This window comes from Miscanthus floridulus, chromosome 5 (assembly GCF_019320115.1).
Source record: "Miscanthus floridulus cultivar M001 chromosome 5, ASM1932011v1, whole genome shotgun sequence".
NCBI classification, from domain to species: Eukaryota; Viridiplantae; Streptophyta; class Magnoliopsida; order Poales; family Poaceae; genus Miscanthus; species Miscanthus floridulus.
This window is the reverse complement of record NC_089584.1, coordinates 131,648,868-131,720,956: the sequence shown is the minus strand read 5'-3', so window position 1 is coordinate 131,720,956 and position 72,089 is coordinate 131,648,868. Positions and strand designations below refer to the sequence as shown.

Below are 72,089 nucleotides of genomic sequence, written 5' to 3'. Positions count from 1 at the left end.
CCCCCCAGCCGGTTCCGCCCGAACCACCTGGGGGCTCGGGGGCTACACCCGCAGGTGCGCTTGCGCGCACCCGCCAGCAAAACAAAAAATCCCCTGGACGATTCGGCTCGAATCACCCGAGGGCTCGGGGGCTCCTGTCGGGTTCATAAACTTGGGGTCCCTCGAGGACCGGCTTCCATGCCCGGGCTCGGCCCAAGAAAACAACATATAATTTATGGGTCGGCCCAAAAATCTAAAACACAGCGGGTTGGAAGGGTAGTCCGGTCACCGACCGGAAGGTCTACCCTTAAGAACAAATGCTCGTTCGTCAACTTCTTCGATCCACCTCTTCGACTAGAGCACTCGCTTCAGGCACTAGCCGTCTCCACGCAGTCTCTCCAATCAGAAGGCCTGGCCCAAAACGCTACTTCTGACTCCGACCCTATGACCAGGGCTCGTGGGAACCCTGCTCACCGCTCTTCTCTGACCGGCACACTGAGAGCCAACTAGGGCCATCCAACCGGGGATACCCCGCTCAGAAGGAACCAGAAGATGTGCGGAAAAAGGCAAGGCATGGCTTACAAGTCAAAACCACTGTAACAGGGACCATACCCTGCACAAAACAGTGCTCTGCAGCCACCTTGACACAAAGTATTGTAGGGGGCGCTAGAAACTCCCATATGGTAAGCCCCCCGTGTGTCTCTAGACATCGATCGCAGTATGGGCTCTAGGATCTGCCATGCCGGGTGAACATAGTGTGGCTCCTCACATGCCACTAGGCATCAAGAAGTATTTTTACAGGTACCAGCGTCATCCTTCCTGAAGAAGATAGCTCGACCTCCCGTGCACATCTGACATCCTACAACGACATCGACAGTATTGGGGGGCATCAACCATTATCTAGTTTTCATCACCATAGGCAGCAAGGCTTAGAAATATCCGTACTCTTTCCCCTCACCTGTAAAGCCATCCCCTTCATCTATAAAAGGGGATGCGCTCCCTCCAACAAGGAGAGATCGACTTCTTCAAGCTCAGACTCACTAGATCGACATCAACACTCTCAATCGTAGGACCACCTAGTTCCGACCGCAACCCTTTCAGTCGGAGCCAACCGAACCTCTTGTACACCCCCTCCTTTCTCCTTCTCGTTTGTAACCCCACTATAGACTTTGAGCACCTAGCTCAGGAATAAAGTCACCAATCGACCCCGACTAGACGTAGGGCATGTTGCCTGAACCAGTATAAATCTTGTGTCATTGAGTGCTAGGCCACCTCCGATCGCAACGTGCAGCAAAACTACAAATATTTACTAGTTGGTCACTTTTTGCACCGACACTTAACAATCATACCAATTAATCCATCGCAAAAGGCTACATGCCGACTGAATGTAAGGCTATCACTCGACAAGAGGGCCCGAACCAGTATAAATTGTTCATCTCTTTGCGGTTACTATCAAGTTCTGCGTATGCCGAAGCCCTTAGAACATCGTCCGGGGTAACCCCATGATGAGTTGCCGGTCATCATGCACCGATAGCTGGTGCGCCAGGTGGGGCTTTTGGCGACTTCACGATTAAGAGCTCGGTGGACCTCAAGAACATGATTTTCTCAGCGGGAACCACCTTCATCTTCGGCTCCTGGATCTATAAGGCAGACGACAACGGCAAGCTCTAGAGTGGTCTCATGGAGATCCCAGCGCCTCAAGCTTGACCAGATGTCTCAACGATCACACTGGATCAACTCGCCAAGAAGTTTTTGCACCTCTCACTTTCCAATTTAACTCAAACTCAAGAGTTCACCATCAACCATGACTCCTGCTTGGACACATCACTTTTGTCTAGGTTGAAGATCCCATCTGAAGTCCAACTCAAAGGCCTAGTTCATTTTTCACTCGAACTCAAGAATTTGGCTTCAATCTATCAAGATACGATCAGCCACCTTGTGCAGTCTAAGCAAGAAATCCCTCTTGTGGGTGCTCAAAGAGGATTGGTTCTATCCATCACACCTAAAGGAGGCATCGTCCATTAGCCGGGTGCTCGACCCGACACTTCTTTAATAGATACATCTCATCTAGTTGGCATGGTGGAGCTCTTGCCTTATCAGGACGGCAGCACTCTTCCAGCGGACAACAATGATCATGATTCTATAGAGATCTTGGACATTGTGACGACTGCAGAATCTAGAACTCACTCAGCCATGAAGCACTCTAGAGAAGTCTTCAAGGCTAGGCAACCACCTCAGATCCCTATGCCTTGTGGCAAAACCGCCCGAAATAACACGCTTATGGAGGTACTCGTCTTCCACCAGACACTAAGCACCCTGAAAGCAAGCTACAGCGGGCGGTATCCGTCGGGCACACCCTAAGGGAGAACCCGAAAGATCCACATTTTCCTAAGGATCCAATAATGAGAACGAGTTACAATACTAGTCTATTTCATACATCAGAGTTTCTTAAAATTATATTATTACAATACCAAATGTCAGAGTGCGGAATGATAAACAACGGAATTTAAAATAAACATCTAGCGATAGGAACGAGGATCTGGCTGAGCCCAGTAGAAGAGTCCTCCACACAAGGGTACTTCTCATGCATTACCTGCAACAGGGGTAAATAAACCCTGAGTACACAATGTACTCACAAGACTTATTCAACTAGTGGGAATAATTTTCTGACTCCAAGGAATCTGATAAGCTTTATGGTTTGCTGGTTTTTTTTGGCAGAAAGCAATACTAATAGTGAGTCCTTATTTATGTTATTATTATCAGCCGTATTAAGTTATCATCTAACCAGTCTATATAAGCACATGTTCTACTTTCAAGCAAGAGTTGAGCAAGCAATTCTATTTCTTCTCCTTTTAACTTTTAGTTCTTACTACGGTGCTAAACACGAAGCAAGTCATACCGACTCGATGGTGATTCGCGAACCAATGTGCCCAGCTAGGTGCCCCAAAAACACACACCCCGCTTGTATCCCAGGCACAAGCAGGACCAACCCATCAACCTCCTATCCTGGGTGTCCAGGTCCTCATCCAAACTTGGACTCCAAGCCCCCACTCCTGAGTCCTAGACTCAGTGCGGTGCAAGGACCTCCACCATCTCCACCTCCAATCAGTCGGTCCGAAAAGACCTGGATCCATGATAAGAGTGCAACAAGTCTTTCCTGCGCCCATACCCAAGTATGTGCTCAGGACAATAGATCTATGACTTGTCCACGATGCCTTATGCAACGACCGGTCTTTAATCGACTCAGATAGGGACAAGTATGTGCACGCATTTTAAAGTGACTCAAGTATGTGCTCGGGACAAGTATGTGCACGCATTTTAAAGTGGCTCAAAAACTCAAACCCGATGCTCCAAACACCAAACCAATTGTTCTATGCTCCATAGGGTATATAGGGCTATCAAACTAAGGTAAAACACCTTACCCTGACTTAACCCGATCCTCCTCTAAAAATGCCTGAACTTTGCTTCGTCGACACCTCTCCGACTTAAGAAACAACTAAGTCCTTCGTTCGGATTCGTGTCACTTTTGGTTTCCAAGCTACCCACTAAGCTATCTAGTGACTCTTGATCCTAGCCGCGAGTAATTCCCTGTCTAAGTGATACAATGTGACATACCATGTACCATTCGGTTCACGTTTCAAATGAATGTTTCAATTTCCAAAATTGATTTATACCCTACATTACATACATGTACACACAAGTAAAATGTTCATGTAGTGTTTTAGCTAAAAGTTGTACAATGTAACACCGAGGGTGTTACATGCCTAACCCACCAGATATCCATGATGGAGAGGAAACCTTGTCTGACATCTCCCCAGACACTACGCCACCCAACAGAGAGACGGATGAGCAGAAGACAGCTGGGGAAAGGAAGAATAGAGCTCGACCACCTTGATGTAACCATGCCCAACACCATAGGGAGGAGTGGCAGCAGTATCAATTGGCTTATCGAGATGTTGAACGATGACACTTGGCTACAGAGGCAGCGTATGAATAGTGTCTACAAGATGAAGAAGTGGAACGACAACACCAAGACTGTGATGCCATCAGAGCCTCTGCATCACGCAACCTTGAGCCTAAATTCATGGAAGTAGCTGGCCACAGGGTCTTTACTATGCCCTACGCCAATGTCTATGCCCTAGTAGAGGAGATGATGGCCATAGAAAACTCTACTCTAGATCAACAATGACTCAAAGTCATTTTGGAATCAACAACCCTTCAGATGCAGGCTGCAAAAGCGACATCTCAAGCTAACCCTTTGAAAGGATCTAGGATGTCGCCTAGAGGGGGGTGAATAGGCGTTTCTGAAAAATCAACACCTTTAAAAGCGGAAACGATTAGTAATAGGAGTTTCCACAATGGAAACTCCAAATCAAAGTAATACAACCCCTCACAAGTTAGCCACAAAGTATATAAAAGATACTAGATAAACCTAGGGAGCCAAACAACGGCAACCAAAGAGTTGAATCAAAATGCACTAGTCAGTTAATGTCGGAAGTCCCGACAGTTTGGGTCAGAACTTCCGACGTGTCAGAAGTCCCGACGTTTGGGTCAGAACTTCCGACGTGTCAGAAGTCCTGACAGTTTAGGTCAGAACTTCCAACGCAAACTGTCAGCACTTCTGACCCCTATGGGAAATGAACTACAAGTGCTAAAATGAACTTTGTGATGCCGATAACTTACAAACCCACTTCCTAGTGGTAAGGTAAGGTGTTGGGTCACTCTCTTGATGTTGATAAGCCACCACTCCGTAGATCGAGGCCCAAACCCTAAGAAATAGCTAGAGAGAGGAAGATAACCAAATACATGTAAATTCGAGCAAATCACAACAACAACAAGCACGCGGGAGATAAGAATTTATCCCGAGGTTCGGCAGCCCCACAAAGGAGCTCCTACGTCCTCGTTGTTGAGGTGACCACTTAGGTCGGAGTCTCTTCCACCTCCTTGCCTCACTCAAGGATACCACAAAGGTCACTTGAGTTTCTTCACTAGAAATCAAGGGTAATACAAACTTCCCAAGACTCTTCCACAAGATGGAAGCTCTTGGGCGACGTCTAGCCGGCTAGGGGAAAATCCCCAAGAGTAACAAATGCAAATCAAACCGGCTTGACGAAGAAATCAAGTGCTCAAGCTTGCTCAAAGTGTTTTTCTCACTCAATCCACTCTCCAATCACTCAAACCCTTTAGGAATTGAAGTTGGAGGCAAAGGAGAGAAGAGTGGCGAGCCTAGAATGCTTGGGGGCTGTTTTGGCCGAGTGTTTGTTGCAATGAAATGAGTGGGCCACGGTTAGAATGGAGGAGACGGGTATATATACTCCAAGGCAAAATCTAACCGTTCAGATCTACGTCGGGAGTTCCGACGCAGATCTCGGGACTTCCGACGTATGAAGAAAACACTGTTCATGCGAGGTCAAAGTCCACTCGAGACAGCCAACGTTGGAACTTCCGACGAACGTTGGGACTTCCGACGGTCGGAACTTCCGACAAACGTCGGGACTTCCGACGGGCACAGTCAGCAGGTCAGTAGAACCATCGATGCCGGGACTTCCGGCTTGGGTCGGGACTTCCGACTGTCGGGAGTTCTAACTCACGTCGGGACTTCCGACGTCCACAGTTGCCACGCAGGCTATGACTGGGAGTCAGCACTTCCGGCAAGAGTCATGACTTCCGACTGTCGGGAGTTCCGGCTTATGTCGGGACTTCCGACACCGACAGTCACAGAAAATTATTCTTTGTGCTCGTGAAGTGCTAGAGTGTCTCTCTTTTGATTTTATTTTTATGCTTGAGCACTCTATCTTCCTCAGACCACCTAAACTTGCATCCCTCTTAATAGTACGGCATACCTATTAACTCAAGATCAAAAGAAAAATGAAATTAAACCTTTTGAGTTGATCTTCTTTAAATTGATGCCGTGTCTTTCAATCTTCATCAAGTGAGGGTGCCAACATGTCAATATTGATCTTTTCACTTGAGCATAGCCATCTTGAGCATGTGACTTGATTCCATTCATCAAATATGAATAACTCCAAATGCATCAAGTCACTTTAATCAACTTGTCCAATATAGATTTGATCCTTCACATTAATATGACCATCTTAGCTTGATTAGTACCTCAACTAAATGCAAGTACTTTCTTCTTCACCCTAGCTAGGTTCTTTGGCCGCCAAGCCATCGCTTGCCCTTCACCCTTGCTTAGTACCTCGAAGCCTTTCCTTGCTATCTTCACCATCTCAAGCCATTAAGTCACATCTTGTGTTGAATCATTCATTCATATGTATTATTATCTTTTTCATTTCAATTTAGCAAGCTTCAAATATGAGACCATTCCATATGCAATCCCTCATGTCTCATTAACTAATACTCACGAGCTTGCTTTCACATAGTATATGGAAATCCCACAATAAACAAGCATTTGCATGAATTCCATTTGCATTGTTGTCTTGTGCTTGAACTAGATTGTTTATACAACAACACTTCATTTTGGCTCTCATTAAGTACCTGTGAGATAACCTATTACCTATCCACACTTAGCAAACGGGTTAGTTCTTTAATCATGTTGTCATTCAATCATCCAAAACCCACTAAAGGGCTAGATGCACTTTCAATCTCCCCCTTTTTGGTGATTGATGACAACTTGATTAAAGCTTACAAAATGATATAAACATTTAAACTTTTGGGTTCAATGATTTATGAGAGGCTCCCCCTTAATATGTGCTTATGATTAGAATTCACAAAATGACCTCAAATGTCAATTGCACATACTAAAACATATAGGAGACTCTCCCTAAATCATTGCATTCGTGGGGTGCATGTGTGTGTGACAAAGTTAAACCGTGATGCATATGACAAGATATATCACACAAGAATAAATATAAAGGCATCACATCAAATATTTTCATTCTAGCATGCATAGTCCTTATGAAAATAAATATAACACATGTAATTCACACATAGCACTCATTACACATTTTCTCAAGTCCAGAAACCACCGATATATAAAAAAGATCATGTCTCAAGAGATACATAGATAAAGCATAAGTGAGTCTCATCTCTCACATGATACAATCTATCTCAAATCCAAGATACATCAATGAAGCTCAAAAACAAGAACCGACAGCCTACAGTACATATCTTCAGGTACAAAGATAAGCAAATAAAACTATCCTAAAGCTTTAATCAGTCTCTCTCCCCCTTTGTCATCTATCACCACAAAGGTCCAACAATGACATACTAAGGACAAAAGGGCTACAAGCTGTCACACAAAGCACAAAGGGTGCTTAAGGTTCAAACTTTGTACTAATCTCTCCCTTTGTATTAAACTCTCCCCCTTTGTCATCTTAAAGAGGTTGTACTTGTCACTTGTTTGCAATTCAAAATAGATCAAGTACATGGGTTTACTAGCTCATGAACAAACTCATACACTAACCACTAGATCATATAATCATTCAAGCAATAGTGGTAGTCTATGAATCAAAAAAAATTCATTTATAATGCATAATCCTATAAGCATGTACTATATGCACTAACCGCATACTAGTAAGGGATGAAAAATGATCATGCACAATACAATGATACCTTTGCTATATTGGAGAGGAAGATAGTCATATAGATTTCAATTCATTTCTCCAATAGCACCATGAAGTCCAATTATAAGCTTGGTGAAGACCAATAGATACCAATTCTTTGAATTCCTATTCTTCACCCATATGAATTGAGAATCACTAATGATCAAGTGCACTCTTCTTGTTGTGGTTGGCTTGCTTCTTCTTTGATCATTGCTTGCTTGAGAGAACTAAAAAGATGCACCACTTGTAATACCACTTAAAATTTCATGACTTGTTCTCTTTTGGGTGTTGCTTGCTTTCTAGACCAATCTCTTGATTTTCTTCAACCAAGTACCTCAAATGTCCCTTTAGATTACCACTTTGATTTTAGCCATCCAAGCCTAGGATAAAGTGACCTCTCTCCAAAGAACCATCATTGATACTCACTTGAAATAACTTAAAAGAAAATCACTTGATCCACTTGAAAGATTTTGTTTGATTGATCCATATTGTTGGACTTAATTTGATGAATAACTTTGAATCCTTCTTTAAGTCCTTTTCTTTCTACTTGTTTAAGTCCTTTTCTTTCTATCAAAAGATCTCCAATTATCACTAGAACTTAAACTCCATCTTCATCTTCATCTTGGTCTTGATCTCTAGCTTGAGTACCAAATGTGTACCAGATACACTCTTCAAACAAATTGTCTTGTACTCATCATTTGTCATGCTTCTATCTCAAACCAAAACCAAAACATAGGTACCTCAATCACTTATAGATATTATTCTAATTTGAGGACCTTTGAATCTAAGTGACTTTTGATCAATCCAATAATTGTCACTTTCCTGGCAGATTCTGTACTCTTCAAAGAATAAATCATATCTCCCAAAGTACATATCCAAAAACCACAAAATTTGGTGAAGATGTGACACACTAAGCCTTCTAGTAGCTGTAAAAATTTTAGCTTCTTTTGACTTCTATATTGCTACCAGATTTCATATCTTTCCATACTGCTACATGCTGAAAACTGCTGCACTATAGCTGACAAGATCTACTCCAAATCCGAAGTATCACTTATCCAAATCTCATAAAATTTGCACAGCAACTAATACCATAAGTGTAGAGCATGCAGACCAAATTTCAAGCCAATACAAATAGATTTGGTTGCTCAAACATGTCAATGATCATTGCTAGCTCAGATTTTCAATATTGGACAGATTTCAATAATTGAGCTATTTTTCTCCAAATTGAACCAAACTTGAAATCAACTTGTTTGAATACTCTCACAAGACATATGTCCATTCAAACCACTTACTAGAAGAAATCTTATGAACATATCCAATCAAACCAACTTCAAACTTGATTACTTAAGCATTTAATCCATTCAAACATCTCATAGCAAGCAACATATGCATATATATCCAATTCAATTAACTCATATGCACCCAAATAAACTTTGATCAACAAGAGATATACCTTAATAGCTTATGATCATCTTTGCAAGCTTCAACTCCACTTATTTGCAGACATTCAAATATATCAATAAATTCCCACAACTTGAATATGACACTTGTATGTTGATAGCATATGGACTTCACTCAATTTTGACTTGGCATTGGGATAGAATTGCACTAGGTTTTAATACTTGACTCAACATAAGATGAACAATAATAATTTCATTGAATCAAATCTCCAATGCCATGGTACCTACAAACGATCATCCACTTTTCGATGGTACCCAAACTAGTTTGGGTCCTCTCATGTTAGACGCAACATACTTAGGCATAGCCTTAGTATGAATAGCGGAATTTTTGCAATACTAACCAATAAGGTATAATAACAAACCTTCCTAGGCATAATATTTGCATTAATTGAAATAGGCTTAGGATTCTCACTTAGAGGACATGAATTAGCCAAGAATTGATTTTCTCTTTTTCGAATATTTGGCAAAATTATGATTTTCAAAAACTTGAGAGAGATTTTAGACGGACATAGGGATTTTTATGGACTTGAGAGAACCATGTCACATGTGATTAGGCAAATAATCAACCAAGGGTAGCAATAATCACAATATGACATGACTAGGTCACAAAGACCCAAAAACCACATGATTTTCAAAAACCACACCACCTACACATGCTAGTTAGGGATTTTGAAAAACATCTATCCTATATCACACAAATGCACACACTAGCATATAAAGGGCCTTAGATGCACTTACAATGCATGTATGTAAATACATACCTTTGTCTTGAGCCCACAATATCACCACTGAGATAATACATGGCATGACAACATCATGTTGACCTCACTTGTCAAATAATCATACCATATATGAAATCAATTTTCATCCAAAGGACTACAAATAATACTAGATAAATTTGTTAGTCCACAATATCACCACTAAGATAATACATGGCATGACAACATCATGTTGACCTCACTTGTCAAATAATCATACCATATATGAAATCAATTTTCATCCAAAGGACTACAAATAATACTAGATAAATTTGTTAGTCCACAATGGTGCAAAATAGAAACTGAGCTCCCCCTAAATAAGTACCACAAGTAATTTGACTGACTTTCAACAAGCACTTTATTCTTTTAAGAATTTGGGAGTCAATTTTCTATTTTGACCAACACAAAGTAATTTGCCATATTTAAATTTTGTTGAGACATACTCACAACCCACTTAGGTTAGATAGATCACAAGCTTCTAAGCGAATTAAGGATATATGAAATCAAATGGATCAAACCTCAATTGCATCCCAATTAGTGCTCTGGTTCTTGCCATACCGAACATGTCCGGCATGTGAAGAACATAAACACTTTTCCTTTCTGCCCTGGCCATACCGGACACGTCCGGTAGATGCAGGATAGAAACAATTGAAGCGCTGCTTGTGATTCTTCGTTTTAGCTCTAGTACTTCTTGTATGCCTGCATCTGAACAAATGCATTGCTCTACTAGAGAGCCATTAAAAGCATCACATGGCAAATATGATAATGATTAAATAAAATTAATTAGTTACTTCCAATTATTTCACAAATATGCTTATTTGTGAGCCATTGAGCACTAAACACAAAGTGGCTATCCTATAAGGTCTTTAGATACTTGTTACCAATGGTAGAGATGAAGTAAACAATGTGGTCATCGATTTATCTTCGGATCAACCATATATGAGATTATGATAAGAATTGATTGATAGATTGAGTGAATATTTTCAATTTACTTGCTCAACCATCCCGAAGCTTTCATCTCACCACCAAGTACCTACATTATCAACCTAAGCACATTTTGGTACCCAACTCTTGTTGGGTCCTTTTGGGTTAGTCAACAAGTGCTTAGGCACCCAAATGGCCTTAGTACTAGTTTGTGGTGAACACATCACCTTGCTAGTGCTAATTCTATTTGTGGTCTTCCTAAGCATATTATCATAAACAAATGTGTTCGGCTTAGGGATGTTACCATTTGGGCAATCATAGCTTAGATGCCCCTTTCTTCCACAAGCATAGCATATGCGACCTTTGTTTGCTCTATACTTGTTTTGCTTGTATGGACATCCATCAACCTTGTGGCCCATCTCATTGCATCCATAGCATCTTCTTGTTGCAACTTGAGCTTCCTTTCTTGCCTCCTTGTACATTGGGCATTTCTTGGTTGGATGCCCCAACTTCTTGCACATGAGATAAGTGCTTTGTCCATCACTTTTCCTTTGGTTGGCCAACTTGTTTGAGGCCGTTTGATCGGCCACTTCACACTTGTCGGCCCAACTCTTGTGTGGACACATGGTAATCTCATGTCCATTCACTCCACAACCATAGCATAGTCTTTTTCCATGTTTCTTGCTCTTGGTTGTGTTGGCCTTGCTTGAAATGTGATTCTTTTGTTGGGATTTGAAGGAAGCAAGGTTTGAACCCTTCTCAAGCTTCTTCACCATGTTATCACGGTTATCTTGAGAAGGTTGTGCTTTCTCCTTACCCTTCAATCGAATCACATCTTTCTTTAATCTTTTCACCTCTTCTTTGAGCTCTATGTTTTCTATAAATTTTTGCTCAATCGAAGATTGGCTTGCTTGAGAAGCACACTCATTAGCACAAGAAATATTCAATTGAGATTGTGTACAAGTGAGTGTGTGAGTAGGAGGTTGAGATGATTTTACCGTTGTAATCACAACCTCATGAGCCACCTCAAGCATGATGCTTGATTCTACTAATTCTTCATGAGAGCACTTGAGATGAACATAGTTTGCTTGTAGCACATTATATTTGCTTGAGAGTTCATCTAATTTTGCCTTGAGCTCAAAGTTTTCCTTCTCTAGTTGTGAAACACTAGAAGAGGAGTTAGTAACTAAAGCATGCTCAATTGATAATTTTTCATACCTCTCATTTATGGCCTTTAGCTCTTGCAATTTGGAGATGAGAAACTTTTCTTGATTTTGAAGTGATTGCTCTTGTTTCTCATTCTCTTCCTCTAGCTCATCATTCTTCTCAACTAGCTTCATGAGAATGAGCTTGCCTTTGTTGCTTAGATGATCAAGAGTGTAGCTATCTTCAATTTCAATATCACTCTCTTCTTGATCATCTACTCGTGCTATCTCCTTGGCTTGATCTTTCTTGCTAGCCTTCTTCTTGCTTTTCCTGGCCATGAGACATAAGTGATGAGTATCATGAGATACTGAGGTTGACTCATCACTTGGCCACCACCGGGCTTGAGCCTCATCATCATAGACTGCCTGCTGTCTGGCTGCCTCAGCCATACCGAACGCGTCTGGTAGGGATACCGGACACGTCCGGCATGCGCTTGCAGACAGCGCAGTCACCTCGGCTTGCACCTCTTGCTCCGGCTCGGCGCTCTTGAGATCTTGTGAGGCTTCTTCACTGCATGAAGACATAATGGACATATTTTCCATTGACTCGACCTCAAGTGCATCATCGCATTTGGATTTTCCATATAACTCAATGAGTTTGGTCCAAATGAGATGAGCACTCTCCGGAGGTGGTTGTCCATTGAATATTGCCTCATCTTGAACCTCTGCACTCAATGTACTCAAAATGATATTAATAGCTTGAGCATTTAGTTGCACGCATATCTCTTCCTCTTTTGATAAATTCTTATAGTTGCTCCAATCAACTATAGGAAGAGGTATGCTTGCAAACACAATATGCTCAACAAGAGGACTAATATCTCTAAAAGCATTGAGTACATGAATTGACCAAGATAGAAAGTTTGAACCATCATTTTGGAGAAGCATCGGCTCCAACTCGATAGGCGTCGACATCCTTTTCTCACGGCGGTGAAGCTTTAGGTGAGAACCTTGCTCTGATACCAATTGAAAGGATCTAGGATGTCGCCTAGAGGGGGGTGAATAGGCGTTTCTGAAAAATCAACACCTTTAAAAGCGGAAACGATTAGTAATAGGAGTTTCCACAATGGAAACTCCAAATCAAAGTAATACAACCCCTCATAAGTTAGCCATAAAGTATATAAAAGATACTAGATAAACCTAGGGAGCCAAACAACGGTAACCAAAGAGTTGAATCAAAATGCACTAGTCAGTTAATGTCAGAAGTCCCGACAGTTTGGGTCAGAACTTCCGACGTGTCAGAAGTCCCGACGTTTGGGTCAGAACTTCCGATGTGTCAGAAGTCCTGACAGTTTGGGTCAGAACTTCCAACGCAAACTGTCAGCACTTCCGACCCCTACGGGAAATGAACTACAAGTGCTAAAATGAACTTTGTGATGCCGATAACTTACAAACCCACTTCCTAGTGGTAAGGTAAGGTGTTGGGTCACTCTCTTGACGTTGATAAGCCACCACTCCGTAGATCGAGGCCCAAACCCTAAGAAATAGCTAGAGAGAGGAAGATAACCAAATACATGTAAATTCGAGCAAATCACAACAACAACAAGCACGCGGGAGACAAGAATTTATCCCGAGGTTCGGCAGCCCCACAAAGGAGCTCCTACGTCCTCGTTGTTGAGGTGACCACTTAGGTCAGAGTCTCTTCCACCTCCTTGCCTCACTCAAGGATACCACAAAGGTCACTTGAGTTTCTTCACTAGAAATCAAGGGTAATACAAACTTCCCAAGACTCTTCCACAAGATGGAAGCTCTTGGGCGACGTCTAGCCGGCTATGGGAAAATCCCCAAGAGTAACAAATGCAAATCAAACCGGCTTGACGAAGAAATCAAGTGCTCAAGCTTGCTCAAAGTGTTTTTCTCACTCAATCCACTCTCCAATCACTCAAACCCTTTAGGAATTGAAGTTGGAGGCAAAGGAGAGAAGAGTGGCGAGCCTAGAATGCTTGGGGGCTGTTTTGGCCGAGTGTTTATTGCAATGAAATGAGTGGGCCACGGTTAGAATGGAGGAGACGGGTATATATACTCTAAGGCAAAATCTAACCGTTCAGATCTACGTCGGGAGTTCCGACGCAGATCTCGGGACTTCCGACGTATGAAGAAAACACTGTTCATGCGAGGTCAAAGTCCACTCGAGACAGCCAACGTTGGAACTTCCGACGAACGTCGGGACTTCCGACAGTCGGAACTTCCGACAAACGTTGGGACTTCCGACGGGCACAGTCAGCAGGTCAGTAGAACCATCGATGCCGGGACTTCCGGCTTGGGTCGAGACTTCCGACTGTCGGGAGTTCCGACTCACGTCGGGACTTCCGACGTCCATAGTTGCCACGCAGGCTATGACTGGGAGTCAGCACTTCCGGCAAGAGTCATGACTTCCGACTGTCGGGAGTTCCAGCTTATGTCGGGACTTCCGACACCGACAGTCATAGAAAATTATTCTTTGTGCTCGTGAAGTGCTAGAGTGTCTCTCTTTTGATTTTATTTTTATGCTTGAGCACTCTATCTTCCTCAGACCACCTAAACTTGCATCCCTCTTAATAGTACGGCATACCTATTAACTCAAGATCAAAAGAAAAATGAAATTAAACCTTTTGAGTTGATCTTCTTTAAATTGATGCCGTGTCTTTCAATCTTCATCAAGTGAGGGTGCCAACATGTCAATATTGATCTTTTCACTTGAGCATAGCCATCTTGAGCATGTGACTTGATTCCATTCATCAAATATGAATAACTCCAAATGCATCAAGTCACTTTAATCAACTTGTCTAATATAGATTTGATCCTTCACATTAATATGACCATCTTAGCTTGATTAGTACCTCAACTAAATGCAAGTACTTTCTTCTTCACCCTAGCTAGGTTCTTCGGCCGCCAAGCCATCGCTTGCCCTTCACCCTTGCTTAGTACCTCGAAGCCTTTCCTTGCTATCTTCACCATCTCAAGCCATTAAGTCACATCTTGTGTTGAATCATTCATTCATATGTATTATTATCTTTTTCATTTCAATTTAGCAAGCTTCAAATATGAGACCATTCCATATGCAATCCCTCATGTCTCATTAACTAATACTCACGAGCTTGCTTTCACATAGTATATGGAAATCCCACAATAAACAAGCATTTGCATGAATTCCATTTGCATTGTTGTCTTGTGCTTGAACTAGATTGTTTATACAACAACACTTCATTTTGGCTCTCATTAAGTACCTGTGAGATAACCTATTACCTGTCCACACTTAGCAAACGGGTTAGTTCTTTAATCATGTTGTCATTCAATCATCCAAGACCCACTAAAGGGCTAGATGCACTTTCACCCTTCCCGAGGACCAGAGACACGGGCACCAGCCCACTCTCATCTTGGACCATAGGGTAACCAAGGAGGAGAACAATGAGTACCAGCCCACTCTCGTCTAGGACTGTAGGGTAACCAGAACAAGAATCAGGGTGCCACGCAGTCAGCCTATCAAGGGCACCAGTATAGCAATAGGGAAGGCAAAGGCAAGTCCGAGTATAGAGAAGCCGGTATCCCGTCGAACAGGTTCCCATATTTCTTTGACAAACTACTCTCTGTGCGGCTTCCCTACAAGTTTAAGCCATCCAACCATACAAAGTACGATGGGAAGACAGAACCCAACCAATGGTTGTGCATCTACTCTCAGTCCATCGAGTTGGCAAGCGGCAAAGATGACATCAAAGTATTATATTTTCCCATGGCACTCGACACTGTGCCTCTCGCCAGGTTTGATAGACAACGAGCCCGCTCCATTGATACTTTGGGATAGCTTTAGCACAAATTCTGTGAAAATTTTTGCGGTGTCCTCACCCACCCAAGTACTCGAAATGAGCTTAGAACTTGCAAATAGAAACCAGATGAATCCTTCCAGCAATATTATCACTGTTTTGCTGAAATACAAGCCTAAGTCTTCGATATCATAGATAGGGAGGTGATAGATCACTTCGCCAACGGGATCAAATACAAGTGGTAGTTTGAAAAATTCTGCAATGACAATTCAGAGACCGTTGAGGAATTTAAGTGTATAGTACAAAAGATGATTGCATCTGAAGAGCATACTCGTGAACGATTCCCACATGGCCCGCAAGAAAAAGGTTACGACCCTAGAATTAATTAGGGTGGACAATCTACCAGAAAGAGAGGACCTAACAACACCCTTGCTTCCATGGATAGGTCCAAGAAGTCTAACAAGAATAACAAGAAGTTCGAAGACCTCAAGAATTTACCCTTCCCTTTCCACAAGAATTCCAAGCACACGGCGGCTGAGTGCAGACAACTCCAAGAACTAGGTTTATACGCCAAAACCAACAAAGGCAAGGGTAAAATTGATAACAACAAAGATGGAGATGACAACACTGACCCTGGCTTCCAACAGTCTAAGGGCCAAATTGCAGTAATCTTTGTGGGGTTACCGACTTCATCAAACAAACATTCTAGGAAGTTGGCTCTTTGGGATATCATGGCAGCAGAACCTTCAACACCAAAGTACCTTAATTGGTCTGAGTACCTGATCTAGCTTTGTAGGAAAGATCAATGGACTAGCGTGACCAATGTCGGCCACTATCCACTCGTCCTGAGTCCAACAATAGCCAGCATGACAGTCCCCAAGGTCCTGATCGATGGTGGCGCAGGATTGAACATAATATTTACAGACACACCAAAGAAGATAGCTTGGATTTTACCAGCCTACTCAATCCCACTGATGTCCCTTTCTATGGGATAGTACCCAGCAAGGCTACCATGCCACTTGGACAAATCATGCTCTCAGTAACGTTTGGTACCCCCAAACAATTTCCAAACAGAATTCATCCAGTTCGAGGTAGCTGACTTTGAATCATCATACCATGCTATCTTCGGTCGACCCGCTTTGGCCAAGTTCATGGTCGTACCGCATTACCCATACCTCTTGCTCAAGATGCCGGGTCCTAATGGCATACTCTCATTCCAAGGTGACCTCAAGTGCTCATATGACTATGACATGGAAGCCATCCAGATCATAGCCAGAACACAGCAAGCCTATGAAGCATAGGAGATTACCAACATTGCGTAGCAGACTAAGCCGAAAGACATGGAGATTCTGACTAAGAAGGTGGGAATCATTGCCCCACCCTCTAAGATAGATACCATCAAGATTGATCTTGGTACTGGTGATCCCTCTAAGACAGCTATCATCAGCGCCCACCTCTCCAAAGAATAGGAACTCGCTCTCACCAACTTTCTCAGGAAAAACAAGGATATCTTTGCATGGAAGCCGGCTGATATGGCAGGTGTTCTGAGAGAGTTGGCTAAGCACAAATTAGATTTAAATCCTAACTCAAAGCCGGTTAAGCAATGACTACTATGTTTTGCACCTGATAAGAAAGCGGCAATCAAGAAGGAAATCACCAAGCTATTGGCAGTCGGGTTCATTAGGGAAATTCTTCATCCTGATTGGCTAGCCAATCCTGTACTCATCTAGAAGAACTCAAAAGAGTGGCACATGTGTGTTGACTAAACAGATCTCGACAAGCACTACCCGAAGGATCCCTTCGGCAGATCGTAGACTCCATGATCGGGTTAGCTCTTTTATCCTTCCTTGATTGCTACTCGGGTTACCATCAGATTGCCCTTCAGAAAGAAGATCAGAGTAAGACATCCTTCATCACTCTGTTTGGTGCCTACTATTACATAACCATGTCCTTTGGGTTAAAAACGTTGGGGCAACCTATTAGCGGGCTATCTAGGTGTGCCTAAGCGAACAGATCGGTCATAATGTAGAAGCCTATGTGGATGATGTCGTTGTCAAGACCAAAGATCCTTCTACTCTGACTGCAGACCCTTTACAGCTATTGAGTTCAGAAGTTGGGCTCAAGATTGTGGCATCAGCATCGACTACACTTCCGTAGCCCATCCTCAAGCAAACGGCCAAGTAAAGCGGGCTAACGGGCTACTTCTAGCCAGATTAAAGCCTAGGCTATTTGATGAACTTAAAGACTACGGCGGTAAGTGGATATACGAGTTACCAAAGGTTGTTTGGGGATTGCACACTCAGCAAAGCAGAGCAACAGGGTACTCTCCTTTTCTCCGAGTATATGGCTTAGAGGCCATCTTACCAGCAGATTTGATATGGAACTCTCCCAGGATTGAATAGTACAATGAAGGCGAAGCAGATGAAACCCGGCGGCTAGAAATTGACAGTGCTGAAGAAATTAAGCTTAACACACTCTTCCAGTCTGCCAGGTACTTGCAAGGCCTATGACATCATTGTGATAAGAATGTGCGCCCTTGTACCTTTCAAGTCAGAGATCTAGTTCTCAAACGTATCCAGAATACCTTGGGACGCCATAAGCTACTCAGCCCCTAGGAAGTCCCCTTCATCGTCTCCAAAGTTACCCGACCAGGTTCTTTCGAGTTAATCACAAAGGACAATGATCCCATGCCTAACTCCTGGAATATCGACCAGCTACGAAGATTTTTTGCTTAAGTAAATTCAGTGTCCTAGCGTCTGTACTTAAGGTTCTTCATTAATATAGAATCAATATTCTTCGCTAGATGAATCTATGTTTTTTTCTTTTTACACAACTTTTTAGTTGTCCCCCTTTGTTGAAGTTTTTACATCATATATGAGATATACAACTGACTACTTGCATGGCTACACATCTCTTAATATGATAAATTCAGTCGACACACAGTTCTCGTTCTATATACCGAGTACTAAGCTATGTTTCACGAGATATGCCTCCTACCTAGATGGCTTACATCTCCTTGGCCAGGAGCCAATTGCCGACATTTAGTTTAACTATTGCATGTCATCCTGGGTAGGGTGATCCCCATAAGCAAGTAACCTAATTTGTTGGCTATGGGATGAGATCCTAACAGCAAACGGTCATCACATGGGTTCTTGAACAAGTGACTTTGAACACTTAACATCGACAGAAGGGTCCAACATGATTTTAATCATAGCGACTACGTTGATCAACTTTTTACTCGGCTACTCAGTCTTATGCGCCTTTCTAAAGGACTCAACAAGACAAATTTACAGCCTAAGTAAACTATAGTGTTATTTGAAAGATTGCCAGGTCTAAATGTTTTGAAAAAAACCCGTCTTAAGTGCTCAAGTACCCTGACAAGGTGGATCATATTCACATCATACAGGCTAAGTATTGTCATTAAACTAACAAGCCTACATAAGCAAAAGAATATCATTTCTTACAACGTGCCTACCCGGCACATGTGCTCAACAAGTTTTTTCAAACTTACACGACCTATTCATTAGGCTTCTCCATCCTAAGGTATAGTTCATCAGTTATGGTGGTGGCAAGCCCGTCAAGTTGCTCCTCAGCCTTCTCCACAGTAGTAAGGTGGATTTTGTCATCATAGTTCGTGGTTATTTGCTAAAGATTGACAGTTGGGTATAGTACTTGGAGCGTATCAAGTACATTCCGGACACAGACCTTGACGGCTCCACGCACATAACCCTCGAAGCGGTTGGGGATGTCTTTCACTATATCCACCCACCTCTTTTCACCATCTTCTGGCTTACGAATAAGGAGGGTGAGTGGCTTCACAGCTTCCCAAAGCATGTTCCGCTCCGACTACGCTCTCTCTAGCTAAGCCTTCATGTCATTCACTGACTTTAGAGCCTGCATTAGATCACGATCAGCTCCCCACTTTATTAGCTTAGCCCAAGTGAGTTCTTCACTAGCTCATTCAGTTACCTCTTCAGATTGGTTATGATGGGTTCTTAGGGCTTCATTTAGCTCTTTCACCTCGCCTTCCAACCGCTGGGTTCTGTTCTGCTCTTCTACAAAAAGGACAACAAATGATCATCATCATGATCACCGACTACTACGTGTCATCAACTATAGAGAAGTCGTACAATTCTTTTACCTTTCAGCTTGGTATCAAAGAGCTTGGCCTTCTCTATCATTTTCAATAAAGAGTCAAAGGCATCATTTTTCCTTGCTTCGGAGAGCGCTTTTTGCTGCTCGGCCTCACTAATCTGAGAATGGGGGATACAGAGGGTCTCTTCATGGCATTTATGTGCAGATTCCCACTTGGTCTCCCTCATGGCTTGCTCCTCCCTTAGCTTGGCGAGCTCTGCCTAGATCTTTTGAACCTCCACAGAGGCTTTCAGCTCCACACCCTGAGCATATGACTGTTTCCAGCATGAGAATTTGGAAGTTATTTATAGTAGGAAATGACAAAACATGTTTACTTACCCTCAACTGGAGGTCAAAGACAAAAGCCTGGTTTGGCAGCCTAGACCATGACTTCATCAACCGGCGAACTCTGGCTTATAAGCCTAGAGCTAGGTACCCGGTCCAGTAAATGGGATGACGTCATCCTCCTCCACTTGTAGGGCGCTCGTCATCGGCGCCTCTAGGGTAGGAGTACTCGGTGCGGCAGTGCTTGGGTCACTACTTGTGCTACGCACTCCCTCTTCAGAAGTAGCCCCCGCGGGTTCCGGATTGGGCGGCTGTCCGAGCATCAACAGGACTGTTCAGGGGTTTAGAAAATCGTTTGGAGAGCAAACATAGAGAAAATAGCTCAGAGAAACATCATGATGATTAACGAAGATTAGAGAATATTTAGAAAAATATTAATATGTGACTTAGCTTTAGACAAAATGACTGGTCGGTGGCGTATGACGCTATCTGGTCGATGAGAGGATGGACGTCTTCAACCTGGTTAGCGAATCTGCCCCTCAGGGCATGTTGGTAAGCGACGGTGACGTTGGTGAACTCAAAGTAGCCCCTAGAGTTTCCCAAGTAGCCTCCGATAGTTCTAGAGCAGAGGGTGGTCGGCGCTGAACCAGAGTGTCCAGAGCCGATTCGGCGATGGAGAGGCAATATGCGAGCTTCAGACCGACCCAATTGATGGATATGATCAGATCATCATTGTTGATTTGCCTCCTCTGATAGCGAGGAAGTGGGCGGCGTGTTGTTAATGAAGGTGACCTCGGAGGTGGTTTCAAGATCGGATCTGTTGTCATGGGGGCTGATGTAGTCAGTGATGAATCATCGTCGTGGATCGGCATGGATCTCCACGAGATTGATGACGAGAACGCACTATTGATTTGAGGTCCATCTGGCTCACCATGGATCAAGCGCACACCCCTACCTAGCGCACCAACTGTCGACAAAAGATGCTCAGCAGTCCACCGAGGGATATCCCACGATGGTAGATTTGTCGTAGAGGTGAGCGAGATCAGGAGCGAGATGGTAATACAAGCACTAAGACACAAGATTTAGATAGGTTCGATCGTCGGTATGACATAATATCTACATCATATGTTCTGATGTATTGCATTGAGATGTATGGATCGTGTCCACTAGGGGACCCCTGCCTCTCCTTATATACTCTGGAGGGGTAGGGTTACAAGGAAAGTAGCCTATTTGGTACTATACAATATCTTATGGTGCACACCGAGCAGCACCATGCACGCCTTGATCTTGTGAGTTGGGCCACCTCTAATGGTGCGGCCCATGTCTTGTCTTGTGGATACCAGGGGCCATACCCCCACAGCGATAGATGTGCTTCATCTCCAACTGGTGCTGCCACCTATGGCTAGGGCACCTCCACCCTTTTCACAAAACCTGGCTACGCAGGTTGCTCTGCTTCCTCAACAACAGACATCGGACCCTGTGCCTAGGGATTTTCAATAGACCCGGGTGGAGACACAGGCCCGCTTACCTAGCATTTTTTCACTCGATTACCCTCAGTTCATGGGTTCTCTTCAACCTAGGGCTCCTCACTCTGTCCCCAGACACTTAGTGCCTTTTATACCCTGGAATGAGCAGCATACAAGTGATGTCCTAAGAACAAAAATAATGTATAGAGGAATTTTTTGACACTTACTTGGCACTGGATCTTTTCTTTAGGGTGGGCTTGCCTAGCAACATCCCACTAAGTGATCCACCAAGCTCCAGGCTTGATACAGATGCTGGCAGCACTGAGTCCTACTGATGACTTGTAGTACAACACCTTGTCCAAAGGGGATACCATCACCCTAAGTTGGCACCCGGGTGCTCCATAGGTCTGGTAGCGACATCCTATCAAAAGCAAATAAACATTATCAAGCATACCTATCTCAAGAATTCAGTAATAGAATTTTACTCGAAAAAATACTTACTGTCTGACGGAAAATGAGGTGTCTTCCTCCTCTTCTACCTGTTCCTCAATAGCCTCATCTACAGTAGCTATTCATGAATTGCATTTAGCACAAGATAACAATCAAATTACATGGAGATAGTTCAGATATCCTTTACCTGGTCTCAGTGTGTAGGCTCGACGGGGCCTTTTGGGCACTGTCCCACTCCCGGTGGCAACATTGGCCTCCAGCGACCGTTTCCCGCCAGTGGCTCCCTGCCTGGCACTTAGGATTGCTTGGACTATGACGACGTCTGGGTTATCTTTAGACTCACCCCTGGCTTCTCGGTACACAGGGGAGGCGGAGGCGGCGCTTCCTCCAACAGCTCCGCCAGATGTCGCTTCGCTTCCACCAACTCCTCTAGAATCAGGACACAGAGGATGAGCAGGCAAATCATTGAAATCCTACCCCCAACTCCTGCAATCAACACAAAGGAGTCAGTTTCCACAGTATTCAAATATTTATGAATTGCAATGTCAATATACTTACAGCGGCTGGCAGATTCTGACAATCATGCTCTGGGTATTAGTATGGTATCACCTGTACCGACGCAAGCATGTTCTGAATTCTCTCCAGAACTTCACCTTCCATTAGTTCATCAGTAGTTACCTAGGCTAGGTCCTCTGGGCCAGTGTACTCGAACCCGTAGTGGATCCTCTCTTGCAGAGGTTGTATTCGGTGTCTAATGAAGCTGGCAAGTACTCCAACTCCACTAAGGCCTTGGTCCTTCATGGCTCGGATTTGCTTGAGGAAAGGATGAATACCCTCAAGTTCCATCGCACTCAGCGTCTCCTTATCCCAATGATTGTTGGGCACTGGCACGGTGTCGCTATGGACTTCTAGGGGGCCACATGTTTCTCGCATAATACCACTCAGCTCTCCAATTCTTCATAGAATCCACCAGAGTATAGTAGATACACTCGTTATTCCTCCCCACGCAAAATTGAATACCAGCACCGCCCAAAACGCTTGGATTTGTGGCGTCCGGGTGCGCTTTCAGTTCGAAGAAATAGCGGAAAATAGTGATGGAGGGGGGAATACCAAGGAAAGTTTCACAAAAATGAACAAAAATCAACAGATGCAGGATGGAGTTAGGGTTCAGATGGTTAAGGGTTATGCCGTAGTAATACAAATACCTAGGTAAAAATGGACAAGCTGGCAACCCTAACCCATGCTGGATGAACAGAATAAAGAGCACAATTTCACCTGGCTCAAGATTGGGAATGTAGTGCTCACCAGACGCCTTCCATTCCCCCAGCTTCTGGTAAGGGAGATAGCCCTAATCATGGAGCTTCTGAAGGTGTTTCGGCATTGTGCTTGGCGCCTGCCAGATCTAGGTGGCGGTGGCCATCTCTGGCACCTCCAACGCCCTCTTCTCAGCAACCTTCTTGGCGACAGCACTCGGGTTCTTGCCCTTACCCATCAAACAGAGCTCTTTTTTAGATCTAGGGTTTAAGGGAGACGACGCTCACAGCAGGCACGGGGGCTTAAGCAGAATGTGGAATGTGACAGAGGAAAAAGACGTACTGGGTGGTTACCTTTTATACATGGATTCCACTACCACGTGGCCCGATAATCACGCCAATGGGCACGACATTTCGGTTTCCCTTCTATTTTAATGACGTTGCGCGGTTTGATACGACGGTTGCACGCCTTTTCACGATTTCCCACGCGTCAGAATGCGTCCAAACTTATCCGTTGGATTTCATCCGTCCGGGTACCGGCCACGATACGACTATCATCTATATGGCCACATCGTGCAGTACCTAGATGATTTTGCAGTACTTGGACAATTGCTTGACAGTATGCACTACACAGCGTAGTACTCGGATGAAGATTTTTATTCAACAATAGTTCCATGGATACAAAGTTAAACACTCTACAAGATTCAAGATCACTTAGTATAAGATTTTTTCAGTCGATAACAAAGACAACACCTACTCGGATATAACATAGTACTCATACTCTAAGTGCTTCTTAGTAGGTACTTTTCTACCTGATGAACCTAGATCTAAGAGAAGAGTCATGCATCCAGGTAGATAACTGAAGTGTAGTGTGTCCTAGTCTAGAACCTTGTGTAGACTGTCTGGCTACAAACATTTGTTGGCCGCCTACCCTTGGGATCATAGCTACTACAATAGAAAGCCTGCAGACTAGTATGCAGGATGAGCTACTCGCACATCTTGCCACCCAACTGACGCCATCTGTACACATTTAGGTCTGGCCGTCTGGGTACGACCCTTCATGGACAGATGTCAACAGACACCCTAGAAGAACTAACATGGGACTGCTGGATGTGCCACCCCACCAGTTGTCACAAGATTTCTTCTAGTTGCAGATCCAGACTACTCTACTGTGCACAACTACGGGCTTAGCCTACCTCTAAACCCTCTCACAAGAATTCTTCTAGTCACTACGGCTCTTGGCTATGCCAACCGAGTACTCCTGAGGGCTGGTCTACTTCGCTCACCACCATATTTACAAGCTACAAATTCTGAGCCACTTCGCTTCTTCTACAACTGAGGTTCAAGTGCTCGCTAGGGGGGTTTTATAGGCATTTTGACGACGTCTATAGACTAGGTTCACGCGGAATACACCAACAAACTACGGACTCCTACATAGGTTCATGTGCTCCACTACAAGGGTACAATACAACCAACTACACATTTTTAGTGTATAGGCAGCCTTTTCCTAGCACATGTAAAGTTATAGTACACCCGGTAGCATATTTGATGGCATATTCTCATGGATATACTGAGGATCTTTGGACCAACAGTACTAAAGCTTTACATGTGATTTCGGCAGGTCCTTCCTGCTTCTGTACAAGCAGACAGGGCAATAATTTTCATTGGCACTCTCATCCTCGAGTATATTGTTTTTAGATCCTTGTTTTGAGTACAAGTACTCGGACACAGGCTCGGAGGCTGCAGGGTACATATCCTCTACGGATGTTTTTTTCTTTTTAGACCCTCTAACTCTTTGTTTTGCAAACAGCAAGAGGCTCGGGGACTACACTCGGTGAGTGCACTTTCCTGAAAAGTGCACGTCACCCATAGGTTTTACAGAACCCCTCATGGCTTCACTCACGAAAGCACTCGGATTACACTTGTTTCTACTCGCCAAGACCAGGAGGAACAAGAAGGCTTTTGAGTTCAACCATGACACGCTCAGGGGCTTGACGGACCAGGGTCCTGGGGGTTCCCCATGAGAGTTCTACCCGGTTGGGCCCTGGGATGGCCCACGATCTGTTGAAGCACGCGAGATAATGTGACGTGGACTTCAAGCTATTCTAGATCGACTTAGTCGGCTTACTATGAAAGCTAGATTCTATAATAGGACTATGACTCTTCTCTTATAACCGACTAGGACTAGATACGTGTCCTTACCCTCTCCCCTATATAAAGAGAGGTACGGCGCACCCCCTTTAACCTTAACAATCATACCAATCAATCCAACACAAAAGGCTGCACGTCGACTGGACGTAAGGCTATTACTCGACAAGAGGGTCCAAACCAGTATAAATCGTTCGTCTCTTTGCGTTTACTGTCGAGTTCTGCGTACGCCAAAGCCCTTCGAACATCGTCCCATGTAACACCGTGATGAGTTGTCGGTCATCAAACACCGACAACAGTAGCGGATTGTCTAGTGTTTATAATTTTCTGACAAGTTAGAGCAAGTGTTTGTACACTCTATCCACCCTATCAAGACATTCAAGTGTTCAGCTGGTCATATAATGGCTTGTTTCAGCTTATTCTCTCTCACAGAATACTATTGAATCATCCGAAACCATCCGAAATCCACTATGCAGTCTACCAGCCAAACACGTTGAATATCACATCCGAGTCTAGGATAGACGCTACTCCGTATAGTTTATTCACGTGAGGTTTAGGCCTTAGAGTTTTGAGAGAATGTGTTGTTGCGTCCTTGTATCTCGGAGTTTCAGAGCGCTTGAGGTATTTGCGACCTTCCAGTGAAGGCGTTGTGGCCTTCCATGTGGAGACCCTCAGTTCAGTGTGTGAAGCGACAGCTCACAATTGTGCAGGAGAAGAAGACCACATCCCTTGAATGGAGAAGCTTCGTAATGTACACGGTGTGTCAATGTGACCGAAAGAGCCAAGTGACAGTGGTGAGATTTCGTAACACTGGCCTTTGGTCGGTCATGTCTTGTGTAGCAGATCTAACACCCTAACCAAGAAAAATTTGTTGACACAGAACGTATCTTAATAAAGCTCCAAACTAAAGGATGTTTTCAAGTTATAAATCCAACTAGCACTACTTTATGATCTATCAAGTTACAAATGAAAGATGATTATTAATCTAAAGGATCTTAGTTTTCTATTCACCCTAAAAACTTTAAAGCTATAGACACTATCCGGGTCGGAGCTAGAGCCGGAGCCGAAGCAGCTTATCCCTCCCCTGTTGTCGTCACGTACAACATCCTCTTGACGCTGAGTTTTCTGCCACCCGGCAACTTACAGCATCAACGGAAAGCAGGAAATGATACGGTCCGGTGCAGCACGGGAGCGTTGCCAGTGGACGTCTCCACTCTCCACTCTTGTGGCCGGTAGGGCCCCGGCCCCCGGGCATGAAAGAAAGCATGATGATACGGCGGCACGGCAGTGTCGGACTCCTTGGCCCGCGCGCCACATTGCGGAAAGCAGCACTGATGGCCCCCGGCCAGGCTTTGGCTTGTTTGCGGTGTGCGCCCGAGAGATTCCCTGCGGGTCAAAAAATGTCGCTGCCGCCTGGGGAAAAGCCAGGCCAAGGCCGGATGGAAAGACGCGAGAGATTAAACTAGACAAGCCGGACATGCTCCTCGGCCAGGAGCCCTGTCCACGTCACCTGAAATTCCTGCAGCCGTCCGATCTTGAATCATGTGGCTGTGATTGCTCGGATCGGATTTCACTGGAATTAGCTTCCGCCGCTCCCTAGTGGCTTCCACCTGCTTCTCGTCTGCTTCTCGTCTACGCATTCTCTCAGCGTAGTCCGGCTTCTACTCCGGAGTCAGCCCAGCGAATATATACCGCGGCTTCCGATTTTGGCTCCACATAGTCGGCCTCATCTCTTCCCCGTCCTCCCCCATTCCTCCCACGGCTCGCACGGACGCCGCTCGCGCCCCCGCTGCCGCTCCCGCCGCCGCTCGCGCCTCCCCTCCCCTGCTCCTCTATTCATCCTTCCTCCCCTTCCCCACTCCTCTATTCATCCTTCCTCTCTTGATCTCGACGCTGTCTCTCTCAAGGCCGCAGGCCGAGGGTGCCCACGGCGCTGCGCAAGCTAGGGCGGGCCCCGCGCTGGCGGCAGGTACGGGCGGGGCGGACTCCGGCACAGTGCGGGGCGAGCGCCCCCCTGGCGCCCGACGTGGAGGCCGCCGACTGCGGGCTGGGTCCAGGCGCGGAGGCTACTGGCGCCGCACCGGCACGACCAAACCTCACGCGACGGCTTCAGGCGCGAGAGCTCCAGGTGAAGCTGCTCTCTCTCTTGCTCCTCCTCTCCTTGGCTTGCTAAAAACCCTATCTATTTTTCCTACAAACCCTACATATCTTTGCTACAGGAAACCCTAGCTCCCGGTTCCGCTCAGCTCAGAAGGAATGAAGCTACGAAGTGTCGACGCAATGATTTGTAGCAACTATCAGGAGGTGCGTAGTTCCCTTGGACATATTTTATTTATACAGGTTCTCTATTCATTTTGTTTCAATTCCACATTTAGTTTACTATTTAGCCAGCCAACCTGTATTTATTTTTTTTTACCAAATTTATACTAAAATGTTCCTGGTGCTCAGACCTTTTCCGAGACAACATTCAAAGACCACACTATTCATTAAAAAAAGTCCATGGTTAAGGGGTGTACGGTTAGTATAAAATATTTTTTACCATTATGCATTGATGTTTGTAGATGTATTTAATACAGGATAATAGGACGAAATAATTTTTTTTAAAGATACCATGAAATTCTAGAGGTTTTCTTCTCTTAACAATGGTTGCTATATTGAGTACTACCTACTTCTATTGACCAGCTACGTCCAAATGCTCTACTACTATGGCTTGGTTGTAGACTGCCTCTTATTTCATAAGGCCCTTTATATAGAGTGTTCCTTTACTTGGTGGCGCTGCCTACAACCCAAAAATATCTTAGGGCAAACAGATTACATGTTGCGCCTTTCTAATTTATGTACGTCAACATATATTTTGTTGCCTTCAGTTTATGATGGAAAAGTATTTTGTCCTATGTGTTTTCATTATTTTCCTTTCTTTTCTAGATAAGGCATTCAGCTTACACTTATATGGTACCAACCATGTCCTATGTGTTTTCATTAAATACTATCTGGCTTGCCGACTCGCTAGGGATACGAGGTAGACATGCTTCTTCATGTCAATTTACTTCCAATAGTGAATCTCGGTCTTCGACAGTTTGAGCTAACTTTGTTTCTTTTGTTGTCCGTTTGATTTAGAGTTCTTGGTTAGCCTTGAAGAAATATGGAGCAGTGTTTTTGCTGCCTGCTTCGGAATAGGAACCACGCAGAAGTTCTGGCATCAGGGCTGCCTCTTCAACAACAGTGTGAAGTTTTGTATGCCTTGATATAGACCTACACCAATGAAAGTAGACCTAACTCAACTAAGCTTATGGATTTCTCTCTCGTATGTGTTAGCACTCTTACGACCATGATATTTTATTTAGTTGCACATGATATATCATATTGATCTCTAATTCCATTAGTCTTTCTATCCGTAATTTTACCTAGCCTAATAGTTCCTTTTGTTTTTTATGGCCAGCAAATGTGACTGGGAAGAGTATAATTGGAGTGCTTCAGTTCACATTTAGCAAACAAGGTAACCTCCAATTCATATTGCTCCTCTATTTCATGTAGTATCTCAGTTGAGTTGTTTGGGTATTAAAAAATAGAAACTCGATAAATATTTTTCCTTATAAATTTCCTGTCATTTTACCATGTCTAAACTTTGACGCTCATGTTTCTCACATCCCTCAACCAAGGCAGCAAATTGGCGAGGGGAACTACAGCTATGATTCAAGCAGTCCCATGAATGCAACCCTTCTGAATCCAGGTCTCTGTCTGATGCCCCCTAGCTACTTTCCCCTCCATCTCCCTTTCCTGTGTTTCTGTGATTAGAAAAAGAGAGGAATTCAAGAGTTCTCATGGAAAAATTTATGAATAAAATGGGTTACTGATTACACGAATTGATGGCTTCCATTCCAAAGCTCAATCAGTTAGCTCTTTTTTTTCTCAAAACAACGCAGAAAAGCTCTGTATCGTTTCGTTAAGAAGAATCCATTAGCTCTTGAATTGAAACCAATTTATTTAGTCGGATTTGGGGGACACGCAACTGTTTATATGGCCATGCATTTTTCCTCACAAAATTCAGAGTTAAAGTTTCTTGATATGCAATGTTCCAAAAAGAATAATTATTCCTGTCATTTGGCTTTAGCTTCCCATGGGCAAGTAATACTTATGGTAATGACCAGCCTCAACTACTACAAAGATATTGAGTTAGGGATATCCTATGAGCCACATTTATTCCGCACATCAATATTGTATTTTATTGACCGCCTAATTTTACATATGTGCTCTCATCAGTCAAGTTTTTAGCAGTGCCATGCGAAATTTTACCGTATCTGATTTACTGGTACCAACCAAGAGCCAATTCGGCATTAGATTTTCTGTACTTCAAATTCGACATTTTGTTTCCCTAAATGTCATAATGAAAGGTCAGATGTATGTCATGGTCAGCTTAGTTATGGAGAGAGTATTGGCTCAGCTATGTCAATTATCCTTATATGAGCTTCTATGAATTTTTTTACTAACTTGCCCAACCATTTAAAGGACTGATCATCTACACACCTATTCGATTTGTAGTGGGAGCCAACAGACCAGGGCAATGTGCACGGATGTGGCTTCCATCTATTCTGATTGGTAATTGAATTGTCAGGTACGGTTGAATTACTTCTGCATATCTGTCTTCACAGTGATTTACTATAGCTTTCAGTTTGATCCAACAAAATTGGCCAAACCTACTGTATTGGTGGTGTCTGAATATTGGTTCATCCTGTTGGTGTGTCGAACCTAATATTTTTGAGTGATCCACAAATTCTTTGTATGATGTGTAGATTACTATTGCATATGCTACGCTCTTTTGAGAATATGTGGTTCTATTTTGCCAACTTCATATTCTACTATGGGCTAGAGCAAATTTATGCATGCTTACATTCTTCGAAAGAGTAATCTGTTTTCTATTAATTAACAGTAAATGTCAGCGACACAGTCGATACCTCAGCGACCATCTAATTCCGAATTATATCCATTGCTGGAATTATTCAGCGAAAATTCCTTAAACAAATTTCAGCCTCTGGTGCTTTGTATGCTCCTGTTTTGTCATAGGAAGTCAGCAGTTACCTCACATTGCTAATTTCTAATTCCAAAACCTGTCTACCAGTTTGATTCTTAGTTCGATATCCATAGGTAACCTTACTTTGTAGTTATGCTAAAACTATGCTTTCTTGGACAAAAAGGGATGGCCACAGTTAACTGATACAAATTCTTTCCCTTTTTTTTTCTTGATTGATTATGTTCCTGCAGGGAGTGGTGCCACAGAACAAGATGGCATGGCCGCTTCATTTTTTTGCCAGACGCGTAAGGTTACATTTTGCAACTCAAAGACACCTGCCTTTGCCTTGCTATCTCAGGTTCTCTTTTGCAACTCAAAGACACCTGCCATTGCCTTACCATCTCAGGTTCTCTGTACATAGCAAAAAGTCTACCTATTTAGAACCTTCGTCGTGGACTTGGTGTTTGTATATTAATATCACTGCTTCAAGTATACTTAGTGCTCTATTCTGTAATGTTAGTAAATAACGTTCTCTTTAACTTCTTCGGTCACAAAAAAAATATACCATAGATATTAACAATCGACAAATCAAACATTAGGAGTAGCACATATTGGAGCCTCGAAACAAATGGTTTGTCATTGATCAATATCTGCTGGATCCCACTTCAGATTTACCTGTGTATACTTTTCCTAGGCTTCTTCTATCCTTTTGTGCGCTTATCCAAGGGAGTCCTAATGAAGGTTGCCATGAACTGATCCCAAAAAGGCTGAAGAAGAGGTGACCACCATGATCTCCATTGTCATGAACTAATCCCAAAAAGGCTGAAGTAGAGGAGACCACCATGATCTCCATAACCATAAATGTAAGCGACATATGCTTGTGTAGCTGATTGAACATATTCTGAGGACCTTGTGTATGTCAAGGATAGTCTATTATTCTAGAGATTCTTCTATGTACGTCAACGCTTTTCTTCATTGTATTGCTATGTTGTGTCAGGGATGAGTAAAGGACCCAATACTTTTTTTCTAGGTCTTCAATTCATGATATTACTAAATCCATGAACCATTTTAGTTTCATACCTGTATTGCGCAATTAAACATTTACACTTCAGTCCTATATTGATCCATCTCTCAGCCCATAGCGTGTTGTCGTTATTCTTGGACAATAGAAATAGTCAACAGGTAACATTCTGTATGCTCATTGCATAACAAAAAAAACTACATAGACAGGTTATGCTTTCCTATTGCAATTATTATTGTTCTTTATTTTTTCTTGTGCTCATGTTTATAGACTTCTCAATTTCCTTTGGTTGTGCACATGTCGACTTGGTCAGCTATCTATTAATTGCAATGGACCTGCCATCATTCCTTTCAGGTTAGAACCTGCTTGATTAAAAGTGGATGCAAAACTGCTCAGAGAGTAATTGATGAATTCATAAGAGCAATAGGCTTTGACCCCGTCGGGGGACAAATCTTGGTCCTGCATTGGACAAAACACAGGTTAAAAGAAGGATCTGCCAATTAACATTGGTACCTTCCCCTTCTGATTGTTTTTGGTGTTTGGAGTTTGAAAAGGTTCAAAAGTCAAAGAAGTGCAGTGTTTTCTGCAAGTTGTTTACTCAAATTTCGTTTTGATTACTTGAGGTTGGTGAAGAGTATCCCTAGAGAAGAGATATATGGGTTTTGATGAACTTTTTGCCTATTTGTTTCAGTATTTGTAGAAAGAAAGCTTACAAATACAACAATGTAGCACATAAAAATGGACCCAGGGCCAATAAATAGTTCCAAACATATAATTTTAGTGTTCTTCCAAATTAGCTCTGGTCAATAGTTAATTTTCATTATTGGTGGCATCTGATTGTTAAGAGACATTTGCAAGTTCTCTGTTATTTTTCTTATTCTTAAATGTTGGTATTAGTGAGAATGTAATTTCAGCAATTAATCCATACGAAGACTTTGACCAACTAAAAGTTACTATACTCGATAGTGATTATTATCCTCTGCATATTTGTTTCTATTATGTACAGAAACTCAGAAGAAGCTATATGTAATGCTTGGAAAGGATCTCTGTTCAGACAATTTTGCCAACTGATAGGTAATTTCCTTTATGGTCATCGCATAAGATTGTTGCGTATAAGTTGCATTGCATCAGCAGGTTATGATAAAAAATATTATCACCTGTTGGAGTCTAATATGATTATTACCCCAATGCTTAGACCTGCGCTCTATCACAAACTAACAGATTTATGCAATCTGTGAGTGCACAATATATCACTTGAGAACGTGCTTTTATTTTCCCTGTCAAAGACTACGAAAACTCTAATTCTATTCAAATGCTAAAGAAGTGAATCATCATTGCCTGGATCGCTTGGATCACTCGGCCTCAAGGTGTAAGCCTGCGAAGGTAAAATACATGCTTCACATCTATTTTTTTAGTTAGTTCCCTTTATTTTAGATCGTTGCTCAAATCTGAAATTGGTTATTTAGAGACTTCCATGCAACCTATCACACTAAAAAAATATGCTATGTATTCTCCTTTGAATTCTTTCAGTCAACCACCAACCAGGTTTCACAAAATGATTTAGCCTGCTGATGATGCTCTTTTTTTTATAAACTAACCATAGTGGAATGCTATATTAAAATGATGAGGCTTCCAATTTTGGTCTCTGCTCAAGTAGCACAATTCATGTAGACATAGCCCAAACATTTTCGTATATATATATATATCATACCTGTCATTGTTGGCTTTCATAGCCTTAATCTTATTATATCAACAAAGAACGTTCTGAATAAGGAAGGTTCTTTGCGCTATAAGAAAAATAGCTTTTCCTTTTTAACAAAAGAAACATCCATCCTAACATTTTTATGTACCCCATCCAAATGAGTCTTCACAATTTTGTCTTTGCGCCTAAGGCAAAGTCTAATATTTTTAGGCTAGCTTCAAAAAGATTTGTTGAAGCGGCTTCCCAGCGAAGTTGCTTCTCATCCTGCTTCTCATCTTAACTACTAAGACAGATATTTGTACACACACATGAGTGGGGACCAAAAACAATAAAAAAATAGGTCATGAGGGGAGCCAAAACAACAAAAAAAACAGGTGACGAGGATAATGACAGCTTAGAGTTAATTCCTACTTAGAGTTGTACAGTGATTCTTTTTTTTTAAGATTGACTCTATAGAGAAACATTTGATATCCCTTTCCTGCTACAGTTACTGTTCCTATTAGTTCAGCCAAGGTAAATGCTGCTATTAGTTTCAGTTAATAAGTTTTGAGTTTATTCTTATTTTTTGCGTTGGGGTGTACCGGTTTCATGGCCATGTTAGCTGCTTCCTGTCTTGTAAGAAGAACATCAATATTAGTCAGATCCTTTGATTTGGTTGCAACTGGTTTCTTTTCCCTTTGCCGTGACTAACTGTAGCTAAGAGGTTTGAACCTCTGCCTGCCAGTTTTTTTTTGTGTTTTGTACTTACAGTTTGGTTCAGCTTTCAAAAACTCTGTTCAGTAACTAAATAGAAGTAAAATAGTCAGAGTACTGTGATGCAGTTGGAATGGTGCATCAGGATGCTTAAAATTATGAAGGTCACTTTCATGCAATAGTGAATACTCTATTATGTTTTTTGAGTGTTAGTGTTTCAATATTTTTGTGTCAGCACAAATTTTGCTTTATTAATATTAGATTGCCTATACCTAGTTTCACTATTCTCTGTCTGTTAGCAGTGCATCAAACCGGTTTTCTTGATTAGCAGCTAGAACAAGTATTCAGGTGAGTAGGTTCAGAAAAAATGGAAGGAGCTATCTCGGCATGTTAGTTTTTTAGTACTTTTGATCTCTAATTCTTTGTGTACATAGGTAAATAGTTTTAGTAATTACCATCTCGGTTTTGTCAGTATGGTAGCTTTTGCAAATTGTAACTGTATGATTTTTTTAATATCAAATTTAGATGGAGCTCATCACGTGAACTTGAACATCAGCGTGACCATAACAATGTATTTTCCATTAATGTTGATTATTCTATCGTTCATTTCATTTGTATCTCTTTTAGTCAAATGAGTATTTAATTATTTTTTGCAAGATTTTCTCTCGGCTGCACATGTAAAGCTGATGGTGGAATTGTTGCTACATGTGAGGAGGTTGCATATTTGATTAGATCTGGTTGTCGATTGTTGTAATTTTATTCACTCTTTATTGTTTTATTTTTCGGTAAAATCTGGGTGTAATTACCTTCCTTTATCTACCAGATTTTGCTCAGCTTTCAGGAAACTAGGCGTCATGCAATGATTGGATTTAAATCTGATTAATGGACTGAAAAAAATCATCCAGAAGATATGTAGTAGCTCCCTGATACTGCTGCACGGGCGCGCGAAGGCGCGCCCTGATACTAGTATTTCATATATCGATCGAACGGGACGCAACACGACGCGCTTCGGTGATGCATGCTTCTGGTGCTGAAAGACGAGAACACAAGAAGATGGGTGGACGGAAAATGCAACTGCCGCAAGAGATTTTTCTAACGAAATCACACGGGAGAATATACGGAGTAGACGTTTCTTCTTGCCGATTGCCTAAGCCCTTGTTTCGCCTGCCTTAACTTCTCTGAAGGGCAATGCAACACGGTGGGCAGTAGAGTTCATACGGGTATTGTTGTTGTTCGAATAAAATCCAGTGAAATCAAAATTTAAGGTCCCAAGATCTACGTACATGGTTTGGCCAGACTTTAGAGACGCAGAGGCTGCTTGGATGTCTTGCCAGCTAATGTATATAATCGAGAAATCAGAATTGAACAAATGATTGGATCCTGAGCAAGCTTGCCTCGTAGCCTGTGTGAGCAAGATTTTACCTTGCTCTTCTACGAGAGCCAATTTGGCTCGCCCGAGCAAGCAAGGCAAGCCTTACTCAGCCAGGCCAGGCATTTGTATGTCTGCATAATTGCTTGGGATGCAAAAGCAGCTTGGGAGTCTAAGCCCTTGTTTAGTTCTCCAAAAGTGCACTGTGCAAAAAGAAGATTCCCCGTCACATCAAACTTGAGGTATATGTATGGAGTATTAAATATAGACGAAATCAAAAACTAATTGCACAGTTTACTTTAACTTTCCGAGACGAATCTTTTGAGCCTAATTAGTCAATGTTTGGACAATAATTCACAAATACAAACGAAATACTACAGTGGAGAATCGTGCACTATGCAAAGTTTGCAGGTGCAAACTTTGCCGAACTAAACGCGCCCTAAGGTTATCTCCAACAACAACACCCAAAATACAAGACTTATTCGTCACTTGGTTAGCGCTACATGCAAAAGGTTCAATACATATTCGGCATCTTCTCCAACAACAAGATCCAAAAGAGAATCATTTCTGCAATGGGTTTCCAGAAGAGATGATGCTCATATTTGGGTGTGTGCCTCTCAGGCAACCCAAAATAGGTCTTCCGTATATGTACTCTGTTGGAGGCTGATTTTAGATCTATTGCTACCCATTTTGGGTTTGGGTGCCCATATGAGTTCCTCGTTGAAGACAGTCTAACTCCCGGGAAACGAAAATGAAACCCATTTCTACATAGCCAGGCTCCCATGATACATCATCAGCCTGTTCGGGAGGCCGTATCGTATCGTGGATTATTTACTGCTGGCTGGTTTGGTGTGAAAGAAAAATACTGTTCCCGGCTGGAAATTTACGATCGTTTACGAGCAAGCGAACAGGCTGCATATTAATAAGCAAATATGATATTAATAAATGATCAGCATGTTTTAAGATATATTAATATATTTTAAAGTAGATTAAGACAACATGATGAAATTAACTAGTACATAGTCGATTCAAACAAATAGATATTATTTTGATCAAAGTTCAAGAAGACACTAGACGCTCTCTAGGCGGTGACCCATAGCCTACGCCTAGGCGGGCCTAGGCGAGCCTAGGCGTTTTAAGGTGTTTTTAGGCGGTAGCTAATACATGCATAAATACTTAAAAGAAAAAAAGAAAAAATAGCAGATCAGTGATGGAAAAATAAGAGAAGGCCCAATAACGGCCCAAGTCTCTCAAGTCCGGTCCAAGTGTTATCCTATCCCCTCCCAGCCTCTGCTCGCGCTCGCCCGTCGTTTGCCCACGCCGCCGCCATCGCCTGATGCCCCGATGTCGCCTCCTTCCCCACCGGTCGTCGCCGTCGCTACCGACGTTACCACCTTCCCCCACCGCCGCCTGACGTCCACGGCGCCCCCACTTGTCCCTGCTTTGGTGGATCTGCCCGCCGCCACCGCCTCTTCCCCCACCGGCCGCCGCTGCCTCACCTTAGCTCCTCCCCCATCGTCTCCTGACCTCCGCGCCACCCCCACACGTCCCTGCCTTGGCGGATCTGGTCGCCTTTCGCCGGCAATAGTTGGGCAGCCGCCTAGGTACCCACCTATCCCCCTAGGCGAGGCGGTACCCCGTCGTCGCCCAGCGCGTAAGCGCACCCAGGCAACCGCCTAGCGTCGCTTTTTTGAACATTGATTTTGATACTTGTTTTTTCATTTTGAATTTAATATATGATGTATCCTAGTACAGCCAATCAAACAAACGTTATACTTAGCATGTTTTTTTTCTTCTAGAATACAATGAACCAAACAAGAGTAGTTGCATCTCTTGGGCCTATCCCTGATTAGCCTGGCTGGTACGGGCGTCCTCAACGGCAGCTAGCAAATCGCTAGCCATGTGGAGGTGAAAAAGAGTCTAAAAAGAGAAAAATACCAGTTGCACATCAGGATGAGAGAGAGGGCGTATAGTGTCAGAGACAGTAAAATTGATCCGTTCGGCTTGCTGAAACTTGGCTGAATTGGCTGAAAAATATGATTCTGGTTGAGTTGCTGTGAGAGAAAAATATTATTTCAGTTAAAAAAAATAAACTAAATAATACAGATTATAGATTATAAGTTAAGCCGAACCAGGCCATTATTGGAGTCCGTGCGAGCCTACCTCTTCGGCAGTCGCTAGCGAGTTCGTATTCTCGTCCACGTGGAATAAAAAAGAATATTTGCTGGCGACGTCGCCCACCGTTGCGGGCGCCCTACGGAGTATCTGCGAGTCAGGCTCCGTTGAGCAGGAAACAAACAGGCTAAGTCTGTTCGCTTGCTGCTAAATGATCGTAAATTTCCAGCTGAGAATAATATTTTTCTCTCACACCAAACCAGCCAGTAGTAAATAATCCACGATACGATACGGTCTTTCGAACAGGCTGTATAAAAACAAAACTGTTGCCATTCGTAGAAAAGAGATGCGGTCTACCAAAAGAAGAGGAAAATAATAATACTCTAAGTAACAACGATGTCTGATTAAAAGGACAAGTAATTTTGCTTGCAGCAGGAACCTGCTGCTGCGCTGCATGACATGATCAAGGACTAGCACAGCTACAAGGAACTCACGGAGTCACGGTAGCCACTGCCCACTGGGGCCAAGGATCGGGCAGCCAGCTCCATTCCATCAATCCTAATGACCGATATGATATGAGCCAAACAGCATGACAAGAGATAGTCTCAAGGTTATCCCATGATAGCAGATCCCAAATACGCGTCTACAGCAGTTACAGAATATGTACATGCATGCACTGCGGCTGTCTTTGGTTTACACCTCCTAAAATTTAGTGATCTAAAATTTAGTCATCTCCTGTTTGATATAATAGATTAAAAGAGACTAAAAGATACATTTTAGTCCATTTTAGTTAGGGTGTTTGGATCCAAAGTAACTAAAAGGTGCGACAACTTGACTAAAAGGTGGGCTTTAGTCATATTTAGCAACACTTGGGTGACTGGTTGGCTAATACACTTTTTAGTTCCATTTAGAGGATGTTTGGATTCAGAGACTAAAGTTTAACAGCATGTTCACTTGTTGGTTTCAGTCAGGGCTTATCAGCCAGTTAACAGTATTTTTCTCTCACAACAAACCAGCACCAGCTGGGCTTATCAGCTCAGAAACCAACCAGCGAACAGGCTGTAAGAGGTATCATATAGATGTCACATCGAGTGTTCGGATAGTAATAATAAAATAAATTACAGAAGTCATCAATAATCCACGAGACGAATTTATTAAGCCTAATTAATCCGTCATTAATACATGTTTACTGTAACACCATATTGTGAAATCATAGACTAATTAGGCTTAATAGATTCGTCTCGCAAATTAGTCTCAATCTGTGTATTTAGTTTCGTAATTAGTCTATATTTAATACTCTAAATTAGTATCAAGCGTCCGATATGATAGGAACTAAAAATTAGAAGAGAAACAAACACACTTTTAGTCGTGGTGTTTGGGTAAAAATAATTAAATAGGACTAAATGAGACTAGATTCTGAGGTGAGGAGTGATCGTAACCACGGCAGAACATCTAAAAGAGTTAAGAAACGTCCAATCCTCAGATAACTGTTGCCCTGCGGCTGTTAACCTAGGAAGAACTGAAAGAGTTAACAGACGTCCAATTCTCAGATAACCAGAATCACTGGAAGATATGCAAACGAATAACCTATCCTATTGGGCACTTTTTTTTTTGTGCCTACCCTGAATTAGGAAAAACAGGACATATTCTCTGCCGAAAGAAGGGGACCTCACAATGCCACTCGTCCAATTCATCCGCTGGAAGACTTGGAGTCTCTCCTGACCATTCAAAACTTGCGTCCTGCAGTTCAGTTCACCTTACAAATGGGCCCATGGATTTGGAAGAGTACTTCAACAGATGAGCATGAGCAACATCACATAGGAGTATAGGACATAGTAGCTGATAGCTCACGTTCACAAGAAGACATGGATACATCCATATATTCAGAGAAACAATACAAAGATGACCATCATCACGAAAGCACATGTCTCGATCGAAACAGAAGATAGGGTCAGAGCATCCATAAGGAGTAGGGCAAAGATTTCAAGGACCAAATCTGAACATGTCAAATGTACTCCAACAGAAAACCAGCTTTGAGTCAACAAATTATACTACACAGAAGACCGCAATACATCAGATGAGCAGCAACCCGGCCAAATCCGTGTTTGTTTTGGCCAGTATTAAATCATAAACAATGATCATGTCGACATCACAACATTCCGCTTATCTTTGAGTGCCTTCTTCTTGAATGCAAATCAACATCTAAACAAGGACTGTCATCGGAAGACAGGCAATTGGTATGAAGCATGTAGTATTGCAGTCACAGGCCTGATTACAATGTGTAGGGTATCATACCACTAGTGCTAGTCTAGTGCAGTAAGGTTCTAGGAATTTCCTTGTTTGCCTTGGCACATTAAGAAAATTTTGAAAATATATGTAGCGTATACTATTTGCTGTCCAATTCAACAAGACCTTGGAGGAGGCACTTCACTAGTGATTGAGGTTGGCACATTTTATGGACAGCCCAACTCTAGAAAAAGGATCAGAAACCCTGATTCTAAAGAAGCGATGCAAAGTTTGCAACTAAGAATTTTGAAATTTTTCATGTACCCAATCTGGAGCAAACAGGAACTCCGGATGAAAGTAAAAAGCTAGGAAATTGCATTCCTAAACTTTGACTCACTTATACACATCAGCAGCCTAGGACTAAATACAGTTACTATCAGCTAGCACAACGCCACTAATATAGATCAAACTAAACTCTGAATGGGCATTTGCCATATCCAAAACCAGCCCATTCTTAGTGATAGACACTCAACCAAATATGGAACTTATGCAAGTCCAGGAAGGTGAGAACGACCTCTGAAGAAACTCAAAACAGCAGCAGATTAAACCTGAATTTGTGAAAAGGTAAACATGTACCACTGATATAATTTTCTTGTCATTCATTGTCGTCGTCGTCATATAGCAATACAATAGATCAGATCAAACTCACAATAGCAGTTCGACCAGTGTCTAAACCTTGTAACATCAAAATTCAGATGGATGAATGCAATTGCAAAGACAAAAATGCTATGCCCAAAATTTAGTCCAGATTCTATAGTAATAGTAAGCATGCAGAGTATAGAGCCACACCCTTTCTCGTTAGTCTTCGAAGGCAGACACCAGCTCTGGGACCGGCTCCGGCACGGTAGGCAGCACCGGGTAGTTCCGTGAGAAGCAGGCATCACATAACTCATGTGCTTCATTGCCGTAGATGCTATGGAGCTTGTCGAGCGAGAGGAAGGCAAGCGAGTCGCAGCCAATGGTCCTCCTCACACCCTCGAGGTCCATCCTGTTGGATATCAGCTCGCCTTCGCTCGGCGTGTCAATGCCGTAGAGGCAGGACCCGACGACCGGGGGGCTGGAGATGCGCATGTGCACCTTCACGCGCCCCGGCATCGCGGAGCAGGCGCACAATCTTGCTCGAGGTGGTGCCGCGCACGAGCGAGTCGTCGACGACGACCACGCTCTTGCCGGTAATGACGCCGCGTACGGGCGCGAGTTTGAGCTTGACGGCGAGGTCACGGATTGCCTGCGATGGCTGGATGAAGCTGCGGCCGCTGTAGTGCCACCGGATAAGGCCTTGCTGGAACTCGAGCCCCGACGCCTGCGCGAAGCCGAGCGCGGCATAGAATCCCGAGTCAGGCACGGGGATGACGACGTCCGCGGTCGGGGCGGGCGACTCCTCGGCGAGCGCGCGGCCGTATGCGCTGCGGCGTTCGTGGACGGCGTGCCCAAACACGACGGAGTTGGGAAGGGCGAAGTAGATGTGCTCGAACACGCATGACTTGCGCGGGCGATGCGGGACGAGGCAGGCGTAGGACACCGACATGTCGCGGCGGTCCACGACCACCACCTCCCCGGGCTCCACCTCGCGCTCATAGGTGGCGTCGATGAGGTCGAGCGCGCAGGTCTCCGACGAGAACACCACGGCGCCGTTGGGGCGGCGGCCCATAACCAGGGGCCGGAAGCCGAACGGGTCGCGCACGGCAAAGAGCTTGTCGGCCGTCAGGAACAGCAGCGAGTACGCGCCGGCGAGGCGCTCGCAGGCGTCGCAGACGCGCGAGAGCAGCGGGCGCGAGAGCGAAGTTGAGATGAGGTGCAGGATGACCTCCGTGTCTGACGAGGTGCTGAAGATGGAACCCTGCGCCTCCAGCTTGTTGCGCAGCGCCTGGTAGTTCACGAGGTTGCCGTTGTGCGCCACAGCCAGCTGCCCGAACCTGTACGCGGCGAGGAACGGCTGCACGTTGCGCCTGGAAGAGGCGCCGGCCGTTGAGTAGCGCACGTGCCCGATGGCGGCGTTTCCGGGGAGCTTGGCGAGGCGCGCCGGGTCGCGGAAAACGTCCCCGACGAGACCCAGGTCCGTCACTGAATTGAGCTTGCCGTCGGCGTCCGAAGCAACGATGCCCGCGCCCTCCTCCCCGCGGTGCTGCAGCTTCTGCAGGCCGAGGTAGCAGAGCGACGACGCGTCCGGGTCGCCAATGACTCCGAACACGCCGCACTCCTCTCGGGGATGGTCGTCGCAGTCCGCGTCGAAGGAAAACGGCGTGACGCGGTCAGGGAGCAGAGCTCGCGCGGGAGTGATACGCGCGGCGCGGTGCCGCAGCTCGAACAGCGAGGGCTTGGTGGAGCACCTGAGCTGGTAGTGGTGGCTTGTGGTCGGCGCCGCAGCGGCGCGGCGGAGGAGGGGGGAGGAAGGCGTGGCGGTCGTGGCGGCGGCGGTGGCGGCCATGCGTGGTGCGCGGCGGTATGGGAGTTTGGGCCTTTGGGGCAGGTGAGGGCTTTCGAGGATGCCCTCCCGAACGCACGTGAAGGGGCAGGATTTAAGCAGGCGGGCGGGCGTGTGGATCTGTATTTCGTGTTTCAGTTCTGGGCTGTTAAAAAAAATACACATCTCTCCTTCGGAGAGTTATTTTTTAAAAGTTTAATTATATATGGTAATATATATAACTACTCGTATTTATAATGTATAATAAGTGTTATTATATTAATCATAGAATATGTTTTATAATAAATTTATTTATTAATATAAATATTAATATTATTTTCTCAAGATTCAAATATAAACGTTAAATTAAGCAGGAGATATCTGCTTGTTCTGGCCGAAGGCACTACGGAGTATGAATTTTCTACCTCCTCTTTTTTTCGCTTTTCCATAGGGCATAAATTGACTTATATTTACATCAAAATTTGGGAAAAAGAACGCGGAGACTCGAAGTTTCTAGGATTGTGTCATCAAGGAATCGATTAAATGTGAATCGATATCAGCTAATTTAGATGTGATGTCAGAATCGGCTATTTTATGAATGACGTCAGCAGACGACGTTAATGGGCTATACTTGAGTGGCGCCAGGAAGATGTGTCAAACTCTACAGATAAGGAGAATTGGGGTTTAGGTTATTATTAAGTTAGCAAGTTTTTTTTATTCCAAGAATTGTAATGAGTTGTTTTTGCGTAGGATTCATGTTTACGTTCCGGATATAAATATTAGACCCTGATTATTGTGAAGAAGGACACTCAATCAATATAATCTTTCCAGCTTTCGTCATCGCATCAGGAGTAGGAGTACTGTAGATCTCAGCGAGTTCTTCAGCAAACAGGGCTGCATTGACTGATCGACCTCCAGCTTGCTTGTGAGTACCGTCATGACTTGTATTGTGCTTGTAAAGTTGCATCAGCTGATTGATCTTTTATGAGCCATAATATAAGTTAGTTATCGATCTGTATCGTAGCTTGTAAGGTTGTATCAGGTGATTGATCTCTTACGAATCATAATATAGATCAAAATTATCGATCTTGTGTTAAATAACTTGTTATTTAATACAATATCACCAGTTATCGAATCTCCTAAGATTAGTAAGATTTTTCTTGTTGTTTTTGGTTGATTCGCCAATTATCGATCTTGCTATAATTGACGTTTTATTAATTATAACAAAATCACCCGATTGAGATAGAGATAGATCGACATCATGTCGTCTTAATTGGTCATCCTTTGATCTGGTCACGCTTCAAATTTTATAATTGATGGCTTAATTCTGCTAGATCGGCTGTTTTATCTCTATTCCAGTCAAACATAGTATGCATTCAAAGACATGTTTCAATCTTGAATAAACTCACCAGTTAATGAGATATAATCCAATGACACTACCATAGTTGCATCGATCCGATCAAACCTCACTGGTAAGACTTTAGATTAGAAGTTATCGATTAGTGATCTTGTCATAATCAAGATATGTACTCTGTTTGTTTGCTATGACTGCATCGGCTATTTTAACCAATTTGCATATACTCTCACGCATATAGCATGTTTTCATGAATCTGTCAACATATAGATGGTTTTATAGATTCTTTGGCTTTAGTTTATTATCATTATCATAGCTGCATCGATCCGATCGAACCTCATTGTTGATAATATAGATTAGACTCAAAACTGTTTGTGGATTCATTTATATTAGACAGTCGATTTATTCGCATATTATACTCTTTTCATCAGACTTATCGGCTCGGCGTTTTATATCGATCATGTTTCATTTAGCCGATGATACTTTCTGATGTTCCATGAGCATCGGTTATTTCGATTCGTATCATTATCGTTAAATATTAGCTAATAATTCTTGATTTAAAGATATTTATTTTATGGATACGCTAGATATCGACTATTTAGTCGATAGCCTCATTGAACCGGCTATCTAGCCGTATTTTTTGAACTATTTGGTGCAACACCGATATGTTCCACCTTAAATTACGGATAAGATTTTCTCTCCTTGTGAATTGCAGGTCAAATTGACCGGCACGTCATTGGATTTTCAGAATCGACTGGTTCTATGTTGAAGCCAAACAGATCTCTGGTCTTGTTCCATTCAGATCTTCTGGCTTACTGTGTGTTGATCACATCGCCATATTTTTGTGTCAACAACTTTATAGTCTGATTTTTTTTTTAGATTTTTTTTATTGAAGTTTGAATTCAGACCATACTTAAAATTTATTAGTAGAGCATTGTGTTGATTTTGTTCTTTATTGCTTCTTTAAAACTTTTCTAATTTATATCAAGGAAAAAAGTGAAGTGGGCAATTCTCCTATCTGAATAAGAATTTCATGAAAATTCAAATACAATATTGTGTGTGTATATATGCGTAAGATATGGAACTAGTAAAATTCAGTGTATATTGATTACCCGCATATTTTATGTACATAATCCTATGTTTACAATATGGTATCCAACAATATGGCATGCACTCAGATTTGGTTTCACTCTCATCGTCTTGTCTTGTTTATTAGGGTTTATTTGGATCCCTACAACTAATGGTAGCTGCTAAAAATTATATGAAGCAACTAATAAGTTTAACTAATGTCCTACCTACCACCTAGCTAACAATTAGTAACTATTATTTGGTTTCTCGCTTCTTCGGTAGTTAAAAAAAGGAATCGGTAAATCAATGAGTTTTTCAAGTTGCTAAAAAAGTTAGGAGTATATTTATTTGGTTGCTCTAACAGTTTTTAAAATCTCGTTCTTAAGATATAGAAGAAATTTCGGATCAAGAATCTCGAATTATTTCTAAATCACCTCAACTACTTTTATACTTTCTTTCTCGCTTGTATTTGCATTATGAACCATATCCTACTCCTTATTCTTTCCATGTTCTTCCACCTCCATATTAGCCTATTGTCTCAAAAAAAATTAACCGATTGATACATGCGCGTACATTTTTGTGCGATTTGATCGATTTTCGGAAGTGCGAAAAGATTAGGAGTACAGATAAGGAGTCGTTGGAGAGTAGTTTTTTTTAATGTTGCCAAAAATATCTATATTAGGAGTGGGTTTTTGGAAATTCTTAGAGATATTAACACATCTAATAATTAGTTGAGTGGATCCAACAAGGACTTACGCCAGCAACATACGGAGTAGTGTTGTAATGTTGTACATGGAAAGCATGTTGGACCGACATTATGGATGCGCGCATGCAAAAAATCTTTTCGCTGAAACATATACGACACAAAATACAGAATGAGGATTCCTAGAGAACCGCATGAATAATATAGCTTTCTCATTACGAAGCCAAATAGAAAAGTCTAGGATCACATAATTCGTGTTGATTTGCTAAAGTTGAAGGTCAAGGATTATTTAGTGTGAGCGTCTCACCTTATAGTCTAGTTTGCTCAACTCAGACTAAGTGAGCATGGTTCAACAAGGTACAGCTACTAGTACATGAGAATCACAGACTAAAATTACCATTTTCAAATCCAAAATATATTTGCTAATGTAATAAGTAAATAAAAATGCACTCAAAACACGGTATTAAAATGTCATGTACGAAGCCGGTAGGATAAAACCGAGAAAAATGACTTACATTTTTTCTCTTAGATTGGTGGCTGCTTCTCAAGGTTTCAACTTTCAACGTGACAAAACATCCAAGCAGACGCCGCGCTTGAAGAAAATCAAACTGACTTTTGGCTTTTTGAGTCCATCTGCGACGTACTGCCAATATTGGCCACAAAGGACGCAGCCACTGGAGATCCTGAGCCCCGCGATTCCATGAGCGCTGACGACTGGTGTAGGAGGAGTCGCATTTCTTTTCCTTGTGTGAAGCCGCCTTCACGCTTTTCAATTCCGGATGGCTACTCCTGTGGTGGCCGGTGGGCTCGAGGCGGCAGGCCCACCTATGCCGACTTGACTTGGGCCCACCACTGAGCCGTACAGGAAGCAGGTCTGCAGCCTGCAGGTGGTCCCCAGCCAAGTGGACGTGTTGGGCCATGGTGCTGCTTTCATCACAGAAAAAATAAAGCCGGGCCCCGCCGACGCCGATCATACCAGTCGGTTTCCTGCGGATGATGATAGGTCAAGCAGGATACGGTCCATACGTACGGCCCACAAAAGCGTAGAATGGCTAGACTACTCACTACGGCCTACGGAGTACGGCCCTAGTCCGTGTGTACAGGACTACACTGTACGTACACCTGTAACGGTGGAAGGGATCCTCAAAAAAAAAAAAAAAAACTGTAACGGCGGAAGAACTAGCTTCGCCATCCATCCCAAGTCAGGAATCGTTCTCCGCTCCGTCCTGAAAGGGCATCAGCCGCAGCTGTGTGGATAACACTAGAGTTTCGTGGCTGGAGGCAACGTGTTGTAGTTTTGTGAACGCCAGTCACGGTCGAATCTGAAGCTCTAGCCCAAGCACAGAATCTTACCCGTGTCCTGGTCTTCTGGACCGCAGGCAGAGAGTTCTAGCTAGCACGTATGCCAGCCAGTCGGTCCGGTGCGGGTCGGCGTGGCTGGAATCCCCGGCGCGTTGCGTGATTCCTCTCGGTATTCGCCGTTCGCCTCCTCCGCTCCACTCGCGTATGCACACGCAACGCGCCCGGTTCGCGCGGCCACACGCCCACTCGCGAAGAGACGGCGCAGAGGCGCGCGCAGCCCGGCCGCTAGCGTCAAACGGGGCGAGTCCCCGTCGCGGAATCAGGGCCCCGGCGGCGTCTCGCGGAGCGACCTCAGCCCCTCACCGCCACTCGGGTCGGGTGGTGGTCAGCCCGCGCCTCATCCGCGCGGCGCGAGACTTTTTTCGGCTAGCTTTTGCACGATCGCATCGTCCATCTTTTGCACAGTTGCACGATGCAAAGGTGACGGGGGCGGACAGGGAAGCAGGCGCGTGCGGCCCGTGCAAACTGCAAACCGTGGCGTGCCAGTTTTCTTTTTTTGTTTGTAACGAAACGTGGCGGGGCAGCTTTGCTAATGCTTGGATTCTAAACGCTTCCGCCCCCGTCCATGAACCGAGCCCGATGTTCGCGATGCTTGGATGTATTGGCTTGCCACCCGTCTCATCCGCACGCCACACTTGATCACCTCACGTCGGCCAGTCTTTGTATATACTTCCTTCGTCCTAAAAAATCTACTATTCAAGGTAGTTTACAAAAAGTGTCAAAAGTTTGGTAGTTTAAAGTATCAACAAATGTAATTCTAAATAGGCATGCTACAAAAATACGTAGCTAGATTTTACTCTTTTTAGGACCAAGTGAGTACTCTGTAGTATAGGTAGGGATGATGAGAATGAGCCGAGTTAACCTAGCCTTAAAATCAAAATGGATCGATACAGCTAGAACCTGTTGACCAGTAGGGTGAGACGGATCCACCCAATCATTACATAACATTATTTTTTTATCTGTTGATCTTCTTTTTTTCGAACACAAGCAAACTTGATGACTTGTTAAGCACGTCCAAACTTGAAACTTTGAAAGTAAAATGAGAAATATCATAATTTATAGTTATATAAATAAATCAAATTAAAATTATGGCCCACTTCTCAACTTATTTTATTTGATCATTGCATAATAATCTTGATGTATTATCATGATATTTTCACAATCTTGTATCTCATATTTTCTAAATCTTCTGGTAATATTCATAGTCTATGGTAGTAGACAAATATTTAGGTCGGTTGCGCTACCTATTGGGGTATCATGAATTATTTGAGTATCTTATGACCACCCTTAAATTGCACATACGTTATCAATCCCAGGTGGCAGCGACTCACGCCAAGGTGGGCGCTAAGAGCATCTCTAATAGTTTTTTTAAACACACACTCTAAATCTCATCATGAGAGTCATTATAATAAAAATCACATTCTATATCCCTTTACTAGTACAAATTTTTTTTTATATATCTTATTCAACACTTTTACTTTCTTAGATGAGCGAGAAACTAGTAGTAGGGATGAAAAGTTTCTTATATACCTAAGAATAATCACCACCTAGTATTTAAAGAAAAGAATACCCATTTTAGTTTTTATATTAAAGAAATATTTAGCAGCTCCGTGGAATACTAGCACTCAATCTACGCAGGCCTCGGTGACACTCGATTTCTTCGATATAGGTTCTATTCGCTTCGCTGAAAAAATAAACTGAAATGTTGTTATTGTTAAAAAAAACAAATTGAAAAAGATAGATTATAAGAGAAACGAACAGTCCCTAGACAATTTGAGGTACACACGATTCGCAGCGGTAAAGCAACAGGTTCCTCGCATCGCGTCGAAGCGGCGCGGTACTAGACAATTGGCACCGGCAGGCGTCGCAAACGAAACTACGAAAAGCGCCGGAGCGGGAGTGCGGGACAAGACGCCGTGGCGCCTTTGGACCTTCGGTGATTCGGTCCGTCGTCGTCCCATCCGGGCTCTCCGGCCATCTCACCTGTCCACCTGAAGTTGTCCGATTGTCTCCACTCTACAGCCCCCAGGTGTCGAGGGCCACGGCGGCGCCAACAACAGCCGGCACGAAGAGGCCAAAAGGCGTGACATGAGACGAGACAAACGAGCACGAGCGGAGTTCAAGCGCGCGCGTCCGATCCGGCGAATAGATTGCTCCGGCCGGGCGGGATTTCGACCTGGGAGCGCTGGACCGTGCGCTCCATGACAGACAGCGTACGCGTGCAGTCGTGCTGGCTGGACGCCATGGGCAGCCTGGACCTGGGACCTGGAGGTTAATGTTACGCTTGATCACTCGTTGGAAGAGACAACAGCTGTTTATAACCAGACAAGACTTTCATATCAGTTACAGACAAATAATAGACAAGTTATTATTGTATAAATTCCTTGAAGTCCCAGAATCCTGTTGAAGATCAGTGCAAGCGTCTGAAGCAAGATGATCATCCGGATTCCGGATGGTGGCGATCAGAATTAGTGAAGGAGGTGCGGAAATATGGGCGGAAAGCATGGGTGCAATGCAATGCTTTGATCTCTAGCTGTTATCTTCGGAGACCTCTTTTGGCCAACTGGGGATTTTCTGGTCTGTAATAACGGGTTACTTTCTTCTTAGCCTGTCGGTTAGCTTAAACTGTGGGCGTATCTTGGTAGCTTTCTGACTCTGAGACAGAGTTCAGATCTATTAGGAACTGTCTCCTATCTGCTCTCCTACCTTAACAACTCATGTATTTCCGTTTCGCTGAAAATGGAAATGGGGCTCGCCCCCTTTTGGAAAAAAAATCCTGGATGTAATCTAGGTAATACTCTCTCCATTTCAATTATAAACTGCCCTGGTCTTTTAATAATAAAAGGTATGTACTCCCTATATAGACATAGTGTTATTTCTATGCATAACAAAAAAAAAAAATATGGGTTAATGTGGCAGAGCTTCGCTTCCCAGCTTCTTCAGAGTAGATTGTATGATCTAAGTGACAAAACGCTTAAAATAAACTAGATTCTGGTGGAAGGTTGTCGAGAATCACTTCTTCATTTACACTATGAACTGAGAGTTAAAAAATCCACTCACCCGTTCAATCCCACTAGAATAACTTTAGAATCCAAATTCTCACATACTCAACTTGCTCTCCCACCAGAATCACTCCATCGAAGAGTTAAGAAGTAAAGCTCAAAAATAGGAAGAGATGTTGTGTCAAAACTGGCCCTATGAATCTAGAAAAGCTAGGACGATTTTATAATTTGAAACGGGGAGAGTAATATTTAACCGTTGAATGACACGAGCTACTAGATAACACCTTTACAATGAAAACTTACCGTTTGTTAATTACTCCCTAGACAATGTCTTCCTCAATATTCCTCATCTCTCCCTTTCAATATTAGGCAAAATCATGCATGACATCTATCCTTGACGGTCGATGTCACCTCATTTAACACGCTCTAATTCCCGAGTGACATGTCCTTTTGTAGCCCCTGTGCCTTGGACTCCCACGTAAACTTAGACATGGCATGGTCCTGCTCGTTTCAATTATAATCCCTACTTTTTAGTTTTTTTTTTAGTCGGAACAGTGTTTTTTTTCTCATAACAAATCAGCCGGAACAATATTTTGGTTTGTTTTTTCAGCGAAGCGAACGGGGCCATGGCCAGGATTGCAGGTACTGTGATCACTGTACTTACCCAAGGGGAACAGTAATGCTGTAGGTAAGGGCAAACTTGCGCGCTCGTCTTCTGTCGCCTTCACTCCAAGTCCCAAACTCCAAGCCGAACACGGCACTTCGTCGTGGCAGTCTCTGCGCATCCCATGTACTGTACTCCAATCCAAGTCTGTACTCAAATCCAAGCAATGGCAAAGCAAACCCAGGAACAAGAAAACTCAGAAATGAGGGATTCGAATAATAAATCCCAGTAGTAAATTCTCCGGCCCCTCCCCTGCTGCACCTGTTCCTCTCCCTCGTTCCGCCGTCCAAGTCCAAACCCCATCGCGCACATCGCCGGTCAAAGCAAAACACTGAAAACTCGATTCCAAATCGAACCCTGAGTCCGGACTCCGGCGGCGTCGCTTCAAATGCGCGAGGCGCGTAACGCCGCCGTACGCCACCGATGACCCTCGACGCGACGGAAGCCGCCGGCGGCGGGGACCTCTTTGCTGCTAACCTCAAGGGCTCGCTCCTCGCCGTCGCCTCCTCGGCGTTCATCGGCGTTAGCTTCATCGTCAAGAAGAAGGGCCTCCGACGCGCCAGTGCCGCCGGCGCCCGAGCAGGTATCTGCTCCTCTGGCTCTCCCCGTCCTCGCTTGCCGAAGCTGCTGCTGTCTTGCTCGTGCTGCTCGTCGCGACTCTAGGTCTTTCTGGTTCTTGGTTGCTAATTCGAACCCTACATGCCGCGAAATGCGACAAAGGCCGCCCCTTTATGCCCATTCCGGTCGATTTCGTGTAACAGACGACATAACCTTCCTTGCTTTGTCCAAAATTTCAGGTGCCGGAGGGTATGGCTATCTCTTGGAGCCACTCTGGTGGGTCGGGATGGTCACCAGTAAGCATCAACGTTCCCCTTCGCCTCCTTTATTCTTAATTATGCCAAAATTGTGCTGAAATTTTAGAAAAAGAAATGGAACTTTTCAGTGCTTGTTGGGGAGATCGCAAATTTCATTGCTTACATGTTTGCGCCGGCGGTCCTCGTCACGCCGCTGGGTGCACTCAGTATTATTGTGAGGTATAGTGGCGGATGCCTCAGGTGGTTTGTTCTGATTTCTGAATTTGTATGTTTCTCATGAGTTTTGTTATGTGCAGTGCTGTTCTAGCTCATTTCACACTGAATGAGAAGTTGCGCCGGGTGGGTGTACTGGGCTGTGGTCTCTGCATTGTTGGTTCAACGATGATCATTCTACATGCTCCCCAGGAGAGGACCCCTAGTTCCGTGGAACAGATTTGGAACTTGGCAACACAGCCTTGTAAGCTTCTATGTCCTGTTGCCGTAGCTTGGCTAGTTGCCATCACAGTGGACTTATGTTTTGATATTGTCCTGTAATTTTGGCAGCCTTCCTTTGCTATGCTGCCATTGCAGTGGGAGTGTCCCTGTTCCTCATGCTATACTGTGGTCCACGCTATGGACAGACAAACATAATTGTTTATGTTGGGATTTGTTCAGTTGTTGGATCCCTGACGGTAAAAACATGCCTTATTTTCTTCCCATCTTGTCATCTGTGTTGTCTTGTTTGTAATATGAATTTTGTTTGATGTTGTGGTATTATCAGGTAATGAGCATAAAGGCTGTGGGCATTGCCATTAAGCTAACAATTGAAGGAATAAATCAGGCCGGCTATTTCCAGATGTGGGTGTTTGCAGTGGTTTCCACAACATGTATAGTTATTCAATTAGTTTACCTGAATAAGGTGCCCTTCTTGTCTCATCAGTTACATGAAAAGGAAGCCTGTTTCACTTCAATTTTTTTTCACAAAGCCATCTAAAAACCGTGCCATAGGTTTTGTAAAAGGAAATTGTCTCAGAGGTGCCATATTCACATCCACATTGGCTAATTTTTTTCTAGTGCCACTGGAGTGATTGTGCAGCACTCAATTTCAATTAGTGACATTTCAGTACTTAATTCCAATGTGTGTGTACTTTTCAACTAGGAAGTATGAACTGATATTACTATATGTGTTAATTTCAGGCACTGGATACTTTCAATACAGCAGTTGTCTCTCCGATCTACTATGCCATGTTCACGACCCTCACCATCTTAGCAAGTGCCATAATGTTTAAGGTGAGAATAGTTTTCACGACCTTTAGTATACACAAAACGAAGCGCGGGCCTGGTGCAAGCGATTGAGTCTTACCGCCTGTGACCGGAAGGTCCCGGGTTCGAGTCGTGGTCTCCTCGCATTGCACAAGCGAGGGTAAGGCTTGCCACTGACATCCTTCCCCAGACCCCGCACAGAGCGGGAGCTGTCTGCACTGGGTACGCCCCCTTTTTTTTTTAGTATACACAAAATATCAATAGCGCTGTGTTAATTTGGTAGTAAACCTTTTCTGGTGACCATACAGGACTGGTCTGGGCAGAGAGCAAGCAACATCGCCTCTGAGATTTGTGGATTTCTTACGGTTCTTGCTGGTACTGTTGTGCTACATTCTACTAGAGAACCTGATCAAACTGTATCAGCAGGTAGATCTTTGTTCAGTTTGGCAGAACCTGGTAGAGCAAGTATATTGTCCAAATTATCCTCACTATCTTTTCTGTTTATTACCGCAGACCTGTATGCACCACTCCCGCCAAAAATATACTGGCATATCCAAGGGAATGGCGATGTTGGGAAGCAAAGAGAGGATGACTCCCTTACATGCGAATTCATCACTGTTGTGCGGCAAGACTACTTTGTGTAGGGATCATCCAGGATGCTTGGTGTTACATGTGTTCTTTCTGAGACTCTCTGCTGCAGTTGTAGACAGAATCCGGTGCGCACCCATCAACACCAGGTCGAAGCAATTCCAAAATTTTGTTGAAATTGCGACCAGCACACTGTTTCTGAGCCAGTGCCCACAGTATTTGCTTCCGAACAACCTAGCTTCTAGTCTGACAATGCCTTGTAAGATATTTGTAGGAAGTGTTTTCTGCCCCCATCCGAGTGTAAATTACGTGAGTTAGCTTTCTATTGCTGTATCCTGTCATATGTATTTTTTGAAGTTAAGCCCTTTTTCGGCCTCAGAACGTAAGTTGGTGTATTAGAGGTCTGTATTTATGCAGTCCGTTGGTGTATCAGAGGTTTGTATTTGTGCAGTCCATTCTGGCATTGTGCGTGTATGTAAAACCCGTAGCTCAGTGTGCTTTTGAAATCAAGCAAGCTGCTTGCCCTGATTATGTTTATTGTAAGATCTTTGAAGCACAACTCCATCAGATTTTCGATCCTCTCCCCTATCCTTAAAAAGTAGAAATATAGGAGATAGAGGTGATCCAACATATCTCCTACCCCGTTCCCATCCCGTTGCTTGCCTTAGTAGCTTGTGTGTGTGCTCCGGTGCTCCCCCACCATCTAGCTAAAAACATTATTGGCCTAAACGGTCGTTTATCTCATTTACACACTGTTTAAACGTTGCATAGTGGTACAACATTCTTGTTTAATCGATTATTTATCAGGTTTAAATGATGGTTTGGCAACACTGGCTAAAAATGGCTTCGGCTTCATCGTTTTCAGCTTATTTTTGGCTTCAGAAACAGTTCTTGTGTGCGCCCGTTTAATAAAACTTGTGATTAAACCGGTAAAGAAACACTAACAAAAGCCGAGAAATTTAGTGACGGGTCACAAATGGCCATCACTTATTCGCATCACTAGTGGCTAATTTTCACGGAAAAGTAGGCATATACAGCACGTTCACTAATGTCTTCCACACACGAATATAGAATAGGATACTTAGTTCACAACTATCGAACAAAGCTCATGTGCAGGATGGACCGTGGACTGCTGAACCTTATGCTTTATATTCACAAGCACAAAACTCCTGATGAATCAATTCCCGCTTAGATCTTTACTCCACGCCTATGATCGATTTCAAGAACCGGAGTTTTGTGCTGAGATCATTCAGATCGGAGGCATCCCTTGAGCTGACAGGAGGTTCCACGCCCACAAATATATACAGCCCCGCAAGCTCAGCTTCCAGAGTCAAAGATGGTGCGGGACGGTACCCTGTTATTGTTCTTAGTGTATCAAGCTGCTCCCTTAACTGTTCCTCCGTATAGTTGTCCTGGTAGAAATAAGTGAATCATGTATTAGCGTCATTTGAATAAAGAGGTGCAACATGAATCATGCTATGCAGGTGACTGCTTAGAAACACGGCAAAATTTACTTTCTCGTAGTTCTCTAGACTGCCCAACCTGACAGTTCATGCTAAAAGATTAGCAGTTAGTAACTTCAACTTTTCATGTTATCAGATGGGAGGAAACCATCAAATGTAACTTGTAATACTGCACCAAGCTTTGAACTGGTTCAAATGGTACCATGACTTGAACCCACACAGTTAATTGACCATTCATCCTTTTCCCCTGTTATCATCCGTATAATAATCTCCAAGCCATTCAAAACGTTTTGAGGTTGGGTACCTTTTATGACCTTAATTCATTATATCACTAATTTCATTAGAAATCTTTTTATCAATAAGCAATAACATGTTTAGGCTGCACTTAGTAATCGTGCATAGAACAGCAGTATAAATAACCTCTTAATAGGAAATCCAGAGTTGGTTTAAATGATTTGAACAAATGAGATAAAACAGATATGTCAGAACTCACCATGTCCTCAGCTACATCATTCCTCCTGAATCCTTCGTTCACTGGCTTGTATTCAACACCAGTTGTTTGGTGTGGGTTGTCAAAAACCGGCGTACCCTCGACACTTGAGGCGCTATCACGGGCTGAGGCATGTGGTGTGCTCCTATTCGAAACTAGATCCTTACCATCATCCACGGTTACCTCAGGAACTCCTGAGACAAAACTAGTACCTCTGTCACTGTGGTGCTCAACAGCCTCTGTTGTTCTGTCACTAAATCATTTTTTATGTCTTCCATTCACAGTACTTCCTCGGATCTCAGTCAACAACTGCAGCTTCGCTCACTGGCCTGTAACTCCTGAGCCACATGGTCACTCACTGACGGACGACTTCACTTTCACTAGCAATAATCTTCAATTGCACAGCAACCACCTCCAGTGTAACAATGATCCAGTCAGTGTCACTCGTCACTCCTTCCAGCACCATCTCCACAGTTACTTCATCTTCTATCTTGCTCTGATCGTCTGGCACTGGTGATTTAGAAGCATGCAGTGATCTGTGGTGACGTGCCTCCTTGTAGGCACCTTGTCATCCATGGTTTTGTTCTCTAGTTTTCACACTGCTACAAATTTCGACAAACAAAATTCAGATGGGCATCTTTATGGATGTCAATTATTTAAACAATTTTACAACTTGGTAAGCACATCTTATTTAGGGTAAGAGGTCAATTCTAACCAAATTTACTGGGTCACATTGGCCTATACCAATAAACAATGACAAATAAGAAAATTTATCATGTGTAGAATGCACCTAATATTTTGTATCCACCAACATCTATAAGCATTTTTGATAAAAAGAAACCTACAGATGATATAGATGATTTAGTAAACCAGGAACTGACTCACCTTGTCCTCTGTTGCCTCTTTCTCCCGAAATTCATTGTTCCTTAGTGTGTAGCCAGTTGTTTGATTGGAGCGGTCAGCATCTGGCTTACTCTTGACACTCTTCATGTCATCACTGATGCCTGAGACTGCTGGGCTCCTACTGGAAACTAGCTCTGCAACATCATCCACGGTCACCACTGAGATGACAGTAGAAACACCTCCCTCACCATAGTGCTCCATGCCCTCTGTACCAGTATCACCAATGTCCAATACAACGTCTTCTGTTAAAGCAGCATTGATAACATCATCAACATTAGTAACTTCCGCCATCGCCTGTAACTCCTGAGCCACAAGGTTGCTGGCTTGCAGCGACTCAGCTTTCAGGTAGGGCAGTAGCAATGGAACCCACATTGCTCACCAGCCACCTCCCCTGTAAAAGGATCGGTGTTAATGAACACTTCTTTCACCACCATCTCCACTGTTACATCACCTTCTATCTTCCTCTCCAGCATTGTATCATCCAGCACCAGATGATTCAGAAACATTAGCCTCCTGCAGTAGGTATCTCTTCTTTGGTTTTCGTGGCCTCTCTATTTTATCCTCAATATCTGTTAAATGGGAATCTTGGCCTGATTCTCGGACAGAAATTTTTCACCATCTCCTCTCTACACCACAATACCCTCATTGCCCAATACTGGCACCGAGAAGTCACTTAATTCACTGTGATGTCGACGCCCAGTGACACAATCTCCTTGAAGGACTCCATTTGCCTCTATATCTTTACACTTGTCATCCTCTGTTCTATCCTCATTGTCTGATACAGATAACTCTTGGACTGATTCCTTGGCTGTAAGAGGAGCTTCTACCAGTCCTCTGAACCATATTGTCTTGATCACGCAACACTGGCACTGCTGATCCGAAACATCGGAGCCCCGTGGCAGTGCCTCCATGGTAATATACTCAATGTCCTCCATGGTTGTGCCCTGCCTCTTCCTGTTCCCTATTGTCCAACACTAGTGACTCGTGACCCAATTCTCCGGAAAGAAAGTTCACCTCAGCCATCTTATCCTCCTACGTCGGTCGACGACGGCACCGGCTCTTCGCAGAACCGAGGTTCCCGTGACAGCGGCAACGATACAAAGCTCTCGTTTTCCTCCATGAATGGCAGTCGTTCTTTGCGTCGTGCACAGTGGTCGAACACAGGGGCCTCGCCGCCGGGCGCGTCAGATGCATCCAAGAATCCATCGTCTTCGAGGTCGCAGGCGTGGTACGGCTGGGTACGAGGCGCCGGCAGGAGTGCTCCCATAAGACGGTCGGTGGCGGCGAGGCTGGCCAGGTAGGCGGCGAAGGGTAGGGACAGCGCGACGCCGGCGAGGGACAGGACAAGCAGTGGCGGGGCCACGACGGGTGCGGCCGTGGCCGCGACGCCGGCGATGGCGGCCTTCTGGCACAGGTCCCATCCCCGGCGGAGCAGCGCGCGCGCCCAGCTGTCGCCACTGCCACCGTCACAGCACCCGTCTGCGGATGTGGCACTGCCGCCGAGATCGTCGTGCTGGTGCTGGACCCCGGCGTCGGCGACCTGGTCAGGATCCATACCCGTGGGAGTTGGCTTTGGATGCGGCACTGCGGCAGGGTTGGGAAGGCCGACAGGGTGGTGGGCGGTGGGCGGCGGCTACTGAGAAAGTGAGAAGGCTGTGTCGAGAGAGGCGTAAGCTTTAGAGAGGCGGCGCGGTGAGCGGAGGCCGCGTGTGCATGAGGCGGCTGCATCGGCGGGCAGGTGTGAGACGACCACGAGGTTGGCTGACACGTGCTCAAGTAGTCAAGCTAGTCCAAAAGACATCGCGAAGAACGCCGGTCCTTTTTTTCTTTTTTTTTTCCTGCGAGGGCTAAATGATGCATTGACAGTAAGGTTTTAAAATCTCCGGATATACCTCGGATCAAGCTATCAGTATTTATGCATTACTTAGCGGCTATAGCCTCGTTTAATCTTCGCTATAGCTGTTTTAGAATTTATCCGCTAAATATCTTTACCTGGAGATTAAAAACCTTGATTGGCACACACTTCTTACACCGGAATGACAAGATGTTTTTATTTTGTATTCAGTTCATAATAATAACAATAATACAATTATCATAGATTGTGTTTTGTGTCCTGTTGTGCCGAGTGCTGACGTTCCTCAACTCTAATACATAAATGCAATATTAGCATTTTTTTGTGGAAAATAAGTCAAACTATAGACTTCCATAAGTTGAAATGCAAACTCGATAAAAATATTTATCTATATATTACATTTAAAGAGCCAAAATTTACGTCTATTTTTTATCAGATATAACTTGGACGCACACAACCACATACTCCACACTCACACCACACGAATACACAAAAAAAGAGATTGGGAGACGTCGCCACCTCTAGAGTGTGGAAAACGCGCAGTACCACTGAACGCGCATACGTACGTGTACCCTAAAACTTCTGAAAAATTTTCAGAAAAAGGTGCTATCACCAGAGTTTGACCCATTCGCAATTTACATCTGTTTTTCCGTCTAGCTCTTCACTAACTAATTTTGAATTATTTTGAGATTGTGGAAACAACCCTTTCTCACATCCACACCCCTCCTGTTTGATGTAAAATATGCAAGGCTTTTTTTAGTAACTTGAATAGGAATGCTAATCTAAATAGAAAAATAACATATCGTAGTAGAAACTTGAAAAGGTGCTACGTTTCATCATCAGCAAACGAGCAGCTGTGATTTGTGAATGGCCTCCGTGAAAAGATGGTTGCAAAGCTCTTCTTTAAACTTTTAAATTGCTCTATCTAAAGAACTCGAATTCATCATGTACTTGATTGAGTTGTGACCATTAAGTTTGAAGGCCTCTTGAATATCTGTATCTCAAGTCAATATTATTTACTATAGGTAAACACACTACTCTTTTTATCATTTTTTAGTTTATAGAAGTATTAAAAAATCTTTAGCAACGGTATACTAATTATCCTAATTTTAAAGTACGTAGCACTTTTGTACCGCTTCGCTATTTTTCGTGTTTCGCTTGGTCGTATTTGGTTTATAAGTCATGACTTATCAGCCAACGAACAATATTTTTCTCTCACACCAAACCAGCCAACAGTACTTTTAGTCATGGCTTATAAGCCAAACCAGTCCAAACGAACAGGGCGATAGAGAAGTGTGACTAGGCATTGTTGGACAATTTTCAAGCCTCCCACGTACAGTCTCATGCCATACGAGTTAGTGCACAGGAGACGAGCAGAAAGCCAGGAACGCAAGACAAGATTGTTAAGTCTCGGAGCCACAAGATTGTAGAGTGACCACATAATAAGCTTTACATTCTCCATCCCGTTGCAACATACGAATATATTTAGTAGTTTTAATAGAGAAAGAGGTTAGATGTGTCGTTGGAAAATACACCAGGGCCCCAAGGGTTGTAACAGAAATTCGTCGTCTAGCACAGCAGTTCTGATAAAAGCATCCGTGGCATTGGCCATTGGGAACAAACTTGGAACGTCTAGGGCAAAAGAAAGACTTTTCCAGGCTTGTAGGGCATAATTGTACAGAAGAGAAAACTGAAGGGTTAAAGGGAAAAATGCTAAGGGTAAAACCTGCAGAAGGCAGTAACCCGAACAGCAGGGACCAGTGTGCAAAAGGACGCGATGACCATGGGATGTTGCTTTTACAACTGGGCCTGGAAGTCATAACTGACAACCATGTTCAGTGAGAACCTAGTAATAATAAAAAAAAGAGAATAAAAAATCGCAAATTCCTATCCATTCGCGGTGAAGCGGGCACACATTCAGATATTCTCACATTGGCTCTCTACGATACAACACATATATACACTGGCGCTTCACATCGGATGCCATTATTTGCTGTCTATACAAGTCTGCAACACAGTTGTAGTAACTAGTGTTTCCCGTCCCCTGACATTCCATCACTTAAATGTACACTGCAGGTATTTAGCTTCAAAATTTGGCTAGAAATCAAAACAAACAAAAACATGCCATGAACACTAAATAAAAACTGTGTAATTCAAGAGATAGATGCCAACGGCATAAAACATGAGCAGCAACCATTTGTGAAGTGAAGGTGTTAAGATACCCAAAGCTTGTACAGCGCATGCAGCTGGCCCAGAGTAGAAGATTTGAGCGACAAACGATACATCTCTTTCAGCTCCGCAGCTTCTGTTCTGTTGCTAGTGCTGGCCTGGCTGACAGAAGAAGCTACTCTGCCTGTGCTGCTAGGCAGGGATCCCGCCAGCATCCTCTTCAGCAGGCTCTGCAGCTGGCTCCAGAACTTTGGTTTTATGTCCAGGTCCATATCGTTGGAGTAGTCTTCATTTGCTTCCACCACATGCCGGCCTTCCAACAAGTGAGTCAGAGCAGTGTCAAGCATCTGCAAGGATGAGACAAATTATTTATTGAACAAATTCAAAAGGAGCATTTGCTTCCATGTTACACATCAGACGGACATGACCAAGGTGCAAATAAAAGGTGAACTTTTAGAAGAGAAAACCTGGCTGGGTAATTATGAATTTATGATGAACCTATGTTGCTAGATGCTAGCCCATTTGCACTCACCATTGAGGTTTGTATGCTGCCAAAAAAATGGGAAAAAAAGACCTTCCAGAGTTTGCCCTCTATGAAAATGTTACTCCTTGGAAGAAAGAAAATGTAGTCACTTAACAAAATTACTATTGCATCAAATATAAAACTTAAGTCAGGTATTATTCTTCGAAGTATACAGCACCCCCTCTGCACAATAAAACATAGGGTTAACCAACATACTGACCAACAAGGCCTTTGAGTAGGTATGCCCTTTTTCAAAATTCCATAAGAATAGTGACTGGACTTCATTCTAGCACACTGAAAAGCTGGAGATGGAAAAGGTAGCAAGGCCTGAGAAAAAAAAACATACCACGGTTGAGTGGAAGGAATTAGAAATATTAATAGAAAGGGCAGACTGTGCCATAAGGATGTTAAGAAACATAGTAGGATGTGTCTTCGGCCCATAAAATTCTAAAGCCTTCTGCCAGTTCTTCTCAGCTAGTGAACCATACCACTTACTTTTCTGACGATATTTATCCTCATTTTTCTGTTTAACCTCCTTGTCGACTAAATCCAGAAACCTTAAGCACAGATCCCTCTGATAACAAGCGAGCTGAAAATGACCAAAAGCAGCTTCCTGTTTGCGATGTTCACCAAGGGATTCATATGTAGACAAAGCCTCCCGAAAAGCATCACTAGCTGAAATCTCTAGAACTGTTCTGTTAGATGACTCATCGACAAGTCCACCTTCATAACTGTCAGTTAAGAAGCTTTCCCTTGCCAAAAGCATTCCAAGCCTCAGGTAGGTATGAGCATACTGTGTGTAAACCTCATGGTATAGTACTTTATCGACCTCAGTATTGACATACTTCAGTTGCCTCTTAGCTGCGGAATAGTAGTTTATTGCTTGAAAATATTCTGACTTCGCTGATTTGAAGGATTGCATATATGTGCCTTCAGGAAGATCATGCTTCTGAAATTCATCAATCCTGGATACACATTCCTCTGCTAAAGCTCTCCTACCATGACCTAAGTTACAGTTGATCAGTATAACATTTGTGTTGTCAAAGACCTCTTGAAATGCTTTAATAGCATCTGCAAAAGCAATCTCAGCGCTACCCAGATTTCTACTCTCAAGTCTACAGCGGCCCAGTTCATTAAATGCCCAGCCTCTTTTCTTAAGAACCGTGGAAGTTTCTACTGAATGCACAGGAAATGTGAACAGTGCTCCCTTGGATGCACCATAGCAGTGAATAGCAGAAGACAAGTTGTACTCAAAATCTCCTGGTTTTGGACCACCAAGGAACTTGAAGATACCACCATCCCTCACAGTAGGAACACTTGCTTGAGATTTATCAGGAACCCCATCAACATTTCTTGACTGTTTTTCCCTGTCCTGACTGTAATGACCAATATCATCATTAAATACTGGGTTGTTCTCAATACAAGTATCATTCACATCATGCTGCTTTTTCTCAGAAACTTGTGTAGCTTCTTGTGCATTGGGGTTCTTGCTGGTTTCTCTATATTGTGATTGAAGGTTCTTGCCAAGTGATTTTTTATTTTTCTTTCGGCCATAAAGTTTAGAGGCCTCAGAACTACTGCTGCTTGCACTGCTGCCACTACTTGCCCTGTCACTTTGGCAGCTACAGTTTATCAACGAGCATGTGTCACAATTCTGCTTATCCTTTCCCAGTTTTCGCTTAAGGCGTTTGACCTCCAATGCAACTTCATTTGACATTCTAACTTCGCCATGAGACTTCTGTACTGGTACCAACTTTGCTTGATGACCATTCAATCTGTGATATTCTGCATAGACATCACCAACAAGCATCCATGCCTCTGCCCAGAACAAATAATTTGGTGGCAGTTGGTGGGAAGAAACATCATAACTGAAGCATCTTTTGTTATTGCAATAGTCTGCCTCATCCAGTACAAGTTTAGTTTTTAGACCAACATCTTCTCGACTCAACGAACTATTGGACATGGATGAGATGAACTCGTCGCCATCAATATGTCCAGGCATAGACCCATATACCAAACAAGCTAATTCAACAACTTTAAGGGTGCGCTGAAGCTGCCCACCATTCTTGTATGCCTCTCCAAGTGCCAAATAGGATTCCCCTAGCAAAAGAACAAGTTTCCACAACTTATGATCCATTTTTGATTTTGGAAGCCACTCCCTGATGTCACAGACCTCAATACAATCAACATCACCACATCGGCATAAAGAGAAGTCGACTGACCTCTCCCAAATGGTATCTGCATTGTCCCCGCAACCATGCTGAGTATTATTCTGCAGCTGTCGATTCCATCTAAGGGATTTGATAGCTTGAGATATGTGGTGTATAGCAGCCAACTTAGAGGAGATTGCATCGGCAATTGTTTTTGATATACCAGACTGACACATCACCAAGCTGTCCAGAGAAACATCATCTTTTGTAACTGAAGATGAAGAACCACCATCAACTTTGCTTGGTTCTTCTAAACTATTTGTCATACCAGAAGAGATTGATGGTGTGCATTCCAACACATCATCTAACACTGCTGGCTCATTCTTGCCAAGCTCTGGCAGCACATTTTGTTTTCCTGGTAAATTCTCAAGTCTCAGTTCTGGAGAATCATCATCCAAATCAGTAAGGGTGACTTCAGACTCTATCATAAATGATTCAGATGTCAGTTCCAGCTCCTCATAGCATTTGAGGATGAGTCTTGCAAATTGTTCATGAGCACATGCCCGGACAACCTAGAAGATAAAAACAAAAACAAATATTAGCACAAATTTACTGATGCACTAATACAGTTAAATGATTACATAATGATAAGATGAATAAAATACCAGGTGATCCTGCTCACTGAGAAAATCCAAACATTTTCTGAAGAATTTTGCACATTTTGCTCTATTACTAGGCACCTGCAAAGCATATATAATATTAACATCCAACGAAAAAGTATGAAAGCAAAACGCGAAAGAGAGAACAATGACTCCTTTCTTCCCTTGTCTATTACTAGGCACCTGCAAAGCATATATAATACCCCAGTACCTTTGACAAGGACATCCTGTGAGCAACCCGATAAAGGAGTGTACCCAGAGAGAACAATGACTCCTTTCTTCCCTTGTCTATAAAAGATGACATAGGACCGCATGGAGATCTATGATCACCAGCTGTATGTTTTTCAGGTAAGATAGACAGATCATATAACTGTATGACATCTTCTTCAGCGCCTTTGTACAGCTGAAAAAGCAAAGGTTCAATATGATTAATGAAAACACGGGAGGTCATCATCATTGGGAAAAAAGGGAGATATTTAGGCAATATGATAAGGGACTAAAGGCTTAATATAACATCTTGACAGTAGTTACCACATCTAGTAAACAAGGGTAAAAAAGATGGCATTCAATGGCATACCCAATATGCACCAGGGTCTTGCTTACAGTTATCCTGAATGAACCTCAGGACAGCAAGGCCATTTTGCTGGACAACCTGTGGATGAAACGCAGGTGTGCCATCATCTGAGACACCCTTAAGGAGAAATATATCATCATTCTTTAAAAGCTCATAACCTTGAACAACACCATTCTTATGGTAACATATGGCCAATTCTGGAACACTTGCCATTACATTGTCAAGCCAAGCTTCAAGCCAGTTCAATGGAGTAACCTATAAAAACACAATTTGTCAATAGGGGTAAAAAAAGAAAGTATGTACCATATTCAACAGCAATGAAAGCATACCTGTCTAGAAACATCCCATAGGTGCAAACTGACTGCAGTATATTTCTCATTGCTAAATATAAGCAAGTCACTACCCAAAAGCATATGGAAATTGTGGAATTGCCAAAAGCAAACTTTCCGAAATCCATTATTTCCCACTCTCTTGCTCTTCTCAGATTCTTGCACCTCACAGCTGGCTTTTTTCACCAACCCGAGTGGTTTTTTTTATAGGATCAGATCCTTTGACTTTTCGATTGTTTTCCATTGCTCCCAAGTACAGGCTTTCATGAGTACTATGTGGAGCTTTTCTACCTTTACTGTCATTCTGATTCAGATAAGGTGATGTGCTAAAACTAGATGATGGGGATGAATCAAAAGAACCCTCGCCACAGTCAAAGGATCCACGCAAGACTGCAGATGCTGTTTGCTTCTCCTGTGAAGATTGATGACTTGGGGGACAATCACAAGCTTCTGCTCGCACAGAGTGCATTGCGAAATTCAGAAATATTGATGGATCAGATCCTTTAGGCGGGTTACCTTGTCTTCTGAATATCTTTTCACCTTCATCAACATCAGGCCTGCAACACGATTAAACATTCATGTGTATTAACTATAGTCAGCAAGATGATGATGATGATGATGCAACCAGCAACATACCCTGTGTTTAGAATGAGTGTATCTCCTATACGGTTTACAGCAATAGATACTTGTGCCTTTGAGTATGGAATTTTGAAAATCTGCTTCATGATATCGGCTGGGGCAACCACATCTATTTCATCACCATATTCCGCCAAACCTGACACAGCTAGTGCTTCGCATTTCCTTGATAAGTTCTGGTTGATATGACCACTGTCATACCGTAATCCTGAAGAGTATGAACAGAGTCATAAAGGTGAGAATAAAAAATGAACTGTCACACACAACACCTATAATAATTTATCAGTGCTGAACAGCTCGCAGAGAAAGTTGGTTACAAGCCAGTATTCCTTTTATGCTGATCAGATTGTAATTATAAAGGATCGATAGAGATCACCTTCAGTACTCTTTGCATCACTTGAAAAAACCTTCTCTGGGATGTTTGGAATCATAGGGAGTGTGTTCAGATCAGTCTCTAATGGCAGCATTTGATACCTTGGAGCACCAGTCCTACATGGTTTGTTGCAGCAAGAGCAGAATTAAACAGCAATTCTCCTGAAGAGCGCATTTGCATGCATTATTGAGTTCAAGCTACAGGAATAGGGTCGTAAGAACTAAGTGCCATTTTATATTTTTATCTTTCAATATAATTGCAAGCACATGCTTGTTATTCATTGCAGTATGGGAGATAAAACCAAAAGAGGGTAAACAGTATCCAGTATCCACCAGCATCCCACCACCAGAATATGTGTTCATTTCTTTTCATTTTACATGAATATAGCCACTGAATTCTGGTAGGTTGCATCCATCAATCAGACCAATTGTAGCTAATAGTAGCACATGATTTCTATTCATTTCACCATAACAGTTCCACCACCATTTCCTATGATAACAATTTACAAATCCAATAAGCAATTGGCAGTCTATCCGCAGAACTTAACTGAAGCCTACTATCCCCAGGGTCTTCCCTACCAAATAACAAACACAATTAGTTCTAATTGCACAACGTAGAGGGTGCTCATTCCCATGGTACTCCATCTCAAATTCCCAGCCTCAACCCTTAACAAAAACCCTATAATTGCATCGAGACGCTTTAAACCCTAGAAGCATCAGCCCCTCCTGATTCAGAATAGGACAAACAGTAGCCATAGGGCTTAAAGACGCGCGCGTGAGCATGCACGATGAGGCGAGAGTGGGGGAAGAGGGGCTTACGGGGACGGAGAGGGCAGGAGAGCTGGGAGAGAGGCAGAGGAGTCAGTGGGGACGGGGAGGGAGCCGACGCGAAGGTAGCGCGCCGGCGGCGGCGCGGCGATCTCGAGCCGGCCCACGCACTGCAGCTCTCCCGGCGCGTCCATAGCTGGCCGCGGTCTTGCGGTTCGCCGGCGGCGGACTTCTGGCGCTCTAGCACTTCGATCACCGGAGCTTTTCTCGCTGTTTTGCTTGGCTCTGGTTTGCTTGGCGGTTTGATGGGTTCGAGAAGACTCGCGGTCTCGGAGGCAGCGGGCCAGCACCCAGCAGGCAGGGCCTGTTCGGCTGCTCTGGACCGGCTGGCTGTCTGGCTTGGCTGGTCAATCAGCCTGATTTGAATCAGCCCAGCCAGCCGGTCAACAAGCTGCTGCTGCAATGGAACATTTGAATGAACCGGATTCAAATCAAATAATGACGCCAATGAAACATAGTTGGCGTCAACTCTCAATCCCATTCAAATACACGTCAGTCCACAAGTAACAACATTGACATGTACAAATTAGTACCAACCAGTTCTAATACCATTTCATTACATCTTATTCAAATGTGCTTCCAAGGCCATTGAAATAACATTTCATTACATCAGCAGTGAACCATTCAAATGTGCCCCCACTCATCTGGATGCATCTCATTCTCAGTTCAGTGTGTTTCTTACCATGCTCCATAGTTTCTGTCAGCATGGGGAGGCCCTCCATTTCTTCTGTGCTGGGATTGAATGATATGTGGCAAGAAGTATGGGACTATTTGACTGGCCACAATTCCTTAGGCAAGCTACACCTTCTTCCTGGTACTCCTGCGTGGTTATCCGGCACTCAAGTGCATCCTACATGGTACAAACAATACGCGGGGAAGTATATTATCTAGCAATCCATCATGGTGTAAATATTATTCTGCATGAGAGCACATATACAAGAATTACCTTCATGATTCCAGCAAGAATTGCACCTCCCCGGTACACCATGTGCTTTCTCTGAGGAGGCTCCTCTATCCACAGTCGTAATTTCTATGCACAATGAGAGGCAATGTGTCACAGTTGGAAACAGAGAGCTAACGCTAATACTGAGATGAATGCATATCCTTTCAGAAAGTGCATTTGGATTGTTCTATCTATGAGTTCAATAAGTTTATGCACTTATATCTTCTATTTATAAGAAAGGAAAAGTGCAGATTATTATCTAACAGAAATTTGTTGTAAAGGTCAACAGAGAGAATAACAACTGTGGACCAACGATTACAACAATGCAAGGTAGAACTTCAACAATCTTACAACTCGGATAGCGATCACCAATTTCCTTCATGCCATACAAATATAATGCATGTATATTATCTTTAGGCCATCTTTGTTTCCCTTCACATCTACATCAAGATAGCGATCAAGAATTTCCTTTTCCAACCTTGTAAAAAAGTAGCAACTTGTTAATCATATGAAACTCAGGTAGAAGCTTATATGAACCAGAAAAATAATCACTACAAGAAACATTACAGGCAATCAGCTCATTTGAATCAGCCCAGCACAAGCCAGCCCAGCTGCTGCTGCAATTTGATTTCAATGAGCTGGATTCAAATCAAATTATGGCGCCAATAAACGATAGTTGGCCCCAACTCTCAGACCCATTCAAACACATGTCCGTTAACAAGTAACAACATTAACACATACAAACTAGTATCAACCAGTTCTAATACCATTTCATTACATCTCACTCAAATGTGCTTCTAAGGCCATTGAAACAACACTTAATTACAACAACAGTTAACCATAAAAATGTGCCCCCAAGACAAACCTGTTGCATCTGGATGCATCTCATTCACAGGTCAGTATGTTCCTTACCTTGCTCCATAGTTTCTGACTGAATGAATTCTTGTATGCAAAGATGTTGTACCAAGAGCAATCAAAGCATCCTTTATCTTGACCATCTGTACAAATCATAGGGTATTGTTTGGGAGCAAGGGGTAGAATTCTCATTTCTCAATGAGACTTCTACAAATAAGACAAGATGCAGTGCTTTTTAGCCAGTAAGAGCCGAGGATACTTGCACTCCAAGAGTCGTGGCTCCGGTGGCGAGTTCCTCTCCTACATCTGCCTCCAATTTGCAGTAATTACAACAACTCATTCGAATTCCTAAGATCGAATTACAACAATTCATTACAACAGTAGATTCATGACTTGTCCATAACACTACTACTTGGAGGACAATATAGAGCTTTTACAAAACTTGTAGGAGTTGCACAAAATATTTGCATCACCTTCAGCAAAATGCGCCTTCTAATATGCGCATGTACTCTCTAACATCAACCTACTTTGGCATACAATCCTACAATTTTCAATTGGTACCATTACAGTACACTAACCTACTGACCTAAGTGGTATCTATACAAAAATTGTACCCTTTTCTAGGCACACAAGATTAAGCATGAAGGCAGTTCCCAATGGGTGCAGCACCTCTGCACAATCATTGTCCCCACATCTCCAAAGATATGAACTCTCTAACTGCTGACATACTGTTACTAGCATTGAGCTCAACCCAGGGAGATGGTGGGTAGGTTGGGGATCCTAAACCATGCTCCCTACTGAACAAGTAATTGTGGAGTGCAAAGCAAGAAATTATAATCATTTTTGTTTTGTCCGATGGCAATACGATACCCCATCAAGAATCTGCCACCAGTTTTTAAGAACCCCAAATGACCGTTCTACAACATTGCGTAGCCTAGAATGAGTCAAGTTAAATTTCTCTTGTTGAGACATATTATCTACAGGTACGCCCCTAAAGTCATCCAGATGGTACCTTGTATTTCTGAAAGGACCCATGTACCCTGACTCAAGTGCGTAACCAGCGTCCGCCAGATAGTAGCGGCCTACAACACAGTAACCAATTGCACAATTAGGTTTTACGGACTGCATAAGCTACAGAAACAATGTAACACATTATTCTTTGGCAGTAGTCACTCACCGGTTGATGGATGAGGGAAGTTTGGTTCCTCCCAACATTCTTTGAGAACCGACATGTCATGCACCGACCCCGCCATCCCCACACCGACATATGTGAAGCGACCATCCATATCGACAATTGCACAGACATTTATACTTACATCTCCTTTTCTGTTTATATGGTCAATCTTGGCCTCCTTGCTCACCCTAACTTTGACATGTGTGCCATCCAAAGCCCCGATGCATCCATCGAAGAATGGTGCATATGAGCCAAGTTGCCAATTCACTCCAGCATAACTGCTGTCTGCTGGAACAAGAACATAGTGTGCCCACCTACACATAACCTCGGTGACATGACTAATCTTCCTACTAACTGTATCCAAAGACTGTTCGAATCTATCCCTGCTCCTTCTAACTGCCTGGTTGTGTGCACAAGTCCATAAATAAATACCTAAACATTCTAGGGATCCTGTCTCTCGTGTACCCTTCAAGCCATACCCAAGCAAAATGTTATGCAAATGCAGCAAGTTATCAGGAGACATACGCAAGTTATCGAAGCACTTGCTTTCATTTCGCAGATTGATTTCCATCCACTGCCGCCCGGTCATCTTCTGGAAGGGGAGGTTCAGGTTCATCACGGAAGCCTCATTGGCTATTGCGGCCTTGTACTTTGCAAGCAATAGAGCAACAGTTGCCAAGGGCAAAATGAATGATCCTTCGCTTGAGTTGTCGCTAGTATCAGATTCCTCGCTGCTGTTCATCTACAAAACCAATATTAGATCCAAAATTATCAGGTGGTGAACATTAATGCAACTTCAAACTAGAAAGCTAATGATGGAGAACTCATATTACACATGTGCCAAACTTATTCACATCTGAGACACATATCAAGCTAAAACAGTTGAAGACAGTGGCATTATCTTTAAAAGGTAACAATATTGCCTTGAAAAGAAAGGGAGGGACATATGCTGCAGATGTGAAAATAAATGTATACAATGCTCCATACCTTGCGACTTCGTGGTTGATGTAGCAACTATTTCTTCCTGAACATGAAAAACCGAAAAGTTTGTTGGACTAACCAAATAACCACACACAACAAATTTATTTGGGTACTTAAAAAAAATAGCAAGTAATGTTCAGGCCACAGGCTGCATTACAACGAGGGAACTTTAACAAATGTTCGAAACGACATAATAAAAACATCAATGCAGGACAACTGTTTTGGTTAACATCTACTTGGATATGGATCTCCTATCATCCCAGCAGATTTTCAGAAATTTGAGGCGTCCCTCTTTGGTTTCCATGCTGAGGAAGTTTCTACGGTCCAATATGTCCTTGCAAATTATTAAAGCCTGAGTATAAACATCATTAGTCTCTTCCACACCATCATCTTTCAGAATCTTCACCACTTTGTCCATCTCCTCTTCCTGCTTGTTTGTACGGGCTTTCTGGATCTTATGGTCTTTAATGAGGTCAGTGATGTCGTTGAGGCACTCATCAATGGAAGCACCCTTCTTACTACGTGGGCTATTGACAGAGTAATCCATAGTGGTTCTCTTGGATGACTGACCAACACTCCTGGCAACGAAGGGGTCTGGTGACATTTCGTGTGGACTGTCATGGCTATCTTTGTTGGGTGTCGTCTCGCGATGATGGCCACCAGACGAGATCAACGTACCCCTGTCACGGGGAGTGTGTCCCCATAGAATTACCAGTAGATCAAGGCATTTGGGCATTTTGGTTCGTTTCACAGCGGACTGGCTATTTTCCTGCACGTGTGCCATGGATCCAAGGGTTAGAATTAAATAGAATAGGAACATCCCTGCCAGAGGTTAGTAGGGGGGGTTATAAAACAAATAGGTGGAATTAGTACCCCATTGCCACCCTTAAAGAACGAGGGGTCAACTGTGACGCCGCCTGTATGTGGGTCACGGCCTAGGCCAGTGTGGGATTGAAGGTCGCGCCAGGCAAAATATGCTCGCTTCAGCTCGTTAAGCTTGTTCTGCAGCTGTTTCTTTTCGTATGTCAACCCCGTTGCCATTGCGAATGCTGGATACAAATTTGCCCACCCCAAGATTGTGAGGCCTCTCTGGTTCTAGTACAATTGGTTTTTCTGTTCTATCACAAGTTCCAGAAAGGTCCTCACGGTGGTCTCGTCCCAGTTAGCACAGTCCGTAGACATCTGTTGCCATGTTTACAGTATAGGGTACGATGAACGCAGTACGGACATCAAAGAACAAATAGATATTGTCATCACAAACAGAAACAGGAGAGTTAGGGCGAAAGGAATTCGGACGTATCTTAGCAGAACGCTTGGCGCGTTTAGATCGATGGTTGTAGTGCCTGGCTTTAGGTGAAGAGCACGATGAAGAAGAGGACGTTGCCAGTGTTTGGCGTTATGAAGCACTAGCGAGCGGTGCACTAAAATAAACAAACACAATACCACATTGCCAATGAAAATTAGTGTGCGCAATGGAACATAATACATTGGCTTTGAAGAGAGGACAGGTTAAATGGTATTCACATTAGACAGCTGCTCAACTAGAAATAACTGAACAATGGCTAGAAGCAGGTTGCAAGGCCGGATAGTAAAAATAGAAAACACGAGTTCTACATATGAGGAGAATTTAACTTTTGTTATACAACTCTGTTAACCTTTCAATTGATATAACCAAAAGGCATTGAAGTTACCAGTAGCTGTGATTTATTGTTGGGGGTGTAATCTAAGCATGAAACAATCATCTCATTGGTTTCTTTTCTCTGTACCCTGATCAGTCGTCAGCCTTAAGCCCTTAACAATGTCAGTATCAGTGAAGACTTCAATAGTGGTAGCATTTCCTTTGAAGTACTGGCCTATGTAGCTAGTTTCATATGAAAACCTTATAGGCTCCTAAATCCCTATGAAGAAGTGTTTGATTAATAATGGACATAATTGTAAAATCAAGAAGTGCACTTAACCAACTACCAAGTTAATGAAAAGAAGACAAAAATGATGGTTGATGAAAACGAAAGGAAGAAATAAGAAACCTAACATTTCATACATATGTCCGCTTTCTTTCAGAATCCAACAGGATGTCACTGGGATGGATACTTCATCTCATTACAGTACTTCAACATGTATCTTGTGCAAGTCCAGTTTTAAAGACTAAAAAAATATTAGAACCTGATCTATCATTGAGCCAGAATAGGAAAATCAGAATCGTTATGGAAACCACGCATGCATCATCCCATCCATATTAGATGTGTACAAGTCGTAGCCAATTAGATTGTTTTTTTTTGTTAGAAGACCAAGAATTATTAGTATCTAAAGGAAGTATAAGACTTTTTTTAATAATAATAAGGAAAAGAAGTACAAGAGTTAGAATGGATTTGCTAGTCTGTGATGAATACGTGAAATCATGTAAACAGAAACAAACGTACAAGCGCAC

The 72,089-nt window shown here is 43.2% G+C and overlaps 2 protein-coding genes and 3 pseudogenes across 19 annotated transcripts; 2 read left to right on the top strand and 3 right to left on the bottom strand.

Annotated features, from left to right (window-relative positions):
* The first annotated feature begins 27,098 nt into the window (after positions 1-27,098).
* LOC136450805 (uncharacterized) lies at positions 27,099-34,787 on the top strand. Of its 17 annotated transcripts, none has more exons than XR_010758430.1 (10): positions 27,498-27,668; positions 28,290-28,383; positions 28,482-28,668; positions 28,804-28,860; positions 29,024-29,094; positions 29,904-29,976; positions 30,624-31,235; positions 31,748-32,776; positions 34,314-34,359; positions 34,446-34,787. XR_010758430.1 is itself a non-coding variant. In XM_066451429.1 (10 exons), exons 1-5 carry the CDS (start codon positions 27,621-27,623, stop codon positions 29,071-29,073), a joined length of 366 nt encoding a protein of 121 aa, XP_066307526.1. In that variant the 5' UTR covers positions 27,498-27,620; the 3' UTR covers positions 29,074-29,094; positions 29,904-29,976; positions 30,624-31,235; positions 31,748-31,902; positions 32,400-32,467; positions 32,615-34,780. The 17 variants fall into 17 exon arrangements, 7 of the variants coding, with proteins under 7 accessions (XP_066307522.1, XP_066307521.1, XP_066307526.1 ...); XM_066451429.1 differs by having other exon boundaries at positions 28,482-28,598; positions 31,748-31,902; positions 32,400-32,467; positions 32,615-34,780; XM_066451425.1 differs by adding an exon at positions 27,099-27,477 and having other exon boundaries at positions 27,584-27,668; positions 28,482-28,598; positions 31,748-34,777.
* A 5,324-nt stretch (positions 34,788-40,111) lies between these two features.
* Positions 40,112-42,074, bottom strand: LOC136453642 (amidophosphoribosyltransferase, chloroplastic-like; annotated as a pseudogene).
* Positions 42,075-50,258: 8,184 nt separating this feature from the next.
* Positions 50,259-53,295, top strand: LOC136453641 (probable magnesium transporter NIPA6). Of its 2 annotated transcripts, none has more exons than XM_066454198.1 (9): positions 50,259-50,698; positions 50,913-50,969; positions 51,059-51,149; positions 51,227-51,387; positions 51,474-51,601; positions 51,691-51,828; positions 52,107-52,199; positions 52,481-52,598; positions 52,686-53,295. In XM_066454198.1, exons 1-9 carry the CDS (start codon positions 50,539-50,541, stop codon positions 52,814-52,816), a joined length of 1,077 nt encoding a protein of 358 aa, XP_066310295.1. In that variant the 5' UTR covers positions 50,259-50,538; the 3' UTR covers positions 52,817-53,295. The 2 variants fall into 2 exon arrangements, with proteins under 2 accessions (XP_066310295.1, XP_066310297.1); XM_066454200.1 differs by having other exon boundaries at positions 50,569-50,698; positions 51,043-51,149.
* Positions 53,296-53,743: 448 nt separating this feature from the next.
* LOC136455366 (uncharacterized) lies at positions 53,744-58,096 on the bottom strand (annotated as a pseudogene).
* A 1,313-nt stretch (positions 58,097-59,409) lies between these two features.
* On the bottom strand, positions 59,410-65,997 carry LOC136450804 (uncharacterized; annotated as a pseudogene).
* Between the last annotated feature and the right edge of the window lie 6,092 nt (positions 65,998-72,089).

Excerpts from the sequence above, each read along its gene's own strand:
- LOC136450805 (XM_066451429.1), top strand. The coding sequence starts at position 27,621 with ATGAAGCTACGAAGTGTCGACGCAATGATTTGTAGCAACTATCAGGAG. Across the intron at positions 27,669-28,289 it reads TTTGTAGCAACTATCAGGAG|ATAAGGCATTCAGCTTACAC; the intron begins GTGCGTAGTTCC and ends TTTCTTTTCTAG. Across the intron at positions 28,384-28,481 it reads CGACTCGCTAGGGATACGAG|AGTTCTTGGTTAGCCTTGAA; the intron begins GTAGACATGCTT and ends CGTTTGATTTAG.
- LOC136453641 (XM_066454198.1), top strand. The coding sequence starts at position 50,539 with ATGACCCTCGACGCGACGGAAGCCGCCGGCGGCGGGGACCTCTTTGCT. Across the intron at positions 50,970-51,058 it reads GTGGGTCGGGATGGTCACCA|TGCTTGTTGGGGAGATCGCA; the intron begins GTAAGCATCAAC and ends GGAACTTTTCAG. Across the intron at positions 51,602-51,690 it reads CAGTTGTTGGATCCCTGACG|GTAATGAGCATAAAGGCTGT; the intron begins GTAAAAACATGC and ends TGGTATTATCAG.